This window comes from Quercus robur, chromosome 1 (assembly GCF_932294415.1).
Source record: "Quercus robur chromosome 1, dhQueRobu3.1, whole genome shotgun sequence".
Taxonomy (NCBI): Eukaryota; Viridiplantae; Streptophyta; class Magnoliopsida; order Fagales; family Fagaceae; genus Quercus; species Quercus robur.
In genome coordinates, this window is record NC_065534.1 from 47,981,863 (window position 1) to 48,053,355 (window position 71,493).

Genomic DNA, 71,493 nt, shown 5'->3' on the forward strand with positions numbered 1-71,493 from the left:
CCTAAGTTTGTGTAAAGGAAAGCTCCTCTAGATCTCACAAGAGATTTACACAAACCGCAATATGAGCAACACTAAAACGTGGCTAGGGTTTGCCTTTTATACTTAAGACAAATAAGAAACCCTAAAAACGTTTTAAAACAATTAGGGTTGAGTTGGAAAATTCTGCAGAAAAGCAATCTGCCCGACGTTCGATTGGTCGAGCCTAAGCTTCGATCGATCGAGCCAGGCCGAAAGCCACACTGCTTTCTGCTTTACACTCGATTCCAACTTTACATTGACATACAACTTTGAGCTAGCTTTAAACACTTCTAAACGCATTATTTTGATCATGGTTTGCCAACAATACAAATTAGAGTTCTAAATACATAAAGTCCTAAACTTTAGAACCTAACATTTTTGTTTGCTCATATAACACCTACTCAAGAATGGCTATACATCTTATGCATGAATTATCTCCATGGATCTCATAAATATGTAAAGCACATCAAATATAAAGAGACACTGCATAAATATATCCCTTAAAATAGCTTTTCGGGTAAAACCATGCTCCCACTTCCTTATCCTTTCCCCTCAAACACAAAATATTCACCAACAAACTAATTAACAAAATGCTAAAGTGTAAATTATACCCATAAAGTTTAGGCGTCTATAAATTTTACATCTTAAAGTTTCAGAATTTGGATTCTTGAAATTATATTATGTTTAAATCAACAATCCATTGGTTCATATTTTCTATTGAGTGTAATATAAGTTTGTCACATGTATTTAATTTTTTTTGAGAAAAGTCACATGTATTTAATTAATTCAATAAAATGATGTCATGTTATTTTTGGACTTAGTATAGGTTTGGATACCGCTTATTTTTGAAAACTGAAAACAATAAAAAAATTTTCCGATTACTATTTACTTTTAAAATTACTGTTGATTTGCCTATTTGCACTGTTCATATCCCATGAATAGTGCAAAAGGCACTGAGCTATAAAAAAAATTAAAAAAAAAAAAAGGCAAACGCAAACGCAACAGACGCAAACGTGATCCAAACGGAGCCTTAAGCTACAAAAATGGAATGACATCAATTTATTGATTGAACTAAACATGTGTGACAAATTTATTATATAGTACTCAACAGAAAACATGGACAAGAAGACTACTTATGCAAATAAAATATGATTTTGATGTCTTTCTCAAAAAATAAAATAAAAATGATTTTAGTGTAAAATATAAATTTTGAAATTTTATGATGTAAACTCCAAGGACTCAATGGGTGTAAGACTGTAAGTTGCACTTTAACATTAGCTAGTCGCCAACTCATGTGATGCACGGGTTCATGATTTATTTGAGTAGTTTTTGCTATGAATCATGTGAGTTCAAGCTTATAGAACATGTTTTAGTGTCCATTAAGGGTTTTTTTTTTTTTTTTTTTTGGTACAATAGCATCCATAAAGTTGCTAGTTGAAACACTTAGACATGTTATGTGGTTCAAGCTAATACAAAGTTAGAACATTTGTGTTTGTAACTTACTCATGAACAAATAATAAGAAAGCTGGTATTACATTTTGAACATAAGCTAATAATACATGTTCACCTTGTAAAATAACACAAAACAAATAATTAGAAAAAAAATAATCCTTTGCTGAGTAGAAAACTTGAAACTTTCTCACATCTAAATCCTCGTGTGTAGTATATTGCAACTTGTTGAGGTAATTTCCCTTTGAATTCTCCCCTGGGGTTTTGTTGCTTCTATTTGAACCAATAACTTTCCTCTTTGATTGCTCACCATCCAAATCAAAAACTCCATTTGATCCTCTACCCAAGATGGAAATTCCTACATACACTTTCTTTGGGTCTATCACCAAGACTCACAAACATACACATAAATACATACATAAATATTCATACTAAATGATATACTTTTAAGATCTTAGCAATATCAAGTTAGGATCTAAGACACAAACATCCATCTCCAAAGTATGCATGCAAATTTGGTTTAAGACACACACACGCACCCATACATGTGTATATATTCAAACTATATAATATGATTATAAGATTTTACCGATATCAAATTTGGATCTAAGACTCAGAAATCCCACTACAAAATATGCATGCAAATGCTACAAGCATGTAACAAAGCCTCAATATTTACTTTTCCTTTATTACCTATGTGATGTTCAAAACAACAAATTATATGGCATTCAACCTAAGTACTCAAAATCATAAAGTAAAACTAACCATGCCTAAAATTTTGGAATTGAATTAAATATAGAACTTTCATCGCCAAAAACAAACTATATAACCTTCAACAGTATAAATAAAAGTACCATTACATCTCCAAAGCAGAATTTGGCTTTTGGGGCCAACCGTGCCACAAGAACAACTACTGCATTGGCAGCATTGTTCTCATTATTAAAAAGATCAAGATGCCAAAAAAAGTAATGATAATCTAAACTTTTTTTCCTTACAGATAAGATATATTCAAAATTTTCCCCAAATAATTTGATTGAAGAATTGAATTTGACTCATTAGGAAATTTCAAAATGTCATTTCAACTTCATCTACGTAATGACAAATGCAAAAACAAATTAAGCACTACAAGATAAACCATTAGTTACACTTAAAAAAAAAAAAACTAAAAATCTTCAAGAAAAAGTAAGCCTAGTGTCATATTTATTTCATTTTTTTAGGTCACTTGGTTTGATGATCATATTGTTAACCTTACAATAGAAGATAGATAAAAAAGAAAAAATTAATAAAACTGAAGTCATATGGACTTACCCCTCCATGTGCAAAAGCAATGGCTATGATAGATGCAACTTCCATGACCCATGATAAAGGAATCCACATAAAACCTAAAATTAGTATTTTGTTAACTGAAGCAAGATAGAAGAGTAGAAGAACCAATCAATGAGGGAGATTGAGCTAGCAATAATGAAAAAATAATAAAGAATGGATGAATATGAAAATCTAACATTGCTTTTCTAACCTTTTCCTTCTCAAGTTTGTTGTATCCAAACAAATCCAATCTTTCTTGGACTGCATTAGATCAAAGGTCAAATCCTTTCTTATACAAATAAGATGCTCGGGGGTAAAATTTCCAACATTAAGCAACTTATAATTTAGCACCAAACAAATAAGATAAAGTAATGGAAATTTCTTTGTATTTCCATCTTTTTTATTCTTCTTGATTCAGACAAATGAAAGTATCCACATGACACTACTTGAATTAAACATGAAAGATTTAATTTCTTCCAATTAAATATACTTCCACAAAAGGAAAATGAAAAAAAAAAAAAAAAACTGGTTTTTTGTGGCATGATAAAATATATTCTACTAAAGTATCAATTTGAGCCACTAAACTTCTTCATCTAACTATAAGGCTAATAACATTTGGCTTTGTTATTCTTATATTTGCAGCTATGAATTTTCACCAAAAAAAAAAAAGAGAATATTGAATGGCTTTCATAACTGGGGCATTCATTAAGGTAAAGTTGGCATGCCATAAGATGACAAAAGAGTATAGTGATTTAAAGAACATCAGGGGGAAGGGCCTATTCAACCATCTTGGATTTCCTTTAGATTCAACCCTACACCAAGTTGTTAGAAGAGAATTTGCATTGTCAGATACTTTTTTCTTTTTCTTTTTTTTCTTTTTTATAAATAAACATTGTCAGATAGTTCATTACATCTTATTCACTGTTTTCTCTTAAGTTCACTAATCCACAAACAAATTAAACAGTGCTACTTATCTCATGTGCAAATAGTTAAGTCATTCCCATTGTATTTAAGTGCTCCTATCACCAATCCTTTTTTGTTGGTGTCTACTCCTGCGCCTTGCCAATATGCTAAGCTCCCCACCTCATCCATTTTACATAGTTCCTCGTGGGACTCTAGATTCAATCTATAGATTGTTATTGCTGAGGCAGTAGGTATAGCTGGGCTAGGAAACTTTTAGTGGCCCACTATTGGACCAGTTATTTGGATAATATAGTTTGTGAGTGTGATATAGTATTAGTGTCACTTTTGGGTCATTTAATTAAGTTCTTGTGTTTTGCACATTTATAGATGACCAAAGTATAACACTTTTTGAGGAATTTGCAAAGGTTAGGAAAATCATTTGAGGCATACTCTCTAAATTTGAAATATATTTAAAACATTGGTTTGTTTTCAAAAATGACTTACAACTATTATTTGTGCAGTACCTTTTCATGCAAGCTCCCTTTGTGCATTAAATTATTCCAAATTTTGACAAAGTAGTCATTGCATCTATGCACATATTTGAAGAATGAGCTGCAATATGGAAAAGAATGAGCTAATGATGAGCAAGCATGAAGTTGGGAAGGAAATAAGTGAGGAAAGAAGTAAGAAAGTCAGAGAATTACACAATCTTGACCTCTGTTGCATTGTTCTGCTAATTTATGACCATACTTAGTGAACTGATCTGAGTTCATAAGTGTATCACTACTCTACCTAGGACTTTATGTAAGAACATGCTTGTGTGCTTCAAGAAGAGCATTCTAAGCTTATAGAGCTTCTCATCAATTTAAAATCCAATAACATGTAAAACCACATCAAGCTCAAACAAATTCACCCCAAATAGACTTCAAATTAGCCACAAATAATCACAAATGCATTGGGAAAAAAAATCAAACAAAGAAAATCTAGGGGAAAGAGAGGAAAAAAAAAATCTCATAGTGGACTGCTATCTACAAAACAATGTGAAAGAAGAATGTTGTAACAGAGCTACATTTACATTTAGTTTAATTGATCCAGCCTTAGCATGTTGATTAGAGTACCACAGTGTTCCACCTAGTTCCTTGGGTTCCATACAGGTTCAAAAGTAAAAGGTCTGTAAGCAGAGCATTGTTCTTTTAATAATACATGTGAAAATTCATAAGGGCATTTAAAGAGTGATGTTAAAAATACTTTGAGGAAAATCATAATTATTAACTAAACAATCATACGTAGAATCCTCACTGAGACCCAGCATCAAACACTTCATAGGCAATAGTCTCCAATAATTGAATAACAAAAATTGATATTTCAAAAACCCTAATTTTAAACTCAACAAATTAAATTTGGAAAAAAAAAAAAAAAAAAAAAAAAAAAAACTCAAACACACAAAATTGAAATTTTCAGTTTGAATTGCCATAACCACCATTCAATTTTCAATAGCAAAATGGGTCTTTTGAATCAAAACCTAATAGTTTTAATCTGTAGAAATCAAAAGGCTATTAGAGCAGTTATGCAATGGTGGAGCCACTAATATTGTAGCTTGGTCATGGAAAAAAAATTGGAACTCCAAACCAAAGTAACCATAGAAATTGAAACTCTAATAAATAAATCAAAACCCTATAGTAATTGCAGAAATCAGAAAGCTAAAATATGATTTAAGCACCTCACTTGTGTGAATTGGGGCTGAAGCTCAATGCTTCGGTGACTTGGGCTGAGTTCTTGTCATGGCTATGATGGGTGATGGTAGCTATGGTAGTAGCGGAGCTATTGATGGTGTGGCATGGGTGGGATGTGGGAGAGAGAAGGAAATTGGGTTTTGGGAGGTTTAACATATAGTAGGTAATTGGGTTTTTAGAGACATCAAGATGTAGTTGTAGAAATTAAATGATAGTGTTTTCAGAGACGTTGGGTTTGTAATTTCTATTTGGTAGGAAAAAAAAAGATTTATTATTATTTATATAAATATTGCTTACATGGAAAATTGTGTGAGTTTCAAAAGTTTCGGTTTTATATATATACTAGTCGCTAACCCATGCAATGCACGGGAAAGTTCTTAAAGGATAGGGTTAACCTGAACGGTGGAGTCATACCATGGCTGCCAGAGTTTGTTCCTAAGGTTGGACTCAAAATTGTCAAAAATGGAATTTTGAGTTTTTCAAGTGCCAATATTTTAGAGCATCTTGCTAGCTCTTTCATTGAGGCACTATGTCATTTGAGACAACAAAGTAACTATTATGAGAAGTTGATGAGAGAATTCTATATTGCATTGAAAGAAAATAAAAGTACATCAAGTATTTATACAAAGTCTGCCAAAGGCCTTGTAGCTAAATTGGCACCTCTCCATGTATAAAGTGCTTGGGGGGTCTAGGGGGGAAATGATTTGAACTGCGGGGTTAGTAGCATGTTGTAATTATTTCTCCAAAAAAAAAAAAGTCTGAGAGTAACTAACTTCTTACTAACTCCACAATATACGGATCTAGCCTCTACAACCAATCAAATTAATACACGTGTATATAAATAATAGATATGAATTAAACTAATCCTAAAGTACAGGTAGTATAGCTGTTTTAAATATAAACATTGTCATTTATACAGTCATAGCTACAATTCTTCCATTGCTCTATTCTGATACTTTGCCTCTCTGCCTGAGTCAACAGCTATAATCCAAGCTTGCTCGACCTTCAACATGAGTCCTTGTGATCTTGTCCTTCTGATGACTATGAAAAATCATTGGTTTCTTTGTCTTAATGGAATTGTCCAGGTTGGTGTAAAGATTGCCAAAAATACAAAGGCTTAAAAGAAAATACTGACCTTTTTACATGGATATGGAGAGTGCCACCTAATTGAAAAATAAAAAAGTAACTAAACCTAGAGAATGAAAATTCCTAATAACAATTCAAGTAGAATTTGATCTTCTAGGTGTATACTTCTTTGACCCACATGAACTACACTTGCACATAACTCTAAGATGGGAGGAAAATAAAATAATAAAGAAGCATCTTAATGAATCCTTCAACAAAACAAACAGAAAGTTGTTGTAAGGATTGCATAAGAAGGAAATGAATGTGGTGAGAAAGGAAAAGGAGTGCATAAAGGTCCTACAAGAATATTAAAGAAAAATATGTCAACGTACATGTAATATTTAGAAATGAGTTCAAAGCTTACATATGTAGGATTGGAATATATGTTCCTTCCATGCCAACAGCTTTGATGGCCCCAAAACTTAAATTATGCATTTTGATTGAACAGTACACTGAGATAGCAAATAATCAAGTGAAGATTATGAAATACAATGCCTAAAAATGAGTGTAAATATTAAAGTATGTAACATGCAAAACTGAAATAGGAAGGAAAATTTTCTAACATATTCCCAATTTTCTTGAAGTTCCAAAAGATGCTGATAATATGTGAGACACTTAGCATGATGTGCAACAACTAACTTTCTTTTATCAAGGCCTTTGTTTTAATAATGCCAATCACTTCAAAGAAAAATATGTCATTTGTGAGAAATGAAAAAAAGATGACCATAAGTCAGGTTAAATAACATAGACCAAAGTTTGAAATTCCCTATAGCAAAAACTTAAGTGCCAAATCTGTTTTACTTGGCAATATTAAGCAATGACCATTCACCAATTTAAACTCTAGCATCAAGATTGATGCAACCAACATTTAAAATGGAAATTTGACTTTATGTTTCTACCGTATTAAAATCTACTTACAAACCACTCTAAGACAATTCCTTTCAAACCGAGGATTTCATGAACAATTTGCAATTATGATTGAAGATAAAATTACTAAACAACATCAAGATATAATATATACTGATATATACAAATAACAAAGAAACTGAAATTTAGCTCCACAAATAAAACCACATTTGGTTACCAAATAGAGAAGTAGATGTACAGGACCAATGTGATTGCAAAAGTATTTTAAAAACATAGCCAGGTCAGGGATAGAGACTTTAGAGTACCTTGGTGTCATTGTCATTGTTGCTATTGTTGATGCTTGGATAGGTTGTGAGTATAGCTCATGACCCATTGTAGCATCCAGACTCATGTATTAATACATAAATAAAATTTTTTGGCTAAATAGGTAACTGATTTAGTGATATATTCTAAATGCATTTCTGCTCATGTTCACTTCTAGAGAAATTATAATCAACATTAACTTTCAAGCCCTCTCATGTTCCTTATAGCAACCATATATTTGCTGTGTGTTTAGAAAAGAGCATACCCAAACAACCTTCAAGGATCCTTTGTTGTTTCTTGAAATAATTAGTTATCAGTTTCCTTTTCCTACAATTAAATGCATTCCAAAAGAGCTTAATATCAACTATGTCAAAGAATAAGAAATTATTCAATGATATTAAAACTGCAAGCATAAAAGCAGATTTAAAACAGCAACCATATATTTGCTGTAACTATTAAACATACACGGGAAATAAAAAAAAATACTATATTATTAGACAAATGAATATTTATAAGGTTAAAATAAGATATTGAAACTCCAAGAATAAAAGCAGATTTAAAACAACAAACGAATACCAAACATAACTTTTAGAAGAGAGCATTATGATCATTAGATTCATAGATTAAAATTTGATTTTGCAGAAGTTCAAAATACCTCACTTAAGAAGACTTTTTGTTACCATGCAAGTACAATGATAGATAAGAAACTAAAGTGACTACAATCCTCAAGAGACTAATTTTCAATTTCTAAGCCTAACTCATATTCCAATGCTATTGATTCGAAATAACTTAATTCAAAACAAACTGACTTGAAGTGAACTATTCCTAAACAGACTAACTCAAAGTGCACTTAATCAAAGTAAACTACATCAAAGTGAACTAATTCGAAGTAAATTAATTTGAAGTAAACAAAAGCAAATCAGATCCTAAGTCATAATTCTAACATCAAATTGATTGAAAGCAAGCATAAATGCAGACCAACCATAGACTACCACTAAACAAATTCAAACCCATAGCTCAGTTTCCACACAAAAAAAAAAAAATCAAATTGATTATCGTCAAAACATCGTACTAAACTCAGTTACAGAGTTCCCAAAGACTTATTTAGTGTGTGCACAAACTCAATTACAGATTCAAAGAGAAACACAGCTAAAACTACATATGTATGCACATTTATGTTACCAATATCAACATGTAATACAAAGTTTAAAGAAAATCAAACCAACCCATCAACAAAAAAGTAAATAATCGCTATGTTTTTTTTAGAGCAATTAGGTAAACAGCCATTTCACTATTTCAGTAAGGATGGAAAGTTTTCTATTAGATTATCCTAAATACTTACTCTGAAGCTTCCTTCTATCATAGTGATTAACAGATTCAAATGGCTTGTTAAATCCTCTTCACTAATTCAAAAATGAAGCATCCAAACCTGTCATGATCGCCACATTACAAATAAGTACAGGCCTTGAATTTATTTAATAAAATTATGCACTTTTCCTCTCACAAAGGGTTAAATATCCTAGATATAACCAAAGGGCTAAAGACTTTTCAATTTGATCTAACCAATCAAATCCAACACCTCTCAGCGCAACAATTTATGTCAACTGTATCCATCACCTATTTGGTCCCTCAAAATAAATACAAGTTACAAAAAACAAAAAATTTTCCAACGTGACATACTTTGCAAAACATAAAAAACATGTGAAATCTACTTTTTCTTCTTCATATTTTCTTTTAATTCCAGAACCCATCATAAAATTAAAAACAAAATTTATTTTTTAAAAGGGAAATACAAATCAATTACTGGTATATCTTTGAATCTGTGACCTTTACCCACCACACCATATCAAAAGATTCATAATCCAAAAACACACGCTTAGGCATCCTTGACAATGAACACCTCTATATCTTGCTGAAATTTTCGATTAGCACAGATGTTTCCACAATCCCACCCCATGACAGTTTATAATCCAACCTAGATTGCTTAATGTGCAGGTCACGATTTTAGACTCAAACTCAATACGCTGTAATGTGGGGTTGATTTTGATGCCAAAACCCATATCCCCAATCCTGTAGTAAAATTTGATATATTGAAAGGAACCCAAAATTGAGGGAGAACCTATATTAGGGTTTTGAGTATTGATAAAAGTCAATTGTAAATCAAAACAAAATCTGAACCAATTTCTTAAATCAAAACCAAACAAAATAGCCGAACCAAAATCCTATTAAACACCCAAAATTAATATAAAAGATTTTACCTATAGCTGTTCCAGCAGTTTGATGTTAGGTTTACTTTCACTTTCTTCAATTGAAGCTTACCATCGCCGGGGAAGAGAGAAAGCTCTGCATCTAGGTTTTCCGTTTTTGGGTTCCTACATATGGGTCTTCGTCTTGCAGTGTTTGAAGGAGAGACAGAGAGTCAGAGATTGAGAAATAGTTTTTTGTATCGGGTTTTGTTTAGGAGTTGGAGAGAGCAAATTTTATCAGGTTTGTTTTGGGGAGAATAGTTAAGGGTTTTAGTTTTTTTTTTAATATTTTTTTTCTATTTTCGTTTACTTTTTTTTTTTTTTTTTACTTTAAATAATGCTGAAGTGGAAAATTGTGGGAGCTTCAAAAGCTTCGGTTATTTTTTTTCTATTTTCGTTTGCTTTTTTTTTTTTTTTTACTTTAAATAATGCTAACGTGGAAAATTGTGGGAGTTTCAAAAGTTTTAGTTTTATATATATATAGACTAGTTGAAGGCCCGTGCGTTGCACGGTTTTATATTAAAAGTTGTAGAATATATATAACTAGTCGCTAACCCATGCGATGCACGGGCTAGTTAAATAAAAAGATAATTAATCAACCACATGGTAAAAAATAAAAAAAATAAAAGAACCAATAAGAGACTAATTTGTTCATCAAGTAATCAATCTAAGTAGCATTATAGCTCATGTACAAAACTATTAATCTATTGTCAAAGGGTCAAATGACAATGTGGAAAACATTTCATAAATAACTTATTGATAATAGGTATATAGAGGGGGGACTTTCATAAATCATCAATGGAATTGGAGTCAACATCTCATTGCAAATGGAATGTAACTCTATATTAAAACTAAAAGTAAAGTTTCAATCATTCTCTTTCTATAAAACATTATCGAAACTATATGTAGTTTACCTCGGTTTCAAATAGAAATTACTTGAAGAAACAACTATATCTATGTCCTTAGCACCATACATTTCCATCATGTATTGCTGTGTCAAGCACGCTAACACAGTGAAGAAACAGTTACCAATACATGCTCTCACCAATCATAGAAGTTGGAATGCCAAATTGTGACGATGCAGAAAATACCATTGCCATACCATAAAAAAGATTCTCTCTTTCGTCTTATTCAACTTCAATTCCATTATTCTTTCCACAAAATTGTAAAAAATGAAATGAAAAAGCATGAAGTAAACTTTGACATCACAGCCACCAGGAATGTTGTCTTTGCTAAAAATTGAGGGATGAGGGTTCACACCCATCACAACTTGGCAACAAATTCATTCCTCTGCTTCAAGTTCATAATTTCTGTAAAGCCATAAAATGTTAAATACTATCCCAAGTTTCACTATTGCAACTGAAACCTTCATGACTACCTGTTTTATATGCTTACAATTAATCATTAAATGGGAAGATAAATACTTGATAGATCTCATTTACCTACTTTGCCCAAGTGCTTCAACATCTTCCAAATAACCTTCTTCTTTTTTTTTTTCTTTTTTTTTAAAAAAAATTTTCTATTATTATTATATGGTAACATCTTCTAAATTACCTATGACATGGGTGTGAAGATTTTTTTTTTTTTTTAAAAACATGAACTTGATATTTTTTTTCCTGAGATTGATTACCTCAATCCTATCTTTGTCTATAACCTTGAGATTTTGGAAACCTGACTGCTTTTAGTAGCTCACTGCCCAATCCATCAGCCCCTACTACTAACACTTTTGCATATTTTGCAAGATCCTCACTCAAATCTCAACTACCACCAATTAAAACAAAAACCTTAAAAGTTTTAACATATTTGAATAAGGATTAAACCCAAGAAGATTGAAGCTGAAAATTGATAAGAAAGATCAGTACCATGTGGAGGTACCTTGTTTGCTGATTAAGTCCATGAAATAAAAGAAAAAGAACTGAACCCATAAAAGTTGAACGAAAAATAAAGACCCAGATATTATAAACTAAAGAAAATAAAAATTACTTTAAGAAAGTGAGTGACTTTGAAGGAAAATTTAAAAGAAACATTGCCATCACATAACCAAGTATATGCTTTGAAGAGCATCCCAAAAAATAAAAACCTATACCTGAAAGGCCAGAGACAACCTTCATGGCCTTCTACTTTGATCTATCATCATATAATCTTTTACATAGGCTATTTGATAGCCTACCCTAATAAATAAAAATAGAACTGGTAAAGCAAATAATACCTTCATAGATTTCATCCCATCCAATGTAGTAATGATGTCCATTTTTCTTTTCAAATCCAAGGCTTTTGTTCTCTAAGATTTCATTGCATCTTCCATCTCTCCAACTTCTCTTTAATGGTTATTGTCTTTGCTGCCTAATGAATTAAAAGAATAATCAAAATATTTAGTCAAAAACCATGTTATATGTACAAAAGATTGCAAGACTTTTATTTTACCTCATCCTCTTCACACAGGTTCAAAAATTTTGGTAGCACCAAACTCAACAATATAGTTGAAATTTTGTGGGTCATTCTTGATGGTAAGTTCAGCAAAGCATCTGTACATTTGAAGTAGAATCAGAACCTTCAAATACCTAAATAATTGTCACCAATAACATCTACTTATGGGGAGCATCATGCGTGCTTGACCCCTCAAAAGCCTCTGGGTTGAAGACAGGTGAGTAGTATTTGTCTAGCACCTTCCTCTCTCCCATCCTTCAATTATTAAAACCAAGAAAATTTTCAAAATCCAACACTTAATTGTAATGTGTAAGACACAAATAAATACTAAATCATAAGAAACAATTTGTTAGTAATCTCCATCATTTAATCAAACAAAACACATCCACTCAGCTTATTTTTACCGGTCAACATCTAATACCAAATACCCCCCCCCCCTTTTTTACAAAGAAAAGAGTTTAGTCAACATCCGATACCAAATACCCCTTTTTTTTTAACAGAGAAAAGAGTGCAATAGTGATACACATTGTGATTTCTTAGAATGAGCCAACAATTATGAACAATCGCATGATAACAAAGTCAATGTTTGGTACATGTTTAGTCATATAATATACAAAACGAATAAAAGAATTGAAAGTCAAAGGTTTCAAGTTTTTCATATCTCCTCTTAGATTCATTGTGACTGCTTTGGTTCTCATTAAAATTATAAAATATGCAGATTGAAGTGGCTTTTCATTCTTCTTCTTATAGTCATGCTCCAGTTCCTCCTAACACATAGACACCTAATAATTAAATAAAACATATATAAAAAAAATATGCCAAAGTTCCAAAGATTGGTCATTTGGTTGCATCCAGATAAAAAAAAAAATAATAATAATGGAAAAGAGAAGAACAAACAATTTGTGCAAGAGTATAAAACTAAAAGAGAAGAAAAAGAATCTGTCCAATACCAGAACAATCTCATATACATAATATTCAACTCCATGCTTCATCTAGTTGTGTCAGATCAGCAATTAATACAACAATCTCTTCATCAGTATTAGAGGGCACTGGTCTAACAGTAGTGAAGGGCCTCCCGTAGATCTCTCTCTCTCCAACTCTCTCTACACAATACATATTCATACCAAAAAAAAAAAAAAACGAAATCAAAATTAAATTGCTGAAAACTATAACAGAACAAAAGGGCCTGAAACAAAATTGGAACAGAAAATTAACAACAAAAGGCTTGCATTTCTTCTCAGCGTCAAAACAAAGGTCATATACCTGTATTCATAAAAAGCAAGGACTTCATTAATTTTGACCCTTTTTTCAAGTAGAGAAACCCCTTGATAGGATTAAAATCAAAAGCACATTAAATTATCAAGTAGATTATAAAGTTAGCCTAAAAAAAACACAAAACCCCTTAGTAACAATCGGAAATTAAGCGAAAATTGAAATTAGTAAATATATCTTTGACTAAAAAAATCAAAACAGGAAGGAGGAAACAAAAATCAGATAATAAGTCATAGATTAAAACCCAAATCGCCCAACAAAAAAAACGAAATTTCCCGTTTTTTAATCTAATGAAAGCAAACCCAGATTATAAATCAATCAGGACTGCCCAAATTTTGATCGCATAAACACAATAAACCTAAAAACAAACCCTAGAATATGAAACTAAGATCAAAAACGAAAAAACAGAAGGTAAATAATAGACAGATTCAGAGAAAGAGAGAGAGTAGAAACATTGTGGATTTGAAATTTGCTCCACTACCTTCTTGTCTAATAACCCATATATCAAGCCAAATAAACAAAAATAAAAAACAAAATAGAATAGAACAGAACATGAAACTCAAACTTACCGACAACTATGTGGAACCGGAAGATGGAGGGAGATCGGATTTCTCTCCGCATCTTATCAGATTTCTCTATGTTTCACGGTTACAAAAGCTCTCTATTCTTTATATCTGTCTCTCTAGTCGTTTTTTATTTAATATAGAGAAACACAGCATCGGGTTTAGGGTTTAGAAAAGTTTTAATATAAAGAAGTAGAGCACCGGTATTAGGGTTTAGAAAAGTTTTATTATTATTATTATTATTATTATTATTATTATTATTATTATTATTATTTTAATATTGTGCTGACGTGGGGTTTAGAAAAGTTTTAATATAGAGAAGTAGAGCACCGGTATTAGGGTTTAGAAAAGTTTTATTATTATTATTATTTTAATATTGTGCTAACGTAGAAAATTGTAGAAGCTTCAAAAGCTTCGGTTTTATATATATATATATATATATATATATAGATTTATTATAAACAAATAAATAATTATTATAACAAAAGGAATAAATTGCATTGGTATAACAACCATCAAATATAAAATGATAGCACCTTAATACAAAATTATCTTCTAACATACCAATTGTGCTATAATATCATTTGTAGTTATATGTATCAAACTATTCACATATGAATTTTAACAACAATATTAATGATTAAAATCTTTAGACAAAGTGACATAAAATTGGCCACTTTTTAAAGATAGAACTATTCGAGGAATAAAACCTTTGTTCTAATTAAAAAAAAATTGCAAAGTTCTACATCTAGACTATAAACCTTTTTGTTTCTCCAAAAAAAAAAAAAAAAAGATTATAAACCTTTCTTAGGATGCTTGAAATCTTTTTTGACAAACCTTAAAAAAAGAAAAAAGAAAAAAGAAAAAAAAATAAACAGAGTTAAAAAAACAAAGTACCATATAGATTGCAAAATTGTATGTAAATTTAATAGTCTATGATTGGAATTTACTACAACAACTTACATATATATTGGATAACAAAATAATTAAATTGAATCAAACAATTAACATATGAATTAGATCAAATATAAGGAAATTACCCCCTAAGGAAATTAGCTTAAACAAAAGGCAACAAACACATAAAATGTATTTAATTGATTATAATAAAAAATTAGAGTAAAAAATACATACCTACATGATTGTAGGTAGCAAAATGGAAGCCTAAATAAAAAAAACTGTACAATAAGTTGGAGAATGAAAAACTACACCAACGAACGGTGTATATATATACATACTCCACGTAGAAAAGGAGTCCAAGTAAAAACCAAATACTCTAAACTCCTTGAAGTTACCTAATCAAGAAGTTTAGGTTAATTAAATATTATTATTATTTTTTTAAAATACTTTATCCCAAAAAAATAGTTAACGTTATTAGCTAGATTGTTATTAGATTTTTAATTTTTTTTTTGGTTTACGTTAAAGTTAATTAAAAAAAAAACTTATGGGAAGTAGTATGTTTTTTTTTTGTTTTTTTTTTAGAGATACACTTACTTTATGATAATAATGAATTAGAGTCTTGATTTTTTGATTTCAGATATGAATAAATTAGAGTCCTGTTTAATCTAATATTAATTTGTAGTTTTTTATTTCATTTTTTTTAGAGATACACTTACTTTATGATAACAATGAATTAGAGATAAGAATGAATTAGAGTTCTAATTAATCTAATATTAATTTACCTACAATCTTACATGAAGTAGACGTGAAGCAGTTTTTTATTTCTTTATTTTTTTTAAAAGAGATAAACTACTTAATGATAAAAATGAATTAAAGTCCTTGGTAGTATACTATTCTTTTTTAGTTCTTTAAAAAAGGGTTCCAAAAAGAAATTAATACCTTTTAGCAAGCATTTGAGTATTTGAGAACATTGGTAAGCTTCGACTTGTCATTCTGACTTCTAGTACTGGGATTGGAAAGTCTTTCATCATCATCTGAAACCTGCCCAAAACACAAATAACATTTACAATTAAAATACCCAAAACAATTTTTCAAAACCCAAATTGTTACAAAGAGGGAAAAGTTGTACATGTTGGGTTCTGATTTACCCCATTTGACTGGTTGCGGGCATGATGTAAAATTTTGTAAGCCTTAACCTTGAGTTCCTTTAAGGCTATAGGGATTGTACCAAACCCTTTCTAGGTATATTGATTCTTGGCTCTCCTTGCAAGAACCTATAAAAAATTGAACCAAAGCTTAAGTATGAAAAAATTTAATAGCTAAAAACAAATAAAGATGAAATTTTTTTGAATTAGAGGGTGAAAAAATTAAATCAAAGTTCAAATTTCGGAAACTTGTACCCCTTTCTTAATTTTTCAGAAACCAAGCAATATGAAGAAAGAAAAATAAAATAGAAACTTAATTAATATCAACAATTAAATACTTATACACACATATATAGAGAGACATAACATTCACAAAAGAGTAGAAATAGAAGCTAACCTTTTTAAGAGCAAGTCTCTACAACGGCACCATCTTTCAAATAGTATTTTTTGAAAGTATGGGTGTGATTTAATTTGGGTTGTATTTTGTGTTGTTGTGTTCATAGGTTTTTGTTATGTTTTAGGATTACATTTTTGTGCTTTGGTTTTGTTCTTGTGTTTGAATTTTGTGAGTCTGTATTCTTGCGTTAGTTGCGTGTATTTTTTTTAGTTGCGTTAGTTGTGAATGAATTAGAGTCCTAATTAATCTAATATTAATTTGTAGTTTTTTATTTCAATTATTTTTTAGAAATACACTTACTTTATGATAACAATGAATTAGAGATAAGAATGAATTAGAGTCCCTTGGTAGTTTACTATTCCTTTTTAGTTCTTTAAAAATCTAAAAATTTAATAAAATTTCTGCAATTTAGTGAAGTTACGTGGCGTAACCATGACATTTAACCCAACTTTTATTTATTTTTTTTGAGAAAGAATCAAATTTTTATTATATAGTATATGATATGATATATAGATAAAAAGAAAAGCAAAAGTTTCAAAAATCTCTAATTATGTCATTTCTCTCTCCACACATACACGAAGGCTAGGGGTGTCAATGTTTGACCCAACCCGCGAACACGACACGAACCCGACACGAGTTTTTTCAGGTTAAGGTTGGGCCTTAATAGGTATGGGTCATAAACAGGTCGACCTGAAAGCGACACAATAAGAAACGTGTCATAAGTGGGTCAACCTGCGTAACCCGCAATAGACACGTTTGACACGCCAATTTATTTGTGTCAACCCTAAATGACCCACTTAACACAACCCGTTTAACTTGTATAACAAATAAATATTTATTTTATTTTAGATTTGTCAAATACCTTTTATATCCAACATATATTTTAAATTTAAAAAGAAAAGTGGGTAATTACAAAAATTTACTAGGGATATAATTGGAAATTGAAACTTTACAAACCTTAGAACTACTAATACTATTTTTTTTTTTTGGCATAGAACTTGCACAAATGAAATTGGATGAGCTTGTGGAAGATGTTATGAATTTGGACATCAACAAAGAATCTATGGATGATAATCGTGGTCATAGTCAAGATTAGTTTACTGTTTGCTCAATTTTTTCAATGTTGATACTTAGCATTTGACGAGTTCCAAGGATATTATATTTTTGTTGAACTATGTTATTTTTTTTTGTTAAATTTTGTTATTTTGAATTTGGGTTGAAGTGCATGCACTTCTTTTAGAGTGTAAAGAACTTATTTCTAGATGAATGTTATATTTTTGTTGAACTATATTATTTTGAATGTGGGTTGAAGACTTGAAGTGTATGCACTATTTTTTGAGATGTAAAAAAAATTTATTTCTAGATGGATGTTATATTTAATATTATGCAGGTTGAAATGAGTTGTGTTACATTTGTGTCAACTCAACACGACTCGTTTATTAAACATGTCAAATGGGTTGGATCAGGTCAACCCGCCTTATTAATAGGTCGGGTAAAGGTTGAAGGATTATGACACGATTATTAAATGAGTCGGGTTAGGGTTGAGTCATTTAGTCGAATACCCCTACCTCAATACAACACGACACAAACACGAAACGCTAACCCGAATTGACACCCTTAACGAAGGCTAAAGCCCTCTCATATTCATTTCCCTCTCTCTCTCTCTCTCTCTCTCTCTCATATTCATTTCCCTCGAAAACCCTATTGCACGTTTCCATCACCTCATCTCACCTCACCTCCCAATCTCTCCCCACCTCTCTCCATTTCATTTCACTCCTACTTCTTCTTCATATTTACATTTCTATCCCTCTCTTCTCCCAAAAAAAAGCACCCCCAAATTTCTAGGGCTTCTCCAAATTCCACAAATTCTTTCACTTTCTTCTGAACCGAAAAAAAATGGAATCGGAGGACGATTTCGACATGCACGACGCCCACGACTCCCATCAAAACGAAACCACCACCACCAACACCACCAACAACAACAACGATAATGAAGACGGTGTCGTTTCGGTCGAGGACGACGACTTTTATAGCGGCGACGAAGACGATGATGAAGATGGTGAGGCCACCAACGCTTTTGCTTTCGACAGCGACGACGATGCTGACGTGGCAGACTACGAGTTCATCGACAACGATTCTGACGATTCCGACGACGTTGTTTCACACCGCTACCAGGTGGCTGTTACGTAATTTTGTTAATTGGTTTCCATTTGGGTCTATTGGATTTTTTTTTTTTTTTGGCTTTAGAATACTGAGCTTTTTTTATTGGCTGTTTCATAATTTTGTTAGATTCCATTTGGGTTTATTGGAATTTTGAGGTTTTTGCTGTGGAAATGTCGGATTTTTAGAATTTTGGGTTTGTTGATTTTGATTTTTAGATTTCATTTGGGTTCTCAGATTTTTGTTGCGGTAATGTTGGTTCTTATTACTTTTTGGATTTTGGTTTTTGTGGATTATTAGAATTTTATGTTTTTATTTTTAATTGTTTTTGTTGTTGTTTAGATTTGGCTATGCTTGATTTGAATGATTAGGTTCCATTTGGGTTATTGAAATTTTGAGGCATTTTTTTTTGGTCGTGGTAATGTTGATTCTGATGGATTTGTAGTATTGGGTATCTGGGGATTTTTTTTGAATTTTGATTTTGATTTTGGTTAAGAGTTATCTGCTTCATTCTTGTTTTTTTCGTCTAGTTTGGGTCATAGGAATTGTGAAATTTTATGTTTGTGGTAATGTTGATCCTGATTTTAATTTTTAGAGAGTTAGCTTCAGTTGGGTTTAGTTGGGGTTATTGGAATTTTGAGACTTAATTTTGGTAAGTTAAATCTGCATGATTTTTGGTATTGTGTTAATTGGGATTATCCAAAATTTTGAGTTTTTTGTTGCAGTAGTGTTTATCCTGCTTGAATTTGGTTAAGTGGTTAGCGTGTCTAATTGGTGTTACGGGAAATTTTTTTATTTTTTGTTCTTTTAGTGTTAATTTTTGTTGATCATGTGAAGGAAATTTAACATGGAAGCTATTTTTTAGACCTCTAATGAAAAAAAGGAAAAGGATTAGGTACATTGTAGGCGTGGTATATTAAGTTTCGACACCGCAATTTTTAAAAAAATAGGACATGGGTATGGCAGGACATGTCTATTAAATAATTGTTAAATATATTTTCTATATATTGTTAAGCATTTATTTTTCATATAATGTTATATATATAAAAATTAAGATTAATAGTGGACAATAAAGCAAATCCATGACTCTAAAGGATGTTTAGACATTATAATACAAACCAATAATAAAGATATTTATTAATTTCCAAATGCATTATTACTATTCAGAGCATGAATGCTCCCTTTGTTTTGTGATAGGGTATTTGATTCCTCTTGTTCTCATGTCTTGGCCGTGTTTTGTATTTTCTTTTTTTAAATTTTAGAAAGGACACGGTTGAGTCATGCATGCAAAAGTGTCCTAGAGGTGTCAAGTGTCCGACATAGGTACAACACTCCAAATGAAGTGTATGTGCTTCCTAGGTTGAAATTTAATTGGGGAAATTAATAAAATGCGACCAAAGTATTGTACCTAAGTTTACCCATAAAAAAATATAGAGAAGTTTGTAATGATCTTCATAACTCCATATGGTTTTTCTTGTCCTAGAGAAAGCGTATGCTTGGGTACCTAGGGAGGTTATGTGGTGTGTTATAGAAAAGAAATGAGTTTCTCTAAAATATATTAAGTTGATTAAGGATTTGTATGATAGAGTTGTAATTAGTGTGAGAATTAGGGTTTAAGTGATAGCTTAGCGAGAATGGAATCTTTTGCGGTGCTCCAAGTTTGTGGTTCAATCAAACCCCACCTCTCCCTTCCCCGCTATCTGCCTATGAAAAAAAGTTGTAACTAGTGTGAGAACAATTAGATGCATCACAAGTGAGTATCCTATCACTATAGGATTGCACCAAGGAGCAACATTAAGTTCATATCTCTTTGTACTAGTGATGGGTGAGTGCATTAGATCGATTCTAGATGAAGTCCCTTAGTGTCTACATATTTTACAATTTTAGTGGATGACGTGAAGTTAATGTCATGTTAGAAATTTAGAGGGATGCTTTAGACTATTATTTATAATTTTTTTATTTATTTATTAATGGTGGTTTTGTGGTGTGGGAGGGGGGTCTGGGGGGGTGGGTGGGTGTCAGTGATGCTAATTTTTCTTGATTTGGTATTGGATTTATTTAGGATTATGAAAATTCATTGTTTGGGTGAATCGGGTAATAAAAATCTAGAGTCTAGTCACTTATCAATAATAATAATAAAAGGGAAAAGAGAGTTGAGGAATTTAAATTCCTCGGTTAATTATGATGGGAGATAGAGTGTTGGTAGTGTAGTAGAAATAGCAGTGGGATAGTAAAAGTCTTTATGAAGTTGAAAATGATTTCATGGAATGTTAGAGGATTGAATGCCTCTTAAAAACTTCTGGTAGTGAGAAACTTGTTACGTGAGTGGAAGTGTGATGTTGTATGCCTTTAAGAAACAAAGCTCCTTGGCATGGATAGACAGTTGGTTTGCAGTCTGTGGAGTTGTTTGTATGTGGATTGGGTGGCTCTAGATGCTGATCAGACTACTGGTGGAGTTTTGATTATGTGGGATAGGAGGGTTTTAGAAAAGTTGGAGGTTCTGGTGGGTTCGTTCTCGATGTTGGTTTAGACGGATGGGTTTGTTGATAGAGTTGATTCTTGGTGGAATTGTCATTCTTTCTCGGGTACCCCTAGTTATGTGTTTGCTAAAAAGTTGAAGGCTTTGAAAGAAGACATTACTCTGGAGTCCTCGTGAATTTGGCAATGTTGGTCGTTAGAAGAAAGAATTATTGGGGGCTTTAGAGTTATTAGATGCTAAGGAAGGGGTTCTTGGGCTCACTAAGATGGAGATAAATGAGAGAAATGGAGTGAGGTTGCAAGTAGAGTATCTTCTTTCTCTAGAGGAGATCTCATGGAGACAAATCAAGGATGTTGTGTATTAAGGACGGTGATAATAATACTAAGTTCTTCCATAAGTTGGCTAATTCTCATAGAAGGTATAACCATTTGAGTTTTTTAGAAGTGGATAGGGTGATTTATGAGGAGGGAGCAGAATTGGCTGCTTAGATTGTTCAATTTTATAAAACTCTGTATTAGGAGTTAGAAGAGTGGAGGCCTTTTGTGGAAGGTTTGGATATTGATCAAATTGGAGAGATGGAGAGGGGTTGGCTGGAGAGGAGGTTTGAGAAGGACGAGATACTATTAGTTGTCAGAGAAATGGAAGGGGATAAAGCTTCAGGTCCAGATGGCTTCTCTATGGCCTTTTTCTATCATTGCTGGAGAGTTGTGAAAAGAGATGTCCTAGCAGTTCTTTATAGCTTTAATTCCTAAGAAGAATGATGCCTCTAACATTCGAGATTTCAGACCTATCAACTTGGTGGAGAGTATTTATAAGATCTTGGCCAAGGTTTTGGCAAATCAATTGAAAGTGGTGTTAGATCAGTTGATATTTGAATCTTAGAATAGTTTTGTGGGAGGTAGACAAATCCTTGATTCAGTTCTCATTGCTAATGAGTGTGTTGACAATTGGGTGAAGAGTAAGATTCCGAGAGTGATTTGTAAGTTAGATATTGAGAAAGCTTATGACAATGTGAATTGGGAGGCACTTCTAAAGTTGTTGAATTGGATTTGAACCTGTATTTCTACGATTCAGTTTTCTGCGTTGGTCAATGGGTCTCCAGTTGACTTCTTTGGTAGTTCTAGAGGTTTGAGACGAGGAGAATGTGTTTCGCACTTGCTTTTTTGCAGGTGATACTATTCTTTTTTGTGATGCAGATGTGGAGCAAATCCTACATGTTCGGTAATTGCCTATTTGTTTTTAGGTTGTGATCGGTTTGAAGGTCAATGTATCTGAGAGTGAAATGGTTTCTATAGGGGAGGTGAATAATGTGCATGCTTTGGCAAAGATCTTGGGTTATAGGGTTGGGACCTAGCTAATGATTTATCTTGGTATGCCGTTGGGGGCATCTCATAAATCCCTCTCTATTTAGAACCCTATATTAGAAAAAATTGAATGGAAGTTAGCCGGGTGGAAGAAGCTGTATTTGTGGTAGACTGACATTGCTTAAAATAATGTTATTTAGCCTCCTTAATTTTTTATTTTTTTTTTTATCTCTTTTCACTATTCCTACATGTGGCTTACAAAATTGAGAAGTTGCAAAGAGATTTTTTGTGGGGTGATATGAAGACACATTTGTTGGGATGGGATAAGGTGTGTGTGCTTATTGCCAATGGCGGTTTAGGAATCAGGAAATTGACCACTTTTAATAAAGCCCTATTATGAAAGTGGCTTTGGTGTTTCGAGGTTGAGGAGACCTGGCTTTGGAGGAGGGTGGTAGCTTTTAAATTTGGGGAAAAGGGGGGGGGGGGGGGGGGCGACCTCCAAAGTGGGAAGGGGGTGTTCATGGGTGTGGTTTGTGGAGAAGTATCCGGATGGGTTGGGAAGATTTTAGCAAAAACGTCCAGTTTAAGGTTGGGGTGGGGAATAGAGTGAAATTTTGGATAGACCAGTGGTGTGGGGATCTTCCTCTCCATTTGGCTTTTCCGGTCTTGTACAATTTGTTGCAAAAAGAGCGGCTTCTATAGACTCATCTTTGATATGCCAAGGAGCGGGAGATGGGAAAATTTGAGATGTTCGTTTCATAATGATTGGGAGACAGATGTGGTGGATGATTTCTTTCAATTCTTGGCATCCAATTTACCTTCAACGATTGATGGTGATTGTATGAGATGAAAGTTGACAAAGAACGAGGATTTTCATCCGTTCATTTTTTCATAAGTTACATGGTTCTTCTTCTGTTGTTTTTCTAGGGAAAGACATTTGGAAGGTTAAGGCACTCTGGTTTGTCTCTTTCTTTGTTTGGACAGCTGCATGGGATAGGATTCTCACAGGGGATAACTTGTTGGTTAGGGGCTTTGATTTCGTTGATTGGTGCATTATGTGGTGGTGTTGTGGGGAGACAGTGAATCATTTGTTGTGACACTGTGGAAAGGCTTATTGGTTGTGGAGCTTTGTCTTTAAAACTTTTGGGATTTTGTGGGTTCCCTCATGTTTGGTGACATATTTTCTATTTGGTTGGTGGAATTAATTGGGGAAGCAGTAATCTCACATTTGGAATTTAGCTCCGTTGTGTTTGATGTGGTGTATTTGGAGGGAACGCAATTGGCGGACTTTTGAGGACTTGGATAGATCCGATGAATAGCTGCTTGCTCTCTTTTCTGGTTTCCGTTTTGATTGGTCTAGGGTTGGGGACTCACATCTAGTGATTCTCTCCCTTTGTTGCTTAGCTCTCTCTTTCTTTGTAATTAGTGCTTCTTTTATGTTTTTTGCTTTTCTCTCTTATTTTGTACTTTTTGATATGCTTTGTGCTACTTTGCATTTAGCAGCTTTTTGAATGTACATCTTTCTTACTTATTAAATAATAATAATAATCATCATCATCTAGAGCCTAGTTTGTCATGGTAATATCATTTTTGGTTGAATTGGGTCTTTGGCAAGTGTTACAGTGTTGGCAATGCTAAAATATTTAAATTACAGGAAAACTGGTAGAATTTTCATTTGTTTGGGCACTGCTTCTGTGAATGAACTGGACATCTGTGGCATTGTTGCTACTGTAATATTAATTGGAGTTGATTTTGTTGGCTTAAAAAAAGACAATTTTAGCACCTATCAAATAAAAAAAGGGAAAATTTTAGCAACTTATAAAAGGAACACTGGGTGAGTTTTGATATGTTGATGATTTTTGTTTGGTGATTGTTGCTTCTTTGTTGTGGACTATAAAATCTATTTTTTTTGGTTATGCTGACGTGAGTTCTTTGAATTTGAACATGATAATTTGAGGTAGTCTTAGCAATTTGTAAGTATAGGAACTTGGTAATTTGGATATGTTTTATTGAATACTTGTGGTTCTTGTGCAGAATGCTCAAATGATGCAACCTTTAAAATATAACTACGTTACATAATATGCCTAGGCTGTTCTTGAACGTAGTTGTGATGTATGGATGTTCATGAAAGTCCAGTAGCATGCTAGTTCTAACTATTCGGAAGTGTTATTTTGTCATCTGTCTATCTTAGTGGTACAAGGTTCAAAGGAATTTTACCATTAATAATATGTCCATTCCCCCTCTCCTCCTTCATGGACTAGCAGGTTTTATGAGATTATATGTGCAAATGCAATTTAAATCATTGTATAGTGAATTTTTGGGACTCCTTTTATGGAAGTTAGAAAGGTGGTGGAACCTCTTTGTCATGGTTTTAAAAACCAGACGGACCGGCTGGTTCAACTAGTTCAATTGGGAACCAGACCTTAATCCGGTCCGGTTATTATTTAAAATTGGAAATGAAAGAAAAACCAGACAAACAAGACAAACCGCCGGTTCAACCGGCATAACCGGAAACCGGTGCGGTTAAATTGGTTTTAGCATTTCTTCATAAATACTTCAGCTGTTGTGTTTTTTAACCCAAAAAAAAAAAAAAAAATAATAATAATAATAAAAAGAGAGATCTTGTTTTAGATTTAAGAAGAAGAGAGATTTTGATTTTGTAAATGTTCTCTCAAGTATGAAGTGGTGAAGCCTAAGACACCCACAATGACCCAAAAAACATCAAATTTACTTCACTTACCTTTTGCTCAAAAGAAAAAAAGAAATCAGATTTACCATATTTTTGTTGAGGAAGAACCAAAGAAGCCCAAAGATGAGCAAATTTATAATGATCTGTCTGCTTCAGTTGAGGCTTTTTTTGCTGCTCTTGCCTCTTGCACATGCACATATGAGAGAGAGAGAGAGAGAGAGAGAGAGAGAGAGAGCAAAAAGTGAGTTGGGAAAATTATATGTACAAAACTATTGTTGAACCAAACGTGTGGATGTATGGATTTCAAAATGTGTGGTAGTTGGGATACTAACGTGTAAATGTGTGGAGGGAAAAAAATATCAAGTGGACAATGATATTGCTACCCATTGGTGCATTTACTTTTTGTTATTTGAAAGGTTAAAAAATAAATAAAATATTTTATAGTGGGCTTGTGGGTTATGGGTGCTTATACATGTTTCTTTGTTTTTGTTTTAGTTGAATTGTGTTGAGTGGTGTCTAAAAGTTGGTAAGCTAAAGTTTAATATTTTACTATTATTTAATTTTTTAGTTAAAATGACCAGTTATAAAATGATCTATTTATTTATTTTTATAATTATTAATTAAATTATTTATGACGTCACCAGTTCAACTAGAAAACCGGTAACCAGCCCATTTTTCGTTTCTTTCACCGTACTGGTTTTTAAAACCATGCTCTTTGTAATTATAGGGCAAATTATATGGCAATTATAAAATCAAAGTATGCATAACTGTGTTACTTTTGAGTTTGTGCTTGTTTGTGTTGATGTATGTATGGATACTTGTGATACAAATGACTCATAGTTTTTCCTTCTATTTGACTTTCATCATATATATATTTTTTGATTGGTAACTTTCATCATATAAATTCTATTCTCTTGCCATCCAATTGTTCATAAAGACCATGTTGTCTGCTACAAGCACACACTTATGCATGTGCATGCATAATCAAGGAAAAAGAAATGAGTCTTTTGGTTGCCTTTCTTCTTCTTTTGTTGTAATTTTTTATTCTAAGTGTGTGTGGCTTCTTGTCTTAGCAAAGCTTTACCATTCTAAGTGAAGCGGATATTCATCAACGTCAAGAGGATGATATCATGAGGATATCGACTGTGCTTTCTATTTCAAAGGTTGCAGCTAGCATACTGCTCCGCTATTATAATTGGTAAAATGCTTTGACTGATTATCTAATGTGGTTCATACATAGTTTTGGAATGACATTATATTTGTTCGTACAAACTGATTTGAGCTAGTTATCAAAAAAGCAAACAGATTTGAGTTCTTGAGTAAATGTGCAAGTGCCCAAAAAAAAAAAAAAATTGTCCATTGGTTTATAAATTAAAAAGAACTTGTGTTGTGTGGATTACTTGTTTGTATCTGGTAGCCCCTTGGTTATGAGCATTGTGGTGCCTTGATGTTCTGTAGAATTTATATTTCCTTTGTATATGCAGGAGTGTCAGTAAAGTGCATGATGAGTGGTTTGCAGATGAAGAAAAAGTTAGAAGGTCTGTTGGCTTGTTGGAGAAGGCAGTTGTTGAATATCCAAATGCTAGAGAAGTATGCAGTTCATTCTCTACTATGCTATTAAAGTTTTGAAAGCTGGGGTTTTGACTACCTTGTTTATCCTTATTACAATTATGTGTGTCCTGATGTATTTTTGTTTTAACAGCTGACTTGTGGGATATGCTTTGAAACCTATCCTTGTGACAGGATTCACACAGCTGCTTGCGGTCATCCTTTTTGTAGTTCATGCTGGGCAGGTTTGTTCTATTGGAATGTCACTCTATATGATCAACCTGAAAAGTCAACTTCAGTAAAAATATATGGAAAATGGTGGCGTGTTTGATGCTTTTAACTGTCCTTATCCATAAAAAGATTATCTTTAAGAAATGGCTGCAGAGAAACAAGCAACTACCATTTGGCTAGACCAAACCTTGACCGTAATTAAATTCTCCAAGCTCAATTGAGACCCTGTTTACCTCATCTGAAGGAGGGTCCCCCTGATAATATATGATAAGGGCTTTCATTGGGCATTCTCCTGAAGATATATATTAGGCATGAAGACCATCCCAATTACAATTTATGGATACAAATAAGCGAGGAAGACAGGCAAGCAGAGATGAAAGTAGAGAGTTAACCTACAATGAGTAATTTGCTTAATAGAGATACCTCACCAGATTTAGTTACCAACATGATACTTATTTGAAATAAGATTTAGAGAATAAATGGCACAAATCTTTATTTTATTTTAATATTTTTGTGCTTAGGACACCTAGCTGTCTAGCACCTCTGAAATTCTTATCATCTGGAATTTCACTGTGACAAGGTTTGTAATGATGTTAGAAAGTTTGGATATTATTAATGACAGTAACTGATTTAAATAAGGTTTGAAATGATGACGCAAATGAGTTGTTGCCGGATCGAAAGCAAGATTCCAGATCTAATTTATAAGTTAGATATTGAGAAGGTGTACAATAATTTGAACTGAAAAGCTTTTTTTTATATTTGCTTGAGAGGATGGGGTTCGGGGAAAAATGGAGGGGTTGGATTTGTTTTTGTTTCACCATGGTTTGGTGTTCCGTACTTGTGAACGGATCTCACTCAGGTTTATGGTTTGGTGTTCCATACTTGTGAATGGAGCTCCCTTGCTATTTATTCTAAGGATGGAGGTATTGAGTAGGATGTTGAGTTGGTCAGTGGCAGGGGGCCACATCTCTGGGTTTTAGGTTGGTCTGGTGGGTATGAAGTTGAGTTGAGGATATCTCATTTGTTGTTTCATGTTCTGTGATGTATGAAGGGAGCAATTACTTTTTATTAGAATGGTTCTTACTTACTCTGAAGCAGTTATTGGATTGAAGGTTTTTTTTTTTTTTGATAGGGTTATTGGATTGAAGGTTTACCTAAGTTGAAGTAGTTCTAGTGGGAGATATTGGGGATATAGATGTACTGGGGATATAATGTATTGTAAGCTTGCCTATAAAGTAGTTGGGTATGCCTTTTGGGCTCATTAAGGCGTGGAATCTGCCGAAGAATTTGTCTGGTTGTGGTGGTTCAAGAAGATTTGTGGATTTTGGGGTTTAGAACCTGTTTTTTATAAGAAGGGTTGGGGTTTAAGAGAGTAAACATTGGATTTTTGGTTGAAAAGAGAAGGGAAAAAAAACTATAAATTTTATAATGAACAGTAACCATGAACAGTGAGTTAAACTGTAACTATGAACAGTAACCGATATGAGAAAAGAAGAAAGAAAGAAGAGATAGAGGAAAAGAACTCTTGAGGCCAGCGTGCCTCAATAATTTTATTAATAATCTAACCTCACCTAATTTCTTTCTTCTTTTCTCCTAATTTGACTGTTAAACCAAATCTTGTTTGAATGAATCCAAAGCCCATACATGAAGACCCATAAGCTAATTAAGGCTTACTTCTTGATAAAATAAAACCCATGGTCCATAACTTTGGCCCATACCCAATTGTAAAATTATTAAAATACCCTTGACTCTAGAATAATTAGATAAAATATAAAAACCTAATTAACTACAATGTACACTTGTTTTTGGGCTTTGCCTTACCCTAGGCCTCCAAAGAAGGGTTTTTTTTTTTTTTTTGATATGAGTAAATAATGAAATGGAATCCAAAAGCAAGAGCCTTGGTAATGACAAATGCCTTTTACCATAAGCTATAGGTCGCGGGTTCGAGTATGGGAATCAAACTCTCCAATAAATTAAGGGTAAGGCTGCCTACTATGACCTCTCCTAGACCTCACCCTTGGTGCAATGGCAACTGCCTTTTACCAAAAGCAATAGGTCGTGGGTTTGAGTCTAGGAATCAGCTTTTTCAATAAATTAGGGGTAAGGATGCCTACCATGATCTCTTCCAGACCTTGCAAAAGTGAGAACGTTGAGCACTGGGTAAGAATTTTTTAAATAAGGAAACAGAATACAAAGTCGTTGTACTTCCAAAGAAGATACTTATGTACTTCTTCACACATGAGGTAGCTCTTCTGTAATAAATTACTTATCAAAAAAGGATTAGCTATTTTGGTAGCCTGAATGAAGGATAGAAAAGGTAACAATTTCATGTATCAACTTGTTATTTTGTGTCTGCTCATTGGGGGAGGGTTCTTTGTGGTTGGCCTATGCAGCTGTTGAAGTGACCTTCACTTGCACCACACTGGCGAGTGATTGTTGCAGATGGCTTCTCTGTTGGGTAAAGTTGTTGGAATCTTGAAAACAAGTACTTATTGCAGTTGTGATTGCCTCCATGAGTGGAGTAGTTTTTTAATGGAGTTCATGTCAAATGTAAGTTGTGGAATATGGTGGTGCTATATGTTTGGAGATTAAATTCAGATCTACTTTGTATACTGCGAGAATATGCAAATAATGGAATTACTCTATTTTATTGTCATGGTTTGGAGCTTTGCTTTTGTAGAAGATTTTAGGGTTGGGAAGTGGTAGTTATCTGAAGGAGTAGTAACATTTGACTGTGAAACGTACCTCATGAAGCAGAGGTTAGTAGTTCAAATATCTCCTTCCCCTTCTTGGGGCTAAAACTTGTTAATGAAAAGAAAAGGCAAATAGGGAAGTGGTTGCCTGGGTGTCTTGGCCCGGTATCGTGCACCTTGCGTTCATGATATCCATGTAACCTAACCTCTCACCAGTCCTAGTATCCCTCACAAGATCTGGATATCCAAGTTTATTTGTGCATTTCATAAAAAGATTATATACAGGGGGAAAAAATTGATAGTTCTGTTTTTTTTTTTTTTTTTTTTGGGGGGGGGGGGGGGGGGTAGGATTTATGAGTAGCTCTATTATAGGCAGACTCCTTTCTGTCAGGTTTACACATCTAGCGTGGCAGAAGTGAAATACTTTCATGTCTTAAATGTTTTGGGAGGTAATAGTTTGGCATGTTTTTACATGAACTTTACCTATCAAAAAACAGTTTTAGACAACCTCTGATTGCAGTTCTCAATTTTATTAAAGGGGGCTTTGACTCTGGTTGATGGTTTATGATCAAGTGGATATTGGGCCACCTATTGGACTATTGTATTGATTGGACATTCCTTTGCATTGACACAGGTTTTGTTATAGTTTCTTTTTCTTGATGTACAGCTTGTGAATGCCACTTGACTTTTTACACAATTGATTCAGATTATAACTATATTGCAAATGAAAAAGGGTCATTGTTCTGATACCCTGAGCAAGGGACCTTCAATTTTTTGTTACAATATCATAGATTTGTTTAATTAATTACCTATTTGTGTGTTCATAAATACAAAGAAGCGAAGTGGAAATGGTATATTTGGGAAAGTAAAAAAAAAAAGAAAAAAAGGAAAAGATGCTACCATTTGTATTCTACCACAATCAGGTTGCTTGTTGGCTACAAGAGTGGAGTATGATAATTTTGACATGATAGGTATTATGATGCAGGACAACCTAGCTGTCCATACCATATTATCTAGAGTAGAGGTTTTTTTTTTTTTTTTAGCTGATTGAAAAATTTGGTATTTATGCACTTAAAAAATAAGACAAAATTTAGGTACAGTACTTTAGGTTCCTCTTTTAAAATTCAGCCATGTGGCTTTTTTTCTCATGGAAAAGTGTATTTTTAGTTGAGTAGCTACATGGCTGAATTTTAAGAAGGGAACCTAAGAAACAAACACCTAAGTACTGTACTTAAGTTTTGCCGTAAAAAAATACTAACTGCCTATATTTTCTGAATTCCAGCTTTATTTTACTGAACTTTCATCTGAACAAAATTAATCATTTTAATAAATTGATATGTCTTTATGAATTTTTTTCCTCCATTTTTCTTTGTGAATTCTTAAACTCTTTTTTTCCCCCCAATTGGAGTTCACTTCAGTTTTGATTTCATATCTTGTATATATATATTGATCTTTTTGTTTTCCCCTTCAGGTTATATTAGCACAGCCATTAATGATGGTCCTGGATGTTTGATGTTGCGATGTCCAGATCCATCTTGTGGTGCTGCTGTTGGTCAAGATATGATCAATGTATTGGCTTCTGATGAAGACAAGGAGAAGTATTCTCGTTACTTCATCAGATCTTATATTGAAGACAATAGGAAGGTAAGTTTAAATTTGGAACTTTCATGAATTGTTTTCTGTTGTATCTCAAATAAATACAACATGTGACTAGGTTTTTGGTATTTTACAAACATATTCCAATGAGATGAACATATGCTTTTTTTTTTTTTTTGGGGGGGGGGGGGGGGAGTAAATGAATGTATTAAAACTGCAAAAAGGGGCACACGCTAGTTAGTAACTAAGGATGCTTATCATCTAAATTCGAACTAAATGAAAAGTGTTTTTTAAAAAATTGCTGAAGAAGATTGGGGCAGGCTCCTCACATGCATATAAGGACAGTTTCAAATTAAACATAGATTCAATTAAAATTCTGAACATTTTAAATTGTTTCAATTTGTCCTCTTACTAAGAATGCAAAATTATTAACATTAAAATTATCAACTAATTGGGCATGACTATGGTTGCCGAAGGAGACAACACAGTTGAGGGGGAAACTTCTAAATGGGCGTCGAGGAAATTACGGGGGATAAGTAAGTATGTTGGATTCTCAATTGAAGGTTTTAACTTTTAACAGCAATGTATTGAAAAAGGAAGATAAAAGCAAGTGGTTCAGTTGCTAGTCCCTTTGGTGTTAGTTTGTGGAAAAATATGAATCGGGGATAGCCTTCTTTGTTTCGTTATATTGTGTATGAAATAGGTGATGGGTTGAAGGTGAAGTTTTGGCGAGACTGATGGTGTGGGGAGACACTTATTGCTGTAAGCTATCTTGAATTATTTAGATTTTGTTGAGACAAGGAGGCAAGTTTGGCTGAGCTTATGAAGTTTACTAATGGAATCCTTCATTGGGATGTAAGTTTCTTTAGGGCTGCCCATAATCGGGAATTGGAGGCTCTGTTGAGCTTCATGGATAACATATATGACACTTTTGTAAAGGGGATTGGGGAGGATAAAATGAGCTAGAAACTAGATAGAACTAAGGGGTTCATGGTTAATGCTTATTATTGTATGCTAGTAGGCTCTAATGATTTATGTTTTACTTGGAAAAGCATATGGAAGCAGAAGATCCCCTCTTTAGTGGCTTTCTTTGTTTGGATTGTAGCTTGGGGACGATTGGCAATTTAAGAAAAAAGAAGTTTTGGATATTAGGGGAAATGTCTGACGGTTGACCATCTTTTCCTTCATTGTCTGGTTGCCATGGATTTGTGGTCAATGGTTTTGGGTTTATTTGGAGTAAGCTGGGTTAAGCCAAAGTCAATTGTGGGGCTCCTAGCTTGTTGGCAAGGGCGGTTTGGTTGTCATTGGAATGGTCATATATGGATAATTGTTCCCTATTGTCTAATATGGTGTCTTTGGAGGGAAAGAAATAGTAGGTTTTTTGAAGATAATGTGAGATCTATATTAGACCTCAAGTTATTTTTCTTTAGAACCTTAGTAGATTGGCTGTTAGCTTTGCGAAACCAATCATTCTCTTCTTTTCTTGAATTTCTTGATTTATGTAATTTTTGTACTTGATTTGTTTGACCCCTGTACATTTCTTGTGTACTAGGGTGTTCTTTTTTTGATATCAATAAATCTTATTACTTATCGAAAAAATAAAAAAGAAAGTGGTTGAAAGGTGGCACATGACAAACGTGGAATGTATGTCCGAAAGGGTTTCAAGTTGAAAGCTTTTATCTCCTATGTGAATTATGATAGGCCATAGGCAACAACCAGTTGAGGGGTTGAGAGGGAGACTGGGATGTGGCTGTTAAAATTTAAATAATGAAGCTGGAACGTTGACAAGGAATGTTTTGAAGAGCTTGTTGAAGAATTGGAGATGTGATGTGGTCTGTTCATAGGAGACAAGAACTGATAAAATGGATGCTACTATTGTTCGAAGTTTATTGGGTAGTCTTTCTGTAGATTGGGTAGTCCTAGGCAGTAATAATGCAGCAAGGGGGTGATGTTGCTGTAGGAATGATGGGTGTTTGATAAAATTGATACCCTTGTGGGAGCTTCTTGGTGTCTTGTTAAGCATGTTAAGGGAGAGTTTTGACTTTTGAGTGGGTTTGTATTGATACCATTGTGGGCAGTTCGCGGTGTCTTCCTTGGATAAAATTGATACCCTTGTGAGAGTGTTTGAAGCTGTTGTGATGGCTTTCTTTGCTAATATTCATTGACATTGTGAGTTAGAAAAATCCCTCAATGCTTCCTTTATTGCATTAGTTCCTAAAAAAATAATGTCACTAATAGCCAAGAGCCTTGTAGCTTAACTAGTTCATTCACAGTTCAAATCCCCCTTCCCCTGTTGTAACTATCAAATATCAAAAGAATAATGCCACTAATATTAGGAGGATTTTTGGCCTATCAGCTTCATGGGAAGCATGTGTAAATTGTTGGCAAAGGTTTGCTGATAGGAACTTATTTCAGTCAGAATGCTTTTATAGGTGGCAGGAAATCCCTGAACCGGTCCTAATTGCCAATAAATGTTTGGATAGGAGAATCAAGAGCCTTATTACATGGGTGATTTGTAAGTTGGATATTGAGAAAGATTATGGCCATGTTTGTTGGGTTGTAGTATTTTATTTGTTGGGCAGGATGGGGTTTTGAGAGAGGTGGAGGGGTGGATTTGTGCTTTTATATCTATGGTTAGGGTCTCAAATTGTAAACGGTTCTTCATTTGTCTTGTTCAGTAGTTCACAAGGGCTAAGGCTAGGATCCATTATCTCCATTACTAATTGTAGTCAGGCAAACTAGGCGTTTGCCTAGGTGCCTGGGTGAGGTAAGGCAACACTAAGTCTCCTTAAAGGCTCTAAGGCGAGGTGCCTTTAGTGAGGTGCTTGCCTTTAGAGCCTAGGCAAGTAAGGTGACTCCTTAAATCATAAAAAAGGCGCTAAGGCAAGAGCCTTAGGTTTTTTATTTTTTATTTTTATTTTAAAAACATATAAAAAAAAAAAAATTTAAAATATTTTATAGAAGGTTGTTTAATTGTGTAACCTATTATTAGATTATTAATTTTATATAGAAGCTTGTTGTAAAACCTATTTTTTGAATAACTAATAGTGCCTAAACCATGTTAATCCTACTTTGAAATAACTTGATAGACCTAATTTCTTCATGCAACACATTGAAAAACACTTTATTATAATACTTCAATACACTAGATACATTTGATTTAAGTTCTATATATATAATAAATATATTAAGAATTTGGTGCCTTGCTTTACCCGGGCTAGTGCTATTTTATTGCCTCACGCCTTAGGAGATACAAGGCCTTGGCACCATAGGTCACCTTTCACCTTTGACTACCTTACTACTTATACTAGTTATAGAGGTTCCGAGCATGGTTTTGAAATCCAGACCGGACCGTATGGTCCGACTGAAAAAACCGCGAACCTCTCATTTTTTGTTGTTCTTTTAACCTCAAGATTCGCCCTATGCAAAAAAAGTAGGGATCTGTGCGAACCGCGACTAGATCTCACGGTTCTAAGAATCGTGAATGGTTCTCATGGGTCCCTTTTTTAGAAAAAATTATAGCCTTTGCCTAGCAGATTTGAATAAAAAGGGGACCTGTTGAATTATTATAAATGGAAAAAAAAAAGAAAAAAAAGAAAAAAAAAGGAGAAATCGAGGGGGGAAAAAAAAAAAACACATTAACCCTCCCATTTTCTTCTTCTCCTTCTTGGCAACACTTTGCCCAGCAGCCAAGTCCATTTCTTGTTTTTTGTTTCAGCTACATAACTAGCTTTTTCTCTCTTCTTTCTGTTCATTTCTTCCTTCTTCTTTCAGCTTCTTGCCGTTTCTGACTTCTTCTCCCAGCTTCATTTGCTTTACTTTGATTGCTTTTTTCTGTTTGTGAGCTAGCTAGGCATGTGAGTGAGCATTTGAAATATAAGTCTGAGACTTCATTTCTTACGAAGTCTTGAGCCCCGCGTGGGTACTTGTATGAGTTGTAAGATCATGTCATTTTTTTGTCCTGCAGATTGATGCTTTATTTATTTTTTAAATGGTTATTATTATTATTGGGTAAATATTTGGGTCTGAGATTGATATATTAGACATTAACTAAAATATGAATTTATATAGTTTTAATTAGACTACTTTAATTAATTTTTTTATTTGTACTAATTTAATATATTTATTTATATTTTAAAAATTATTAAATTAATTATGATATTATCACGGTTTGACCTTGGTTCAACTTTGGTCTGACTTTAAAAATCTTGAACCTTTTCCTTTTACGGTTCATTGAATGGTTTGGGTCTGAAATCCATGGTGCTGAGTAGGATACTAAAGAAACTGAGGGAGGTTTAATTGACAAATTCAGGGCAAGATATGCCAGCTGGGCATTTTGTCTCCGATCTTTTATTTGCTGATGACACTATTTTATTTTGTGATTAAATAAAGAACCAAATTTTGTATATAAGAATGGTGTTGACTTGCTTTGAAGCAATTACAGGTCTACCATTTAATTTGGGTTAAAGTGAAGTGCTCTTGATAGGTAATGTGGGTAACTTGGCAAAATTTACTGACATTCTTTGTTGTATAATTGAGAGTTTACCAAAGGATTATCTTGGGATGCCTTTGGGGGCTTACTTAAAGGTGCAGTTTTTGTGGAATCTTATTTTGGAGAAGATGGAATGTAAACTGTCTGGTTGGAAGAAGCTATCTTTGTCGAATGAGGAGGCTAACAATGCAGAGATTCCAAAGGATATTTTTTGTGGGGTGAATCGGATGAGGAGTTCAGGTTTTCTTTGGTGGCATAGGATACAATTTGTTTTCTCATTGCTACAAGTGGTTTGGGGATTTGGAAGATAGGATGCCTTTTTAGGGAATTGGTTATTATGGTTTGGGAATGAGGCAACACATTTTTGGAGGTGGGTTATTGCTATGAAGTATGGAGAGGAATGGGGTGGTTGGGCTTCGAAATCAATTAGGGGGACACATGGGTGTAGTCTATGGAGGAGTATTTGGGCTGGTTGGGACAATTTTCTTCCATTTGTGTTTTTCAAGGGCACCTGAGTAAGGTTATGACTTGATATTTGGCATGAATACCTTAGTTCATTTAGTCTTGGATAGTTAGTCAGACAGGGAGAGGTGGAGCTGGAATGTGAGAATTAGAGGTTTCATGATTGTGAATTGGAGTCGATGAATTCTATTGTAGATCTTCTATACTTAATCCCAAGGAGGATGGGAGGGAGATGATTGGGTGAGATGGCGATTGAAAGGGAATGTTTCGTTGGATGTTTTCTCTTATTATGAGGCTATTCGAGGTACAAAGGCTAATTCTTTCCCTTGGAAGAGTTTTGGAGCGTTAAGGTGCCAAGAAGATTCTTGTTCTTCATTTGGACAGTAGCTTGGGGGAATATTTTTACTTGTGACAATCTTATTAAGTAAGGTTTCTCTTTAGTTGGTTGATCTTGCATGTGCTAGTGTAATGGGGAAGATGGTGGAGCATTTGTTGGTCTTTTGTGAAGTTGCATATGCTTCATGGAGTTGAGTCTTTAGAGATTTTGGGATTTAATTGGTGTTACCAAGGAGGGTCTACGATCTCTTTTTTCAGGTGGAAGAATTGGTTCGAGAAGCACTCATTGGAAATTCAGAACTGTCCTGTTATGTTGATGCAGCTATTGTGGAAAGATCAAAATAATTGTATTAATGGCAACTTTGAAAGATCAATGGCTCGGTTGGAATTATTGCTGATTCAAACTCTGTTTGATTGGTTTCGTGTGTGGGGTCTTACAAGTAGCATTCCCTTTTAGATTTTACAAAATCAATTCACTCTTGTGCATAATTCTTTTTTAACTCTTTTTGTTATGTTGGGTTCATCATTTTGAGTATGAAGTATCTCGTCTATTAAATAATATCATTACTTATCAGAAAAAAGAAAAAAAGAATATACTATTTTTTTGTGAATCTTTTGCATTAGAATACCACTTGATGTTCCTGTGATGGGTCTTTCGTTGTCCAGAAAAGGGCAATTTACTCGAGTTTCGAATACTTAAGAGTTTAGAGTGACTTACCTTTTAATGGGGCAAATTGAAACAATATAGGAAATTAAAGCTTTTAATTGAAACTTTATATTAAAGTCTGTGGTTTACTTATCAAAAGAAACTCTAAACCGCATCTAAAGTAGGAATAACGTAATTCCCCTTGACTTTTTGCTATGTGATATTCACCTTGGAGCAAATATGACTGTTTTTTCAACTGAAATTATAATCTGGATTTTGGTTTTATCTCTAAATGAAGCAATGTTCCTGAGGGCATCTCCAGCAGCTTCTCCAAATTTTTGTACTGTTTGGAGAATGAACAGTGACATTTAACTTTTACCTACCTACTTTTTCAAATACACTTTTTAACAGATTCTCTATCACATTCTCTATCTTATTTAAATATGATTTCTTCATTAATTCTTTATTCTTTTTTTATCATCATTTATTCTTTCTATATTCATTCCTATCAATTATATTTTTCAATGAAAAGTGTTATATTCACAACATTTTTCGCAATACTTGAATAACATCAAAATCTTATGTAAAAAATTGTTACTAGTTCTAATTTGAACCCATTGTTGAAATTATATTTTTACTCACTAATATTAGCTAATAACAATATGTTACTTAAAATTTATTGTGAAAATAGTATAGTAGAATTTCTAAATTGTCCTTTCTTTTTTTTATATTATTTTTTCTTTCTTTCTTTCTATCATCCATACTTTTTTTTTTTTCTCGATTTTTCTCCACCACACATTCACCCATATATCCCTATCCTCTCCCTTTCTTTTTTCTCTACTTTCCACTTTCCAGAACCTTCCTCTCTCTTTCTTTCTTCAGCTCTCTTTCTCAACTTTTTTTTTTTTTTTTTTTATACTTGATTCCAACACATTATCCAGCTTTCTTTGTAATAAGAAACGTAGAAAGAGGTAGAGAGAGAAAGAATAGATGGGTTAGATGGCTCTGCTCCGCTCTATGTGCCGCCACACCTTCCACTCCGCCACTGCTGCTCATCACCCTCCCCACACCAGGCTGGGTTAGATCGGTTTTTTTTTTTTTTTTTTTTTTTTTTTTTTTTTTTTTCATATTTGCTTGTTCTGATTCAACTTTATTTTAAGAATTGGATTTTGTTTTGTGTTTGGATTATGTGAGAAACGGGGAGAATGAGAGAAAAAAAAAAAAAATCCGGAGGAGAGAGAGAATTGATATAATAGTAGCTGGGATAATTTTTTAAGCAGAAAAATTGATTTGGAGTTGCTACAGTGTTCTGTAAATTAAGAGAATCACTGTAGCAACTTCAAAAAAAAAATTGGAGAATTTGGGCGTTTAGAGAATCGACTGGAGCATGAACAGTAGCATTTGGTGTTCCAAAAATAGCTATACAATGATTGTTGGAGATGCTCTGAGATCTGGTGCTCAGAGTTTTGCTTCCATTATGTGGCCTAGGAGATAGCCTACAACCATGCATGTGATCTGTTGTTAACAAGACGTTTGTATCTTGTTTTGAATTTGGGGAAGACCTTGAAATCATTATTTTTCTTCATTTTTTCTATATAGTTAAATGATTAAGATTAATAATAAACATAAATGTTCGCTACTGGCAATAGAAGTAGAAAAAAATAGAAAGCAAGATTAAATTCATTGTTTTCTATAGAGGTGTTATGATGTCCATTTTTTTAAAATTTTGCAAAGACTATTTGGTTGGTTTCAACACTTCCAAAATAGTTCTGGCTGCCAAGACATTTATCTATTTAAAATACTACTACATATGAGCTTCTATTTATTAGTGTTAACTTGCATTAATTTTTTCCCCTTTTAAACTAATGTGACATTTGAAAGGTTCTTGGAAGGATGGAAGGTTGTTGATTTTTCTAGGCTATGCTTAATTCTATGTGATATAACAGTCTTGTGAAATATAATTTCCTTTACATTTATTAATAGTAAGAATCAAAGAAATTGGGTAGTTAATTACTACCCAATTTCTTTGATTCTACTATTAATAAAGAGGAGGTGCATTCCATATGAGACTATTCTTTTGCAGCCCAAACCACTCTTTTCAGCTAAAGTAGACATCTATTTCAAAATACTAAAGACCACAAATCTCTTTCAAAAGAGCAATAATGGACTACATTTAGAGGTGTTTAATATGATGAAGAATTAATAATGGACTACTCTCTTGTTTCTTTAGAGGATAGTGTAATTTTTGCATCTAGATTTATAATGTATGATCAACCAAGTGTGGATATTAGCACATGAGCACTGAGCACTTCGAAAAAGGCTACCTTGAATTAGTCAAAAACGAGGCCTGGCTATCTTGGATTAGCCTTAAATTTTTTTTCCTTTTTAATTTCTATTTTTGCTGTTATGGGAGGTTCCATTTTCTTCTTCGTTGAGTCAAAAAGTTTCGAATTTTTGCGACCTTTAGGGATGGAGATAAAGTCTTCATTCCGCAATTAGGTTCCAATGCACATGGCTCTTTTCTAATGATCTCAGAACTTGCATGGCTGTCGGAAAGGTTTCATTGTGGTGTCAGAAGGAAAATTGGGTAGTAGTTGGAGAGGCTTTGGATTTAATCTGCAGAAGTCTATTGCTACAAAGACTCTTGCTGCCAAGCCGACTTCCCAGAATTTTTCTAGGATCAAATAGACTGTCTTGAGACCAGCAAAGACGTGTCAACAGAGTGTTTACAGTACACTTATGCTGGCAGCGGCATAGGAGCAGCAGAGCAATGGTGGTGGAAGTGATAAAGGAAAGCAATTAATTCCAAATTTTCAAAATTCTAAATCTTTAGATTTGAGTAGTCAACACCATGATTTAATGAGAGAAAATCTGGGAAGGTGAATGCACAGATTGGGGCTAAAATTTTGTATGTTGTAAATGGTCTTGTTTCTAACGGAATTAAAGATGGCTTGGTATTAGATGTTTATTTTAGGATGGAACGTCGGATGGATGGTCTATGGGGGGATCAAGCGGTCTAAAGTTCAGGAAGTGGGCCTCTCTCATGTAGGCCCAAATTTAAACTTTAAGCTCACTACTACCAAATCTTTTAACCATTTAAAGAAACCAACTCCCAACCCTAAACCCATTACTGTGTGTTGGCCCAAAGCATCACAGTCCATTATTTCTTCTCACGTGAACCAGCTCCTAACTCTCTCCACTCATAAATCTTCCCAACAGAAGCTGACTCATCCTACTGTTTCAGCAAGCACCGAGTTGGGTCAGATGCTTCCTAGCCCCGATACTGCACTGATCCAAGCCCATTTTGAGCTGATTTGCACTGAGATGACTTTCGACATTGCGGTGGCTGAATCAATTTGTTCCGATAAGTCACCTACGTCCAATTGCGACAAAGCCTTGCAACGTGACTTGCAAACAATCCTTCAGGAGCATACTGACATTGTAATCAAGAAATGGGGGAGTTCTGCGCAGCGGGTCCTAAAAAATTTTGTGACGGGAGGAGGGTGGCAGTCCCAATTCAAATCTCTTTGCCTTTGAGTGATGCTGTAGATGGTTTGATTGAGCAGAATCAGTTGGCAGTGGTTCCATTGATGACATCGGACTCTATGGAGAGGACAAGTGTTCTGGGAGAAGAGGATGAAGTTGTGGAGGATTGGGTCTCAGATACCTGTTTAGAGGATGTTGCTCAGTCAAATGGTAGGTGTTTCTTGCCTTTATCAGTTGAACCACTGGCTTTCTCTATGCCATTGGGTGGCTTGGATAACTTCTGTGAAAGGCAGGAAGATGTTGGTGTGGAAAGTTCGATGGGTCAAAAACATTACTCAAAGTGGTTCCAAAGTAGATTTTGAGTTTGATGACTTCCTAGGGACATCTCTAAAGGGTTTGGAATGAAACATATTTTGGCAGTTTCATAGTTAAGAAGCAGTAGCTATGGAGCAATTTGATTGTTTTAGATGTCAGAGAGGAGTCTCACCTAACAGTTGAGGAAAAATTAGAACAAGTAAAACTTCATTTAGAAATTGAGATCACTTTATTAGACAAGATTAGTTGAAGACAAAAGTCTAGAGTTCTGCACTTGAGGGAGGGGAATTCCAATACGAGATTTTTTCTTAGGATGGCAAATTCTAATAAAAGAAATAATGGCATTGAGAATCTTTTGGTTAATAGGAGTTTGTCTTCCAATCAGGATATGATTCCTAATTGCATTACTCAATTCTTCATGAATTTATATTATGAGCAGCAAGTTGATCGGCCATTTCCAAATCTGTTGGATTTTCCAACAATTTTCGGAGATAAAGCGGATTAGTTAGAGAGACTTTTGAGGAGACTGAGATCTTCGAAGTTATTAAGGATTTTAGTGGTGATAAATCTCCCAGGTCACATGGTTTTCCCATGGCATTTTTCCAAGCTTGCTAGGAGATTCTCAAACTAGATCTTATGGCTGTTTTCACCATTTTTATGCTAGTGGTCAATTTGAAAAAACTAGATGTTGAGAAGGCTTTTGATCATATGAATTGGGGCTTTTTGTTGCATTTTTTAGAGCATAGTGGTTTCTTTGTCAAGTGGTGGCAGTGGATTTTCTTTTGTTTATCTACTGTTCATTTTTCTATTCTTATTAATGGTTCTCCTTGTTTTTTTTAAGAGCTCCGGAGGGTTGAGAGAAGGCAATCCTTTGGTCTCTATTATTTTTTTTGGGTCATGGAAGCTTTTGGAAGAATGTTGGATAAAGTTGTCCATGAAGGCTGCATGTCAGGTTTTCGTATGGGTGATTTAGAGGGAAGATCCTTGGTGGTGTCTCATCTTCTCTTTGCCGATGACACTTAAATTTTCTGTGATGCTGACCTTGGTTTTGATTCTCTATACGGTGCTCAATTGGTTTGAGGCTGTTTATGGTCTAAAAATAAATCTGGGAAAGTCAGAATTAGTACCGGTGGGATTGGTTCATAACATTGAGTAATTGGTGAATGTCTTGGGTTGTAAGCAAGGAACTTTCCTATGAAATATTTGGGTCTTCCTTTGGGTGCAAAATTCAAGGATAAGTCAATATGGAACCTGATTCTAGAGAAGGTGGAAAAGAGATTAGCGGGATGGAAACGTTTGTACTTATCTAAGAGAGGAAGAGTCTAATTAAAAGAACTCTATCAAATTTACCTACTTATTTTCTTTCTTTATTCCGTATCCTTGCTTCTGTGGCTAACCGAATTGCCAAGCTTTAGAGGAATTTCTTATGGGGTGGTATGGGGGATGAACCCAAATTTCATTTAGTTAAATAAGCTACTGTTTGTGCTCCAATTTCTTCTGGTGGTTTAGTGACAAGAAATTTGATTAATGAAGCTTTGCGTGGGAACTGGTTGTGAAGATTTGGGTTTGAGAGGGATGGTCTTTGGAGGCAATTGATAGAGGTAAAGTATGGATGTGTGTGGGGGTGGCTGGTGTACTGCTGCAATTTCTGGTCTCTATGGTATAAGTTTGTGGAAAAATATTAGTTGGGGTTGGCCTTCTTTTTCTCGCTATATTCTATATGAAATTGGTGATGGGTCGAGGGTGAAGTTTTGGAAGACCGGTGGTGTGGGGAGACACCTCTTGCTATTAGTTATCTTGAATTATTTAGAATTTGCCGAGAGAACGAGGCAAGTGTGGCTGAGTTTATGAAGTTCACTAATGGGGTCCTTCATTGGAATGTAAGGGGTCCTTCATTGGAATGTAAGTTTTTTTAGGGCTGTCCATGATTGGGAATTGGAGGCTTTGTCAAACTTCATGATACCATTTATGGCTCTTCAGTAAGGGGGATTGGGGAGGATAAAATGTGCTGGAAACCAAATAGAAATAAAGGGTTTATGGTTAGTGCTTATTACTGTATTTTAGTTGGCTGTAATGATCATCTTTTCCTTTGGAAGAGCATATGGAAGCCAAAGATCCCTTTTGGAGTGATAATTTAAGAAAAAGAAGGGTTGGATTATGGATTGGTGTTATATGTGAAGTGTAATGGAGAATCGGTTAACCATCTTTCCCTTCATTGTCCGGTTGCTATGGATTTGTGGTCTATGGTTTTGGGCCTATTTGGGCTAAGTTGGGGTTATGTAGTCTGTTGCTGGGGTCCTAGCTTGTTGGCAAGGTTGGTTTGGTCGTCATCAAAATAGACATATATGGCTAATTGTTCCCCATTATTTAATATGGTGTCTTTGGAGGGAAAGAAATAGCAGGTGCTTTGTACATAATGAGAGATATTTGTCAGGCCTCAAGTTATTTTTCTTTCGAACCTTATTGGATTAGTTGTCAGCTTTGCGAAACCAATCATTTTCTTCTCTTCTTGATTTACTTGCTTTATGTTATTTTTGTATTTGATTTGTTGACCTCTATACACTTCCAGTGTACTAGGGTGTCCTTTTTCTGATATCAACAAATCTTATTACTTATCGAAAAAGAGAAATAGAAATTTTGTAGTTAATTAGTACGGATAATATATGGTCTGTTTTTTCATACAATCAACCAAGGATTTTAATAGATATATTTCCCATTAAAATCATAGAGATGCATTTAGCCATGAGTGGCATTAAGAATCAGACAGCCAGCAAATATCAAAACAATCTATATACTCTGGCCCTTTAAACATTGACTAGAAACTGTATAGGTTTTCTCTAGTGTGAATATATTTTCTGGTCAAAAACAATTAGCCAGCAAAATAAAAACAATCATTTTCTTGGTTTTTGCAGACCAAATGGTGTCCGGCTCCGGGCTGTGATTATGCTGTAGATTTTATTGTTGGTAGTGGAAGCTATGACGTTACTTGCCGCTGCTCATATAGCTTTTGCTGGAATGTGAGTTCTTCAAGTTGATTTATTATTCAGCTGTTTCAATCAATGTATTTTGAGTAATCTGTGCTGGAATATGATTCTCTTTACGGGTCTCCTTTGGGTTGTTTAACTCTGCACTGGTATTGTTCATTTAATTGGAATATGTGCAGATGCTTTTTGGTTTTCATGATTGGGCACTCTTTGTAATTAGAATTTTGCCTTTGCAGTGTACTGAAGAAGCTCATCGCCCAGTTGATTGTGGTACTGTGGCAAAGTGGATATTGAAAAATAGTGCTGAATCTGAAAATATGAATTGGTAATGGAACAAAATCGTGGCATCTTAAGCATTTTCCTGTTATAATAATTTATTTGTAAATGCTGGCAAAAGGTACTTATTAAATAGGAGATTGCGGTACATCAGAGCAAAACTGCTGGGATTTGGGTCAGAATAAACCGTCTTTATAAATTGGGTGAGGTGTGCACAATTACACTGAAAGGGGAAATACAGTCAGTCCAGGCACTACTTACCTTGGCTACTGCTTGACCTGGGCAAATCCCTTGTTCTCCTCTATAAAGGCCTGGTTTTCTTCTTCCAATTAGTAATAAAGTATATTAAGAAATGCCAAGATGAGTAATTATCAAAAAAAGAGGGTGTAACCTTAGTAAACAGGAAATACACAAAGTATACTCATCAAAAAAGAGTTTTTTTATCACTTAGTAAAGAAAAAGAAGTATAAGGGAAGCATCTCTAAAAAGTGAAAGAACATATGAGTGTTGAAATATGAGATTGAGAGAATAAAAAAAAATCAAGAAAAGATGTGGAAGAACCAAATAAGGAATGGAACAAGATCCATTGAAACAAAAATCTAAAAAACCCTTGATTTTGCCTATTGATTGTTCCAAACCATCAAATGCCTCGTAAATCTCTTTAACTGAATGTACAATTTAAGCATTAAACAAAAAAATTGTCTACCCCTTGTAAAGGCATAAAGATTGGAGTGTTGCTTGCCTAGTTTCCTTTATGAGAATCAGAGATCGAATCCCGTCCTCCCTTGTTGTAACAATGGAAGTATATATAAGAAAAGGGCCTGGTGTGTTGATTTTTTAATTAAAATTTATATGCCAAGATTATAGGAGCTAAATGATCACCTAAGTATAAAGTTATTTATAATTCATTATTGAAACTTTTTATTCAAATTTCTTGTATATTTATTCAGTTTTTCTCAAAATTTCCCATTCCTTTTTGTAAATAACCCATATTGGTTCAAAGTCCAAAACATCTCTCTTTTTATGTTTTACTTCCCCGCCCCCCCTACTAATGAGTTTTAGAATGCCATGCATTGACAGGAGTGACTTAAATAGGGGGTATCTTATAGGAAAAAAAAAAAAAAAAAAAAACATAAATTTGGAAAGTTGATTGTTGATAATTATTTGATTGTTTAATATTTGGATCCAAGAGTAGTTTGTGCTATGTAAATTTTATTTACTTGCCTTAACATAATTTAATCTATAGTTTTAGGTTGTTATACAATATTTGGGTCCTTTTTGAATGAAATAAAAGAATATTACAAACCTGGGGCTGGGGTATTTGGGTAAGTGCTAGTCTCCCAATCTCAAAATCTTTGAGGGTCTTTTTTTTTTTCCTTTTCCTTTCCTTTTCCCCATTGTAGTCAAAAGCGAGTCGGGCGCTTGCCTAGGCGTCCGGGCGAGGCTAGGCACCACTAAGACACCTTAAAGGCTCTAAGGCAAGGTGGCTTTAGTGAGGCACTTGCATTTAGAGCCTAGGCGAGCAAGGCGATCACATTAGCCATGAAAAAGGTGGCAAGAGCCTTATTTTTAAAAATTTTTTAATTTAAGGTTGTTGTGAAGCTGTCATTAGATTGTTAAGTTAGAAAAGCATGTTATTAAAGCTATTGTTAGATAAATTACTTTACAAAAGTTTGTTGTAAACCTTATTGTTAGATTAATTAATTTGTAGTCGAATCTTGTTGTAAAACCTACTGTAAGAATGACTAATAGAGCCTAAACCATGTTAATCCTATTTTGAAATCATTAGATAGACCTAATTTCTTCATGCATCACTTTTAGAAACACTTTATTATAATATTTCAATACACTAGGTACATACAATTTAAGTTCTATATCTATAATAAATATATGTAGAATTTTGGCGCATTGCTTTACTCGAGCTAGCGCTCTATCGCCTCACGCCTCGGGCGATATGCCTTGGTGCCTTAAGGTCACCTTTTCCTTTGACTACCTTGCTTTTCCCTGTTATTATTGTTATATTTCCTTTTGTGCCCATGTTTTGCATTGCCTAGGGAAGTCACAATCACCTGGTATGCGTTGGCTATCTCTTAAAAATTTTAGAAAGATTTTTGTTGTTAATGTTTATTCTAAGACATTGATGAGCTATATGCGTGGTGTATAAATTTCAGGATATTGGCTAATTCCAAGCCTTGTCCAAAGTGCAAGCGGCCAATTGAGAAAAACCAAGGCTGTATGCATATCACATGTACGCCACCTTGTAAATTCGAGTTTTGCTGGTAAGTTAATAAGCTTGTTCTAAATCATCCTCATTCTCTAGTCTTGATTTTGTTCATATACCAGAACTTAAAAGCATGAACTTGCTTTGATTTATTATTTTTTATGACTTATAGAAATCATTTGTATGCTAGAAACCTGGATTTAATTGCTCTGTTATTTTCGTTTATGTTATCTAATCAATAAAGATGAAGGTGCTTTATAGTCAGGACCTTTGTGCCGCTAGAGTGCTTATTTTCTTCTTTATGCATATGTTCTCGTCTCTCAATTTTGTGTTTAACCATACAATTTTGTTTTTCTTATTTTTCTACATACATTAAATATGCTTGCAGGCTTTGCCTTGGTGCATGGTCCGACCATGGTGAGAGGACTGGTGGTTTTTATGCATGTAATCGCTATGAAACAGCAAAGCAAGAAGGAGTGGTATACTAACATATTCCCTCTTTTTTCCCTTTAACTTTTTTACTTTTGCGTAATATTTTATATAATATTTTGGCATTATCTATGAAGAGCACATTTAATCAATGTTTTAAGAATTTTCTACTCTTTTGCTTTCAGTATGATGAGGCTGAGAAGCGAAGGGAGATGGCCAAGAACTCCCTAGAGAGGTACACTCATTATTATGAAAGATGGGCAACCAACCAATCGGTATGTACTAATGTTTCAAAACTAGAGCAATACTGGCATGATTCATATCATTTTGTTTGCAATTCTCGATTTCTAAAATGGCTAGCAGCCAGAATATTGGAAATTTTATTTTCTGAATATGTGGCATTACATGCTATGGTGATTTACTGCTTAAATTCCTGTAATTGTGAGAAAGAACAGATCTTAAGCTGGTGGTCATAGCCTTCACCTCACGGGTAGAAAATCTATCTGCAAAGGGCTGTTGTCAGATATTATCAATTTTCAACACGGTGATGTTGGACTTCATACTTTTTTAGTGGCTTTGGATATAATCTTTTCATGGAGTTCGGTAGTTTAAACCATAATTTTTTTCTCTCTTATTTTTAATTGGTGAAAAAGATACATGAGTTGGAGCTTGTCTTCCTTTAGACTTTGTTTGAACGGGAAAATGCTTCGGGTGTTTTTACTTTCAACTCTTTGCCCGGTATGCTTGATTTTGGTAATTCCTTTCTTCTTCTTCTTTTTTTTTTTGTTTTTTTTTGTTTTTTTGTTTTTTTGTTTTTTTGTTTTTTGTTTTTTGTTTTTTTTTTCCTTTGTTACCTTTTGCACTCTGCCTGTGTGGTTCTTTCCTCTTTATTTCCTCACTTTTTATGTTGATGAAGTTTACTTATTAAAAAAATACACACTCATCCCAATGTAAGTATTTTTCTTGTAATGGCAAGGGAGAAGATATAGTAGTCGTAGAATTGTACATGACTAGGGTGTGTTTGTTATGCAATTATTTGGAATACATATCGCTAATTCTTATTTGCGAAGCATTTGTCTTTTGTGGTGGGGGATGGTTCTTGTATTCTTTTTTGGCATGATAAATGGATTGGGGATGTCCCTCTTAAATTTATTTTTTATTTTTTATACCCAGTTATTTTTGTGTTCTGCCAATAAAGAAGCTTATGTTTTTGAAGTGTTAAGCCCTCCAGTGGGTGGTAATGACAGAGTGTGGAGTTTAAGCCATTTTAGGGATTTCAATGATTGGGAGTTAGTGGCTTCTTACTCCCTACTTCAATTCATCCAAACCCGGATTCCTAGGAGTGATGGGTGTGACAGGCTTCATTGGGGTCTTAATGGAAGTGGGAAGTTTGACATTTGGTCTTTTTATCATAAGATTCGAAATGCAGCTCGTTCCTCTTTCCCTTGGAAGGGCATTTGGAAAGTCAAGGTTCCTAAAAGGGTGGCATTTTTTATGTGGACAGCAACTCATGGTCAGATTCTAACCTTTGATAACCTTATGCTTCGTGGTCGCCCTTTGGCGAATCGTTGTTGTATGTGCTGTTGTAATGTGGAATCTATGGATCACCTATTACTTTTTTGTTCGATAGCTCATTCTTTGTGGACGTATATACTTCGGTTGTTTGGGATCGATTTGGTCATGCCAGGTTCAGTAGCGGACTTATTATTTTGTTGGCACCATTGGCTTGGGAAGCATAGTTCCGATATTTGGAATTTGGTTCCAGGATGTTTAATTTGGACTATTTGGATTGAACGGAATTGGCGTTCTTTTGAGGATAAGGGGAAAACTGTGGTTCAATTATTAGATTTATGCCATCGGACCCTCTTTGATTGGTCTCAGTGTTGGGGTCTCTTTGATTGTTTTACCCTAATGGAATTCCTTTCGTCTATTGGTATTTCTTAGTGGTTGCTTTTGTCTTTTTGTTCACTACCGTGAACTCTTTGTATTCTCATGTTTTTCCCTTATTAATAAAATTTCCTTCTTACTTATCAAAAAAAAAAAAATTTTGGTTGGTTTGGAAAAATTCTTGAGATTTACAATTATGTAGAACATCTGACTTCCCATGAAATTTTGGAATTGAGGCTTGGTTGTTGTTATCTCAATTCCCATGAAATATGAGAATTAGGAAATGTCAATTCTTGCATATTAAATAACATAAATGTTAAATCTTAATAATTTTAACTCTTGTGAGATTAAACTCTTAAGTATTTAAATGTCTTAAGATTTGAAATTCTTATTAACCGGATAGGATCTGTGTACTTGAACCGAATTTGTTAATGTGGGTGTGTAGAGTTCTTAGAGTGCCTAACTAATCCCCCTTAGAGGTGGCCCCAAGGTGTTGTCTAGGAGACTTGAACCGAAGACCTCATGGATAATATTAGGCTTGAAAAACTGTCGGACCAACCCCTTGGGGTTGCCTCTATACTTCAACTATTAATGTATCAATTTGGAGAGTTTTAAGGGAGGTCAAAAGGAACCATTGCCAGGAAGAAGGATTGTATTGCATCTATATCCAAAATGTTCTCAGCTCATGTGCATATATGCGATGTATCTTTCCCACACGTCTTTGAGATTGTTGAGATTGCATATTTATTATTTTGTATCAATATCTTCATAATGTGAAAGATACTTACATTGTTTTGAAACCCGGACCTTTCAAAGAATTGGAAAAGGGAGAGGCTCAAGGTCATTGAGATCGGATTGAGGTTCAACCAAGGTCAAATGGTGACAAAATAAAAATTATTAATTCAATTTATATAATAAATATTATCTTTGATTTTCTTGATTCTTGTAATTTTTGTATCTAACCCCTGTACACTCCCTATGTCCCTTTTTTATATTAATAAATCTTATTACTTATCAAAGTACCTTTGGGCTAATTAATCAGGTTTTTACTGATCAAAGCTTGTCTTCCTTTAGACTTTGTTTGAACGGGCAAAATGCTTCAGGCTTCTATCAACTCTTGATTGATTAGCCCAAAGGTACCATTATGGAAATATAATTGCACTTTTGGCCTTACCAATAAATTATATCCCAAGACTCTAATATAATATCATTTGACCCTTTCATGAAATATCCATAATGAATAAAATCATAATAAACTGTCACTTTGTAAATCACTATTTTATTTTTTGAGTCCTCAATTTAATCTTTTAGTTATTCATATATTTTATGAAATCTAATTTCATTAAATGTAAACTTTAGTAACTCCTTACTAAAGTGGTCAAGTTTAGTATCTTGAATAACCATTTCGCATTAAACTTATCTCAAGGGAATATTCTGTCTCTATAGAAAGAGATTATGGATTCCATCGTGAAAATATGTGTTCCCTCAACACTTCGTGCGGTTACCACCCTACATACTGAGGTTTTGACTATTATATTAGATCTCACTCCTGATATATTAAAGCAATCTATATTTCATAATCAGTTCACAATCTTGAGAGAGGATTAATAGTCTATGAAAATAGAAGTCGTGAGATTTATTATAGAGGATCAAGTGAACACTGGTTCTTGTGTAGGGTGCTTGGTTTGAGTCAACACATTCATTTTATCCAGAATTTTCCAAAAAACTAGATGGAGCTCCGGCCTTTGGTTAACTTGATTGAACCGGCCGATCCGGTCCAGTTATGAAAACTATGGATACTAAGTACTAAAATTCTCAACAAAATATTTTTCTTTTCTGAAAAAAATAAAAATAAAAATAAAAATATTGGGCTGGACTGGTAGATATAAATGTGATGTATCTTTTTGACTAATCTTGTCTTAGTTCTCCTGAATATTTATGTTTGAATTGGGGATAAAAAATGAATCATACATGAGATCTGAATGAGGGAGATGGCTTTGAAATTTGAATTGAGTGAAATGACACAGGATCATTGGAACATTCCAATTTTCATTGGGAATAAGGCATATGGGTGTGGAAATTGTGTTGAGCTGAGTAACTAAGATGTATCTGGCAAAATTATTTTAAGGTTGAGAGCATGGTAAGATTGATCAACTGGACTTCCATTGAGGCTGGAAATTTTCTTTTGTGTTCCCTATATTGATCATTTCTTTCCTTTCTCAAGTAGGGCATTGTTTATGGTACAGTGAAGCATGACTTATAAATATGCAACATGCTGATTAAAATATGGTTTGATATATATATATATATATATATATATGTATATATTTCTGTAGGACAAATTAGGGAATTTGTCTACGTGTTTTCGTGGTGGGTTTTTAGGTTTAGGAAAGGAGAATACTTAGAGAGTAATTAGGGCTGTCCAGTTCTGTTTGAATAGTAGACATGAACAGTAACTATAGAAAGAAAGAAGAAAAGAAGAAGAGAGAAGGTGAAAAAACCCAACAAAAGTTAATGTGCCTATTGCTCAAAACACTCAATTTTATCATTCGACCCATTCTATCACCTTTGAAATCATTGAGCACGATATATATAAAGAATCTTTACTTATACTAATAGTAAAAGGATTCCTACCAGTATTAGGACTACAAGTTTGATTGGTAAAATAAAACCTAATAAATACTTTAACTTGGACCCAAAGAAAAATAAACCTAAGATACTAGAATACCTTCGAATATCCTAGACTCAAGTAAATTACCAAAGTACCCTTAATTTGTAGGAATTGCAGAAATTACAGATTTTCACCTGAATATAAAATTGACCATAACTAGTAAAACCAAACCCAAATTTAAAAATTGTTTTAACCCTAAAAGACTCATACTTAGACCATTAAAATGACACGACTTTCACTTCAATTGGACTTCACACGAGGACCCAATAAAATAAATCTTGAATAGGCGAATTTTGCAAGTAATAGCAAATTTTAGCATATTAATCTTCCATGACTTCATCAATGATGATGTGGTATGGCCCTTTGGACCTACCCTTGACCTTACCCATTAGAACTGTGTATGAGGTAATTTAGGGGAACTAGTTGGGATTTGAACCTAAGATGTCTAGATCTACAACTCATCCTAAGCCTTCCACTACTAGGCTGCACCTTGATGAGTGCACATACATGTATATAGCCATTTTTAATTCTTTAGTGGTAAAAGTGGCAAGCCTTTTACTTCTTACATCACCCATTACATACTTGCTATGTTCCTCACGGTAAAATTTATTATTATTTTAAAATCAAAGGGTGGTTTTCCTCTGTATAAGGTACTTTTTAAAACTCTAGGGTAATAGTGAAAATCTGGACACTGATTATTCTCTCAGCTCCCCTTGTCCCAAGATCTATGGATTAGGGCAATCTGAGCTGTACATTCATTTGCACCTGGCATTAATACCTCACTCCATGAATGAATATTATCAAATTGACACGTCTATTTGGAAAGTTGAATCCATACTTTAGCACATAGAGGGAAATAAAATGAATTGCTTTTTCTTTGTATCACACCAGATATTTGGTACTTTTAGTGGCAATCTTTTTCCAGACAAGTCTATTGGGAAGTTGAATCTATACTTTAGTACCTAGAGGGAAATAAAATGAATTGCTTTTTCTTTGTATCACACTAGATAATGGGTTCTTTTTGGCGATCTGTTGCCAAACTTGCATCAGTGATTGGTTGTAAGGAATCTGGTATATTGAAAAACATGACTGGAATAGAGTTTACAATCACGATTTAGAAAGGAATAGAAACAGGAGAAAAAGCATTAGGTATGAGCATACATGTTAGCTCTCTTTTCTTTTATTTTCCCTGTAAATTATATAGTTAATGACTTTTCTTTCCTCATTGCAGTCTAGGCAAAAAGCGCTCGCAGACCTGCAGCAAATGCAAACTGTGCATGTAAGCTAAACTACTTACCATCAGTTTGTTGGCTAGAAATGCTGTTGTGGTTGATCTGTTGGGATTTCAATTAATATGGATGGGTTTAATATTGCACTAAAATAACTTTTGTGTATGAAGCTTCTTTTCACTTTTTATTTAACTTGAAACCTTCCTAGAAGATAGCGTGTCTCACCTAACATCTGTGTGAAGATGTGATACTAATCATATGTTCTGATGTCCATGTCTTGGCAACTAATCATTGTAGGTTAGCTCTGAAATTCACAAATTCACATGTTAGCTCTCTCTCTCTCTCTCTCTCTCTCTCTCTCTCTCAAGGGGAAAAAAAAAAAAAAAACCCTTTCTCAATTCTTAAAATACTCCTACATCCATTTATGATTTATTTACAATATTGAGCAAGTCCTGAACCCTGTGAATCTGCATGGTTGTGAAGCTTTCCCTTTCGTATGGGATTGCAGGAGAGGGTGGGTATTAGGGATTATAATATCTATTTGCATTCCTTTAATTTTTTTGAACAGAACTATAATTACATGAGATGATCGATCTTTGCTTTTGTTACTTATGTAAAGTGTCGGGAGGGTTAACAGAAGTTTTCCTTCAGTAAATCTTAGCTTCTCTATGTCATCAAGAGTGCTTATATCCGTGTATTTTTGTAGCTTGAGAAACTAAGTGACATACAGTGCCAACCTGAGTCACAGTTAAAGTTCATAACAGAGGCCTGGCTACAGGTAAATCTTTAGTTCTTGCATTTCATGATAGAAGTTATATTTCTTTTTCTCACCAAAATATGCTGTGTATGCAGATAGTTGAATGTCGGCGAGTTCTGAAATGGACATATGCCTATGGATATTACTTATCTGAGCATGAACATGCTAAGAGACAGTTCTTTGAGTACTTGCAAGGTATGTATTTTCGTCCAGCTGGAAGCTGACATTGTATCTCATCTTGCTTTGTTCCATTACGATCTATTTGTCATGCAGGTGAAGCCGAGTCTGGGTTGGAGCGACTTCATCAATGTGCAGAGAAGGAGCTACAAGTTTACCTCAATGCAGAGGGCCCATCGAAGGATTTCAATGAGTTCCGCACAAAACTTGCTGGATTGACCAGGTTTCTTATCTGGATAATTGGGCTGGACCAAGAGTTAACTTAATTCAGGATTATTTAGAATTTGAGAGTATTAGAACCATTTTTCTTATATAATTTAAGAACTTAGTAGGGTTATTAGTGGTGTTAGATAAGCTCTCACACTTTTTATTTTGTTTACGAAAATCAACTTTGATTATGCCGCCTTGCCTTGCGGTAAAGCCACATCAGTGTTGTATTTTTGGGCCTAGTTTCTAAACTCGTCCTCTCATGCTAATTTGCTTTCATGTTGAAGGCCAACCTTCTGAAAAGAATTTAGAAGTCGTTAATTAATTAGAAGCTTCATTTCTTTATATTTTTTTACCTGTTCTTTATTGTTTAAGACGACTTATAGTGGGGCTTCTCTGTTACTCATTGTCTTGTATTTTAATGGCAACAGTGTGACTCGAAACTACTTTGAGAATTTAGTCCGCGCTTTAGAGAATGGACTATCAGATGTGGACTCTCATGGTGCCTGCAGCAGGACAACTAGCTCAAAAAGCTTGGGAGGTGGGAGTAGTAAGGGGAGAGGTGGTAGGGGCAAGGGTACAACATCCAAATCAAGTAGCTCCAGTAGAAATATTGACGACTCAAGCCATTGGTCCTGTGAACATTGCACATTTGCAAATTTCAAGTCGGCCACCATCTGCCAGATGTGCCACCAACGCCGGTGAACCTTATGTCCTTTGCAAATTGAAGCACCTGGATGCGGAGATTTTGGTTCTGTTTCTTGGGCCGGCTGGCTGTGATGGTGAACTGACCAGGTAGAATGTGATGGAGAGAGTTTTCCATCAATCCCTCATCTCCAAAATTATGAACACGAGGAGAGCATAATGGAAATAGGGGCGGGATGGGAGTAGAAGTAATTGTACTCTGTATGTCTTGTGTTATTGGATTGAGCTGTATATAGTTCATGATGTTTATTTGTTGTTTTTGCCTAACTTATATTGGGGCCGCATCAGGATCCCTGAAAATGCATTTATCTGTAATTTTAGTTGTAGCAGGCTGGAAGCCTCTCCACTTCTGTTGTAAGAATGAACTAGTTGGGGACAATAAGCTGCATTGGCCCCAGTATGAATAGAATAAAAATATAATGTACTATTTCTCTACACTGTCAGATCCCCATTGAGTTCATCCCCATATTATACCTCTTTCCCCCTCAGGTGGTGCCGTTTACCCTCCTGAGTCCTGGTAGCAATACATCGGTGATGGTCTTGCAAGGCTCACTTGGATTTTGCTTTTGAGATGGATTGCCATTGTATTTTTCAATTCTTTTTCATTATTCTTATATGCCCCAGAAAGATTTGGAAGAATTTACAATACAATATGCCTGGAGAACTAACATATTGAATATGTAATGAAACAAGAACAGAAAGATTTCTATAAGGAAAACTATGCAAGAAATACCATGAGTCGGTTTCAATAGCCTATATATCTCTCCATTTTTTTTATTTGCGATTTCTTAAAATTTCAGTTCTCACGACCCAATTATTTTATTTTTTCAATTCTCATGTGTTTTTATTGTATTTTTTCTAAATCTCTTCTTCCCTCTTTGGAAAGTTTGTTTTCTATTTGAATTTAAATACTTTCAATTTAAAAATATATTATATGTTTTATATTTAAACTTAAATACTCTCAATTATATTCCATTACTTTTTCCTTTCTTTATTTTGTCTTCTTTTTCTTCTTTTTATTTTTTATTTTATATATATATTTTTTTAGAGGGAAGTATGTTGGGTTACTTTAGAGAAGAAAAAAAAAAAAAAATCTCCTATCAAAATCACAGTTTTCTCAAATCTCAAACTTATCACTCTTTGATAACAGTTTTTTTTTTTTTTTTATATTTCAATTTAAAAAAAAAAAATCCCAAAATATTATCCAACTCCCATTTTTTTTTTTTTATTAGTGTTTTCCATTCATCTCACTTTTTAGATTACGATACGACCAAAAAAAAATAGCCTTAAGAGTTGTCATTTAACGAGGTCGTCTCATTTTTTTTTTTTTTTTTCAATCCTGTTGCCATTGTTAGTGCAAAATGGGCAAGTTGTTTGAAACTCTTGACCCTCTTGGCATGGAATGATGTTTCAGCAAAATCACGAATTCAGCAAAAACTAATATACTAATTAAAAAGGCTAAAAGAAGAAGAAGAGAAAGTAACAAAAAAAAATGTACCTACCAAAAATCATTATGAACAAACCATGGAATCGTTATCTTCTTTGTGAGAGAGCACCAATTTACTGTGTGCAGGTGGAATTATTTTCAAAATTGAATAGTATTAAAAGAAAAAAATGTCTTTTTTCCTCTTCATTTATATCAAATCTTATCATTCTTGCTAATCTCATTTCTTTAATTATTAAGCCGTAGTCCTTAGGAATTAACGAGTTGGCCTTAATTATCCATCTCTACAAATTAGTTGTATTGGGCCCTTATCCCAACTCATTCTCAATGGGTTGGGCAAGTTTTAAAATCCGCCCCCTACAATTAGCGCCGTCTATGGGATAAGGCACCTTGAATCTTTGCTTGCAATTTTTAGTGATTGAAGAATGGCAAATTTAGAAAGAAGAACTATAGCCCAGAGTGAGGACATGAGTTCATGGGGTCCAAGCGTAGAGAAAATTTTGTAAACATGGAGCCTAGGAGGGACCGAGCGAGAGCCAACTCCCCTAATATAAGGGCTTCACCTGTTCGTTTTGATCATACTAGTTGAAGCCATTTTGTTTCAAGGCCCACACTGAGGGACCAAGAAATGTATGATCTCAGAGTCCTGGTTTGCCAGCTTCGACAACAACTTCGTCAGAGGATGCATACAAAAACCCGACATAAAGTTCAAATTCTAGCTCATGAGATGAGCGAAGTCATAGGAGAACCAGAAGCCCATGAGGCAACGTTCACAAAGAGCCCTCCCATTCTATTAAGGGAGAAAGACACCCTCATAAGAGGAACAAAACACCTCCCTTAGGGAATATGGGGGGGCGATGCCATAAGTAGGGCCCTGCACCAAATATCTTGGTCACCATTTTTTGGTTACCTTGTGGACGCAGAGCTTCCCTATCGGTTTACTCAACCAGCCTTGACTATTTATAACAGTAAAACAGACCCGGTGGAGCATGTAAGCCATTTTAACCAAATGATGACCATTCATTCTAGAAATGAGGCCCTTATGTGCAGGGTTTTCCCATCAAGTCTCAGCCCTACAGCCCTGAGATGGTTCAATGGACTTGAGGAAGGATCTATAAGATCATATGACGAATTGATAAGGGCGTTCGATGCTAGATTCATCACGTGTAGTAGAGTCTCTAAACCTCTGGACTCCTTGCTCTCCATGGCCATGAGGGAGGGAGAGTCCCGAGAGATGTACTTAGATTGATATTGGGAGCTCTTTAATGAGATATATGGGGATTTCGAAGACGTAGTGATCCACACCTTTAAAGTGGGGCTTCCCATGAACTCTGATCTAAGGATGTCTCTCACTATGAAGCGTGTACAAGTTATGCATCAGTTGATGGATAGGATAGAGAAGTACAAAAGGGTGGAAGACGACCAAGTCCAGGGCAAATGAAAGGCCTTAATCTTCGCACCCGAGTGGAGAGATCCTCAATCTGATTGTTTCGGCCCTAGCAGGGCGAGGGAATTTTTCAGCCAAGCACCCCAACGAAATGTGCAGGCAGTAAACTTTGTATTTTAAGAGCTTGCATACTGAGTGCTGGAGAAGATAAAAAACGAGCCTTACTTCAAATGGCCGAACAAGATGGGTGGGGATCCCACCAAAAGAAATTAGAGTCTATACTGCCAATATCACCAAGACTAAGGCTACATGACCAAGGACTATAGGATTCTGTGAGATTTTTTGGATTAGGCGGTCAAAGCAAACAAGTTGAAGCAGTTTATGCATCAACCATTCAGACGAAGGGAGAAATCAAGCTTTGGACCTCAAAGGGACACGTCTCTCCACCCACATTTGGGAACCATCAACGTTATTTTTGCAGCTCCAAGAAGAGGAGTTGGCCCCTTGTCATAGATCGTGACCATCTCCCCACAAGTTGTGACTAAGGAAAATCATTGGGAGACTAAACAAAGAAGGAGTGAGGAGGAAACAATCTTGGGTTTCTCTGAGGTTGATAAGATAGGAACTTTCTAGCCCTATAATGACACTCTTGTGGTCACACTCCAAATTGGGGAATTCAATGTGTAAAGAGTTATGGTAGATCAGGGAAGTGGGACTGAAATTATGTACCCCGATTTATAAAAATGGCTAAGTTTGAAGCCCGAGGATCCCATTCAGTATGATTCCCCATTGGTCGGGTATGATGGAAAGACGATAATCCCTAGGGGGATGATTAGGTTGCATGCCTAGACGGGGAACGAGGTGGTAGAAGTTGACTTCATTGTCGTGGAAGCATATTCCCTTTATATAGCTATCTTGGCAAGACCTTGGCTCCACGCCATGGGTGGTGTTTCCTCCACCCTACATGTAAAGATGAAGTACCCAACGGAGGGGCATGTAGGGGAGCTTTTGGGATGCTAAAGTGTGGTAAGACAGTGTATGGTTGTAGCCATAAGGCATTAGACGCAATAGGTCAACCATCTCAACCCAAACCCCACACCATAGCAGTCAATGATTGGTGAGCTTGGGGCTCTGAATGACGTAAATGCAGCCAATATTCAGTGTGAAGAGCTCAAGAGGGTAGTCATCGGGTTAGACGAGGATAAGTATTTCCAAGTGGGGACATGATTCCCACTAGCCGAGAAGACTGAACTGATGGCTTTCCTAAGAAGTGACTTAGATGTGTTTGCGTGGAGCATATACAAAGCCCCAAGGGTCGATCCAGATTTTATATGCCATCACCTCATTGTAAACCCTACAATAGTGTCGAGGAAGCAACAACCTCGGGTTGAACATGTTGTTGACGCGGTGAAAGAAGAGGTCAATAATTTGAAAAAGGCAAGGGATATCAAAGAGGTCTTTTACCCTAAGTGGTTGGCCAACACTGTTGTTGTCAAGAAGATTACGGGCAAATGGAGGGTTTGTGTGGATTTCACTAACCTTACTCAAGCCTGCCCTAAAGATCCTTTCCCAGTCCCAAGGATTGATCAACTTGTCGGTGTAACCTTTGTTCATCCTTGGATGTGCTTCTTAGATGCTTTCCAAGGCTATCACCAGATCCCATTGGCATTGCCCAACCAAGAAAAGACTACTTTCCTCACACCAACCGGGAACTATCACTACCGAGTAATGCCCTTCAGTTTGAAGAATGCTGGGTACACTTACCAAAGAATGGTAACTAGGATGTCTGAAACTCAATTGGGGAAAAATGTGGACGCCTACATAGACGAGATGGTAGTAAAGAGCAAAGAAGTATTTGAGCACTTGGCAATCCCAGATGAAGTCTTCTTAGTTTTGAGAAAGTTTAAGTCGTGTTTGAACTCTTCTAAGTGTTCCTTCGGGGTAGGGTCAGGGAAATTCTTAGGTTATATGATCACCCACTGAGGAATAGAAGTCAACCCCGATTAGATCAAGGCAATCCACAATCTACACCCACCCCAGAACCCAAAGGAAGTACAATGCCTAACTAGAATGGTAGCTGCTCTAAACTGTTTTATTTATTGGTCGGCCGACCGATGTACACCATTCTTCCAACTACTACACAAATGGAAGGACTTTGCCTAGACCAAGGAATGCGACAGAGCTTTCGAGGAGCTAAAGAAGTATTTGGCTCACTCCTCATTCTTGTCTAGACCCGAGAAAGAAGAGGTTTTGTATGCCTACATAGCAATCACAACCCATGCAGTGAGCCTAGTTCTGATTTGTACGGATGAGGAGGTGTAAAAACCTATCTATTATGTGAGTAAGTCCCTCCAAGAAGCAAAAATGCGATCTCCCGCTAGAAAAGGTCATCCTAGCCATCATACACAAAGAAGCCTCCCTACTATTTCCAAGCCCATACAGTTTTAATCCTCACCCAATTGCCCTTACAAGCTCTGCTCCATAAATTATACTTCATAGGGAAAGTGGCGAAGTGGGGGACCATTCTGGGAGCATTTGACTTTGAGTATCTCCCTTAAACAGCCATAAAAGAGCAAGTTCTAGCCGACTTGGTGGCAAAGTTCATTGAAGGAGCAGAAATGGGAGAGAATGAGGAAAATGATAGCTATATATGGATGGGGCCACTAATAAAAAAGGTTCAGGGATTAGAATAGTCATGATCTCCCCAGAATATATTACCATCAATAAATCCTTGGGGCTGAACTTCTCAGCCACCAACAATGAGACAAAGTATGAAGCCCTTATGGCAGGTCTAAGCTCTGTCAAGAAACTCGGGGGGTGGGGGGGGGGGGAATCCGTAAAAGTTTTCTCTGACTCAAGGTTGGTAGTGGGACAAGTCTGAGAAGACTTTGAGGCCAAGGATTAAAGAATGCAATGGTATTTAGGCCATATAAAATAGTTGTAAACCCACTTTGGAACCTTCACCAGAGACCAAATATCTAGGTGCAAGAACACTCATGACGATTCATTGAGAACCTTGGCCACTTCCATAGGAGAAATTTTGCCAAGAGTCATAATGGTAGAAAATCTGGCAATCCCTAGACATGTCAATAGGACCCCTATGCCAGTAAACGTGGTGCACATCAGTCCAAGCTGGATGGACCCAGTTATATCATTCATCAAGAATGGGATGCTTCTTGAGGACAGAACCAAGGCCGAGAAGATTTGAAGGAAGGCACCACGATACTGGCTTTCTGAGGAGCAAAAACTGTATAAACGCTCTTACTTGAGCCTTTACCTGTTGTGCATACATCCTGAGGTAGTAGAAGCTCTGTTGGAAGAGCTTCATGAAGGAATTTGTGGCAATCACACTAGGGGAAGATCTTTGTCACACAGGGCTCTAACTCAGGGGTATTGGTGCCTAGCATACCAAAGTTTGCCCAAGAGTTTGTTAAGAAGTGTGACCAATGCCAGAGGTATGCCTCGAACATTCATTAGCTAGGGGGAACCCTCAATCCTCTTTCCAGCCCATGGCCCTTGACATAGTGGGGGCTGAACATTATGGGACCATTCCTGAAGGTAACTAGAAATCGAAGATGGCTCCTTGTCGGGACCAATTATTTCACAAAGTGGGTTGAAGCAAAACCCCTTTCCAACATCCGAGACCAAGATGTGAAGAGGTTCTTATGGTGGAACATTGTCATAAGATTTGGCATGCCACACACTCTCATCTCGAATAACGGACTCCAGTTCAATAGCAAAGCCTTTTGAACAGGTACTCCATGATAGTTTTCCCACAAAGTAATGGACAAGCTGAGGCTACCAACAAGGTGATTGTGGATGGACTAAAGCAAAGGTTGGACGAGGCTAAAGGCAAATGGGTTGATGAGCTACCTCACGTTCTATGGGCGTATCGCACTACGTCAAGAAAGTCAATAGGTGAGACCCACTTCTCTATGACATATGGCTCCATGGCAGTTATCCCTTAGAGGCGGGATTCCAAACAATAAGGACTGACCAGTTTGACAACAATAGAAACGAACAACTCTTGTCTACAAGCCTAGACTTGATTGAAGAAAGGAGAGAACTTGCAACCATTAAGTTGGCTCATTACCAACAGAGACTCAGTCAAGGGACGATGCCTTTGTGCCCAAGGATTTAGTTCTAAGGAAGGTTGTAAGAAATATGAAGCACCTTGCATGGGGAAGCTGGGCCCTAACTAGGAAGGGCCCTATCGGGTCACATCAATAGCAAGAATTGTGGGCGTAACACATGGTTTGGGGAGTACGCCTCGGCCGAGTGGACCGGGGCGAAGATAAGATAAATGGAGTTGTCACCTAGTTTTATGGTCTAGGAACCATGTATATAGTGCCCTTACATGGAAGGACTGATCTTACTACCAGAGTATGGGTTTAAAGTTTAGGTACGGTTTTGGGAAGGTGTTAGGCACCCAAAACCGCCCGACCTGTGGGTTGGCTTCCATTCATACAATAGGTTCGAAGGACTGATCTTACTACCAGTTGTATGCGTATGCATACTTCGAGCCTACGTACACATGTAGGAAGCATGCGCATGCAGACATGCCTTGAAAAACCCTAACCTAGAAAACAAGAACACAGAACAGAGCAGGAACTTAAAACAAAAATCTAACAACCTGACATGCTTTTAAACATAAAAACTACCAAACCCTAGGCTAAACAAACATATCTAAACACAAACAAAGCAAGGAAACAAGATTAAATACAAGTTTAAAGCATAAATGAAAGAAAAGACTTTAGAATGCAATACCTCAAAACAAAAGCTCCTAGGCTTGATTTTGATTGTTCCCCTCAATCAAATCTATTTACAATCAAGCAAAGAAGTGATTAGTAATCGTAAAACTCAAAGATCAAGGCCAGAAAAGGCCCCAATAAAAAAATATTGACTTGAAGATGTTTTGTAAAATAAATCCCTCTTTGATTCACTATTTCTAAGGATTTTCTCTGTGTTTTTGAAATATACCATGTAAGGCTTTATATGGTTGAAAAATGGGGGTTTGGAACAGCTCTCAAACAATGTGGGATTCATTCCAAACCTCAATTTTAATACAGAAAACTTGCCTTTCATAGCTCTCTAGAACCCTAGTTGCATACACAGGGCCATGCCTGCATACGCATGCATCAGACTTGCATACTCATATGCGTGTATGCGTACGCAGGTCGAGGGTTTCCTTGGCATGTATTTTTCAAAAATAGATTTATTTGTTTATAAAAAGTTATATTTTCCATTTTAAACATTTCTCAAGTCCATTTAGAATCTGATTGGGCCCTAAACCAACTTTGGGCCTTAGAATTTCAGTATCATTGGGGAACGTGCGCCGAGTCGTAAGGGGTACAAAATGCGGTGTCTACAGATGCCCCTCCTTTGATTCGTGAGCTTTGCTGATATAATCAAAAGAATAAATGACAAAACATTTTGTTTCAGTGTACAGTTCAAACCCAACCCATGCACACAGCACATAACACGCATTCATGGGGCAGGGTGCAACTCCACAAAGTCGCATGGGATTCACATGTCTGAATTCCAACCTTTGTTGCTCGGGAAACAAGCAATGATAGGTTTACTATCCTAGAACCTATTTTACCAATTGCAAGCAAAAGACGAGTGACTCACTATCCTAGAGTCATTTAAAAAGAAAAAAAAAATCGAGGCTAACGGCCGCAACCATTAACCAAACAAACAAGGTGCTCTTATGAGCTTAAAAGGATACATATTTGTGGTGTCCATATGGGGCTCTTGCCTCAAACTTCTCCAAGTGGCTTGCGCCTCTAGGTAATACTTGTCTTCTCCATGTCTATCTTTACCTATTCTGGTGAGGCTCTTGCCTCAAGGTGACCTTGCTTTTTGTTTCTATCTCTACCTCTTCTATTGTGCTTGCATATTCAATTCCCTCAGGATATGTGCACAAGCTCTTGTGTTCTTCTTGAAAGCTCGATTATGTGATAAAACACAAGAGCTTTTTAGAACCCTAAATTAAAAGATACGGCTCGGTTAATTTTACTCTAACTGAAACTAAGTGTGGAATAAAGTAAATGTGAGTGAACAAACAATAAAACTACTCTAAGCCATATTTATCAAATCACAGTAGTCAAATGAAAGCTAAAAGAGTAGGGAAGAAGAATGAAAACACAAGATAACACGCCGATGTGTTATCGAAGAGAAAACTGAAGTATTCGGTGTAAAACCTCTCCACTGCCCTTCAAACGGTAAATCGATCCACTAGACAATAAGTTGGGATACATGAATAGCAAGAGACCCTCCAAGCCTAATCTACCCAATGCACCTAAGCCCTCCAAGCTCCTACTCCAACAAAACTTGGCTTCTTCCAATGCTTCCTAGCAGCACCAAAAACTCACTTGAAACTCAAAATGAGTGTGGTAAGTGTTTGGGCTATCAACCTCTCAAGGATTTGGAAATGGAGAGGTAGGAGTTGAGAAAAATCACAATAGATTTTGTAGAGAATTGTGGGTATAACAATCTCTCACTTTCAAGGATAGTGGCTAGGGTTTTCTCTCTGAAAAGCACTCTTCTCAGAATGTGGGTAATGTGGGTATATATAGTGTGTGTAGAGACTTGGTTTATCAGATATGACAAATTGGTAAAACAGAATGTTTCCTGGGTATCTCGCGGGAAGGCCTTACCCGCAAGACACTCGTAAAAACCAGCTGTCACCATCTGTCATGACTCTTCACATTCCAGTCATGTGTAGGGCACATGCTTCACTTCGCGGGAAGGCTTCTCGTGAGCTACCCACGAAAAATTTTTGTTCTTCACTTTGCCTTGAGTTTTTACACTCTCTCTCACACACAACCCTTGCAAAGAAATCCCACATAAAATACAGGGTACATAAGATTAAACAAAATTACAATCAAATTTGGCATGGAATAAAAGCCAACACAAAATAGTTGTTGATGGGATAGAAAAAATTACCATCTCTGGTTCGTCCATAAGGGTTGTTCGTGAGCCAAAGGCCAAACATTCAGGAAGGTCGTCTATGGATAAAGGAGTCGTCCATAGGCAAAGCGCACAGACGACCACATGACACTTAGGAAATTCTCAAGTATGGATTTACTCACGAATCTTGAGGATTCGAACCACGAAATTCTGGAATGGGAACCAAACCCATATTCATTGTGTGTTCTTCCTCTCAGGTCTTTCAAGTGAGTCATTGTCTCACTGAAGCTTGAAACATTCAGCCTACTAATTCTGTGTAGCATTAGTTGGCACCATTTGTGGGAAAAACCGATTGTCTTACAATTTGTCTTTCTACGACAAAAGGCTGTATGGTTCAAACCAGATCGAGGGCTACTAGCCGAGGCCATCAAGAGAGTAGGGATGCTTTAAGCAATCCCCATCGCGATCGTCAATCAAACCCAGTGATGCAATAGTCCTCTGTTCAACACATGCAGTCTATGGCAGCTGCCATGGCGGAGTTAACCCGTCAAAATTAGGAATTTACTAGGGAGATTAATTTGAAGAAGCAACACTACAAGGGGTAAGGTCATGCCCAAAATCAGGAAGATTGGGGAAATGCTGAACCTGAAAGCCAATCAAGGGGTACCACGTCAAGAAGGGTGCCACATTTGGAGAAGGAAATCAATCAAATGAGGAAGGTTATGGAGGAGATGAGGGAGAACATGAGAAGGGCAAATCCAATAGAGGATCTAGTCCATCGAATAGATTCCCCTTTCACGGCTTCTATCAATGGTCACCCCTTGCCTCCAAAGTAAGATGCCTTCATTGGATTCGTACGATGGAACACATGACCCATTTGATCATATTGCTACTTTCAAGACTACCATGCACCTTCAAGGAGTCCCAGATGAGATTATGTGTAGAGCCTTCCCTACCACTCTTAAAGGACCGGTACGAGTGTGGTTCAACAAAATACCCCCGAATACAGTGAGTTCTTTTGAAGAATTGAGTAAGTTATTTGTTAATAATTTCATCGGAGGGCAATGGCACAAACGTTCTTCGTCTAGCCTGTTAACCATAGAACAAGGGGAGAATGAAAGCCTGCTCTCCTTCATCACTCGTTTCAACAGGGAAGCCCTAACCGTGGACGAAGTGGATGACAAGCTACTCTTGGCGGCCTTCCATAATGGGGTTAATTCTAATTTATTCATCCACAAGCTTTATGAGAAAGAGCCTCAATCCATGGCTAAACTCATCCATTCGGCTCAAAACTTTATTAATGCAGAGGACGCAATCATAGCTAAGAAGAGGAAGAGAGTTGAGAGAATGGAATCAAACTCCACGCACCATTCCAAGCAAGGTCCCCGTCCAAAGAAGGGATGAACGAAAGAAAAGAAGGACCGAGATAATAGGAAGACGGGCTCGTCCTTAGGAAGAAATCAAAACTACACACCCTTAAACGCTCCACTTGATCAAGTGCTCATGCAAATCAAAGATGACCCTTCCTTAAAGTGGTTGGAGAAAATGAAGGAAGACCCCAACAAGAGAAATAAGAACAAATATTGTCACTTCCATAGAGATCATGGACACGACATGGATGAGTGTTATGACTTGAAGCAACAGATTGAGAATCTTATTAGACAAGGAAAGTTAAGACATTTCATAGGAAGGGATCATAAAGATGAGAAATTGAAAGGAAAGGTAAAGGAATCATCATGGCCCCCACTTGGAGAGATAAGGGTTATCATTGGAGGAACTTCAGCGGGGTAGTCTTCCAAGTCAAAGAAGATGTATCTCAAAGTGGTTTAGAATGTCCAACTCTCTGGACGGTCTCGCCAAGGATGAGGGGGACAGACAAGCCAGTTATTTCTTTCACGGACGAGGAAGTCGAGAGAATCCATCACCCACATGACGATGCAATTGTCATTACTTTACTCATTGCGGATTACACAACTAGGAGAGTGTTGGTGGATAATGGAAGTTCAGCAGATATATTGTATTACCACACCTTTTAGTAGATGAGGCTGGGATGAGATTAACTTCGTCCAATATGTTTGCCATTGATAGGATTTGGAGGAATGAAGGTGCAGCCTGTAGGCACCATTACATTACCTGTAGTAGTGGGATCATACCCACAACAGATAACCAAGGAAGTGAATTTCCTTGTGGTGGATTGTTCATCCTCATACAATGCCATCATTGGAAGGCCAACCCTAAACAGTTGGAAGGCAGTAACATCTACCTACCATCTCTCAGTCAAATTCCATACGGAGTACGGGATAAGACAAGTAGAAGGAGATCAGTTGGCAGCTAGGGAATGTTACTTAGCCATGTTGGCTTTAGATGAACACATGCAGACAATGAGTATTGAAGAAAGAAGGATTGTTACAGAGCCCACGGAGGTACTAGAAGATGTTCTTTTGCAAGAAGATGATCCTGAAAAATTCACCAAAATTGGGACAGGCATGATGGAGAAGACGAAGCAAGACCTCGTCCAATTTCTGAGGAAGAATATCGATGTTTTTGCATGGAGTCATAAAGACATGCCAGGAATTGACCCAAGTGTAATTGCTCATCGATTGAATGTATACCCTTCTTCCAAACCTGTTCGTCAGAAGAAAAGAGTATTTGCTCCTGAGCAAGACAACACTATCAAGGAAGAGGTCCAGAAACAGCGCAATTCATTCGAGAAGTCTATTACCCGGATTGGTTAGCCAATGTGGTGATGGTCAAGAAGGCGAATGGCAAGTGGAGAATGTGCGTGGATTTCATTGATTTGAACAAAGCTTGCCCTAAGGATAGTTATCCTTTGCCCTGCATTGATCAGTTGGTGGACTCCACAGCTGGTCATCAGTTGCTAAGCTTCATGGACGCTTTCTCAGGATATAATCAGATAAAGATGGATGAGGTAGACCAAGAAAAGACGTCCTTCATTACCAGTCAAGGTTTATTTCGCTATAAGGTGATGTCTTTTGGCCTGAAGAACGTGGGGGCAACTTATCAAAGGTTGGTAAATCACATGTTCCGTCCACAGATAGGACGTAATGTGGAGGTATATGTGGATGACATGCTTGTAAAGAGCGTGGATGAAGAAAAGCATTTGGAAGATCTCCAAGAGACCTTTGAGACGCTTAGACGATACAGAATGAAGTTGAATCCAAGTAAATGTGCGTTTGGGGTGTCATCAGGAATGTTTCTAGGATTTCTGGTTTCACAAAGGGGGATTGAAGCAAATCCAGATAAGATCTAAGCCATATTGAACATGGAACCACCAAAGAACATCAAGGAAGTCCAGTCCCTTAAAGAAGAATGAATGAGGAAATACCTGGTGAAACACAACAAGCAGGAGGAATAGGAGTTGTTTTACAATCTCCAGAAGGAGATAAAATGAAGCACAAGGTTCGTTTGTAATATCAAACAACTAACAATGAAGTTGAGTATGAAGCCCTTCTTAAAGGGCCAGAGTTGGCAAGGTCTGTACAGGCAGAGTCAATACTCGTCCTGGGAGACTCTCAATTGATCATAGGCCAAGTGAATGGAACATATGAAGCCAAGGAAGAATGAATGAGGAAATACCTGAATAAGGTTGTACGCCTTGTGAAAAAGTTTAAGGAAGCTAGTTTTGTTCAAATCCCAAGGGAAGAGAACATGGAAGCTGACGCCTTGGCGAAGGAAGCCTCAGCAAATGAAGCAATGTATGAGTTTGATGAAATTTAGTAAATGCCTAGCATTGATCTTCTGGAGGTACTACAGGTAGGAAATGAAGAAAATTGGATGACCTCAATAATATCATACCTGAAGGATGGAACACTTCTAAAAGGGAAAGAAGAGGCTAGAAAGCTCAAGGTCAAGTCAGCTAGATACGTCCTCATGGACGAGGTGATCATTCATTTTCACTACAAAATTTAAAAATTTGAATTCTAAACGTTAACTTTACATGATGTTTTTTATATAACTGGTCCAATTAAAACATGTTGCATCATCTAAAAATACAGTTCATTAAATAATAATAAAATTACTTACATTTTAGGTTAATAAAACAATTAAAAAAATCTCTCTCTCTAGCATGGATCTTCAAATCAATTGATCTTAAAATTTGTAAGGTTGAATTTATTCAACCATTTAATTGGCTTTATTCCGTGCCAAATTTGCTTGTAATTCAGCATTTAGTAACCCTGTATTTAGGTGGGATTGTTGTAAGGGTAGTGAGTGAGATAGTGTGAAGATTGCTCAAGAGTGTGCAAGAAAACAGAGTGTCGCGGCTGGGACTCGCGGGTGGACTCGCGGCTTCAACCCGCCAGAAGATGCACACGTGCCAAGCATGCTGGAAGATGAACAGTCATGCTAGCTGGAGCACTACAGGACAAAACAGGACAACTGGCCATACGGTTATCTCGCGACTGGAACTCGCGACTTAGTCAAGCCACGAGGTCAAGCCGCGAGCCACCCCTGTTTTGGAAAAACCTGACGTTTCGCATTCCTCTTCACTCCAGTATAAATACCCTTTTAACCCACGATTGAAAGAGAGCTTCCAGAGAGAATTTTGAGAGAGAAACCCTAAAGAAAAACCAGATTGTTTCACCCACAATCTCTACCTTAGAGTCTCATCAAAATCCCTCACTCTCTTCCTCTCCATTGTCAAATCCTTGAGAGGCATTATACCAAACCTGGTTCTCACCATTATCATCTATGTGAGACAGACGTTTGGAGTTCTGGGAAGCAGTTAGGAAGGAGCCAATCTTCATTGGTTGATGCTACGGTGTAGTAGCGGAATCCGGAAAGCTAGAAAAGAAAAAGGTTCGGCGCAACCTCGTTGGAGCAAGAAGCTTGGAGGGCTTAGGTGCATTGGGTAGATTAGGCTTGGAGGGTCTATTGCTGTCCTTGTATCCCAACTGTATTTTCTAGTGGATTGATTACCGCTTGGAGGGCGGCGGAGAGGTTTTTCGCCGAGGTCTTCGGTTTCCTCTTCGATAACATATCTGGTGTTATCCCTGTGTTTGCATCTTCCTTCCTCTCTATCTCTACCTTTACATTATCTGCTGTGGTTTATTTTGTTGTGGCTTAGATAGTTGTTTAATCAATTCCATATTATAGCATATGTTAAGTTTCTGCACACTAGTTGTTTGACATATTGCTTGGGTTGGTTAAAGTTGGTTTTTGGGGGTCTAAACGTTCAAAAGTGTTTTTGTACACGTTTTTGAACTTTCAATTGGTATCAGAGCGGGTACACAGCTGTTTGGTTTCATTACCATTGTGTGATCCTTGACTCCCTTTCTTTTTGAGATGGATAGGTCTCAATCCCTTAATGCACCTCCATATTTTGATGGAAGTAATTATGCGTTTTGGAAGGTTCGTATGAGAGCTTTTTTATGCTCTATTGATGAATCCGTGTGGGATGCTGTTGAGATAGGTTGGACCAAACCTGAGGCAGCCAAATCCACATGGGATAAGGCAGCACTTGCTGCATCTAATGCTAACAGTAAAGCACTAAATGCTATTTTCTGTGGTGTGTCTCCAGATGAATTTCACAGGATTTCTCACATTACCATTGCCAAAGATGCATGGGAGATTCTGGAAACAACTTATGAAGGCACGAAGAAAGTAAAAGATACCAAGTTACAAATGCTGACCACTCGATTTGAGGAGCTCAAGATGAGTGAGGATGAGTCTTTCGACTCTTTCTATGGGAAGTTAAATGAAGTGGTTGTCAGTAAGTTTAACTTGGGGGAGAAGATGGAGGACTCAAAGATTGTGAAGAAGATCCTTCGATCATTGCCGGAAAGTTTTCGTGCTAAGGTGACAGCCATTGAAGAGAGCAAGGATCTTGACGACATCAAGGTGCAGGAGCTGGTTGGTTCTCTACAGACCTATGAGATGTCGCTGCCAAATCAACGGAAGGGTAAATCCCTTGCTCTCAAGACCACTAATGAGAAGGTGGAAGATCAAGGCTCATCGGGAGAAGATATGGTGGACAAAGATGTAGCCTATCTTGTTAAAAATTTCAGAAAGTTTTTGAAATTCAAAAACAATGGAAAATTTGATGATAAGAGAAAATTCCAAAATTCTGGAAGGGAGAAGAGGGATTTCAACAGGAAAGATGGAAAAGAATCCCCATCCACACAAGGTGTCACTTGTTTTGAATGCAACGGGCATGGACACTTTAAGAGGGAATGTCCGAATTATTTGAAGTCGAAAGGCAAGGTGTATGCCACGACCCTGAGTGACTCAGATTCGTCTGACTCAGAATCTGAAGAAAGCTGTGATGGAGAAGGGAACTACTCAGCTTTCATGACTATTGCTCATATTGAGTCTTCGGATGAATTGAATTTGCTTGTTCAAGACCTTGGAGAACATAGTGAGGATGACTCACTAGGAATTGTTGAAGAATCAGAAGCTGAAGAAGAAGAAAGCACAGCTACTCTTCAAGAAAATTACAACTCACTTTTGGAGAAATCTGGTGAATACACAAGGGTGGCCAAGGCTGCTGTGAGAAAGATGAAGAAGGCTGAGGAAGACTACAAAAGTCTCCTAATCCGGTATAGGGAGGCCAAATGCGAGATTGAAACTTTGAATGGTGAGCTCTCCGAAGCTTACACTAAAGTGAGATTTCTTGAAAGTGAGGTTGTTCAAGCAAATGCAAAAATAGAGAGGGTCACCACCAAGAAGCTTGACGATGTTATATCTTCTCAAAAGAGCTTCTCAGAAAAATCCGGACTGGGATATAGCGGAGGAAGTAGTTCAACTGGAAATGTCACCAAAGAAGTGAAGTTTGTCAAAGCCAAAGATCCAGTTGTAGCTGACCCTACTGGTGTGAAGCTCGAGGTGGAGGAGAAGAAGAATGTGGTGGACCAACGGATGCTGAATCATCGTAATCAATATGTGGGCAGGTCTGAGTCTCGTGCCAAGTCACGTCCACGACCACAAAGAGGTCCTAAAGGAATGTATGTGTGCCATTATTGTGGACTTCAAGGGCACACTCGACCAAATTGCCAAAAGCTGAGAGCAAAGAACAGTGCAACTCCTCAAAGGTCAGGAGGACCAAGAGTTGATAGGAGAACTTGGGCAGGTGATCAACCTAGAGAGCAACATGGAGATCCCG

General features: G+C 35.8%; 2 protein-coding genes across 2 annotated transcripts; both read left to right on the forward strand.

Annotated features, from left to right (window-relative positions):
- The first annotated feature begins 18,329 nt into the window (after positions 1–18,329).
- On the forward strand, positions 18,330–55,067 carry LOC126690835 (probable E3 ubiquitin-protein ligase ARI8). Its single transcript, XM_050385962.1, has 15 exons — positions 18,330–18,825; positions 26,356–26,480; positions 26,767–26,872; positions 26,985–27,075; positions 31,226–31,398; positions 44,000–44,104; positions 44,308–44,396; positions 46,519–46,626; positions 46,957–47,047; positions 47,183–47,272; positions 52,787–52,834; positions 53,491–53,562; positions 53,637–53,736; positions 53,815–53,941; positions 54,357–55,067. The coding sequence occupies exons 1-15, from the start codon at positions 18,547–18,549 to the stop codon at positions 54,628–54,630; spliced, it is 1,878 nt and encodes a 625-aa protein (XP_050241919.1). The 5' UTR covers positions 18,330–18,546; the 3' UTR covers positions 54,631–55,067.
- Positions 55,068–65,210: 10,143 nt separating this feature from the next.
- Positions 65,211–65,777, forward strand: LOC126712635 (uncharacterized). Its single transcript, XM_050412045.1, has one exon. It carries the CDS (start codon positions 65,211–65,213, stop codon positions 65,775–65,777), a length of 567 nt encoding a protein of 188 aa, XP_050268002.1.
- Positions 65,778–71,493: the final 5,716 nt, after the last annotated feature.

What these genes read in the sequence shown, in the direction of transcription:
- LOC126690835 (XM_050385962.1), top strand. Translation starts at nt 18,547, where the DNA reads ATGGAATCGGAGGACGATTTCGACATGCACGACGCCCACGACTCCCAT. An exon ending in TTGTAGTTCATGCTGGGCAG is followed by an intron (nt 27,076 to 31,225) that starts GTTTGTTCTATT and finishes TTTCCCCTTCAG; the next exon opens with GTTATATTAGCACAGCCATT. An exon ending in GAATCTGAAAATATGAATTG is followed by an intron (nt 44,397 to 46,518) that starts GTAATGGAACAA and finishes TATAAATTTCAG; the next exon opens with GATATTGGCTAATTCCAAGC.
- LOC126712635 (XM_050412045.1), top strand. Translation starts at nt 65,211, where the DNA reads ATGCCTTCATTGGATTCGTACGATGGAACACATGACCCATTTGATCAT.